This window comes from Poecilia latipinna, unplaced genomic scaffold (genome assembly GCF_001443285.1).
Source record: "Poecilia latipinna isolate Pla-1442-1.1 unplaced genomic scaffold, P_latipinna-1.0 Scaffold1030, whole genome shotgun sequence".
Lineage (NCBI taxonomy): Eukaryota > Metazoa > Chordata > Actinopteri > Cyprinodontiformes > Poeciliidae > Poecilia > Poecilia latipinna.
The window spans coordinates 259,236-320,639 of record NW_015113646.1 but is presented as its reverse complement, the minus strand read 5'-3'; the positions used below and the strand labels follow the sequence as shown (position 1 = coordinate 320,639).

General features: G+C 40.2%; 2 protein-coding genes across 7 annotated transcripts; both read left to right on the top strand.

Annotated features, from left to right (window-relative positions):
• Positions 1-292: 292 nt before the first annotated feature.
• On the top strand, positions 293-4,322 carry colec11 (collectin sub-family member 11). 2 transcript variants are annotated; one of them, XM_015051087.1, is made up of 7 exons: positions 293-493; positions 1,064-1,231; positions 1,324-1,395; positions 2,152-2,223; positions 3,097-3,150; positions 3,234-3,329; positions 3,539-4,322. In XM_015051087.1, exons 2-7 carry the CDS (start codon positions 1,093-1,095, stop codon positions 3,856-3,858), a joined length of 753 nt encoding a protein of 250 aa, XP_014906573.1. In that variant the 5' UTR covers positions 293-493; positions 1,064-1,092; the 3' UTR covers positions 3,859-4,322. The 2 variants fall into 2 exon arrangements, with proteins under 2 accessions (XP_014906573.1, XP_014906572.1); XM_015051086.1 differs by having other exon boundaries at positions 294-493; positions 3,489-4,322.
• Positions 4,323-7,334: 3,012 nt separating this feature from the next.
• LOC106958915 (doublecortin domain-containing protein 2-like) lies at positions 7,335-30,464 on the top strand. 5 transcript variants are annotated; one of them, XR_001427248.1, is made up of 13 exons: positions 7,335-7,835; positions 8,389-8,437; positions 8,862-8,938; positions 9,021-9,152; positions 9,924-10,031; positions 10,307-10,355; positions 16,782-16,905; positions 19,922-20,022; positions 21,371-21,484; positions 25,480-25,549; positions 28,553-28,608; positions 30,230-30,244; positions 30,332-30,464. XR_001427248.1 is itself a non-coding variant. In XM_015051089.1 (12 exons), exons 1-11 carry the CDS (start codon positions 7,549-7,551, stop codon positions 28,567-28,569), a joined length of 1,128 nt encoding a protein of 375 aa, XP_014906575.1. In that variant the 5' UTR covers positions 7,335-7,548; the 3' UTR covers positions 28,570-28,608; positions 30,332-30,464. The 5 variants fall into 5 exon arrangements, 3 of the variants coding, with proteins under 3 accessions (XP_014906575.1, XP_014906576.1, XP_014906577.1); XM_015051089.1 differs by lacking the exon at positions 30,230-30,244; XR_001427249.1 differs by lacking the exons at positions 28,553-28,608; positions 30,230-30,244; positions 30,332-30,464 and adding an exon at positions 25,318-25,389 and having other exon boundaries at positions 7,336-7,835; positions 25,480-25,499.
• Positions 30,465-61,404: the final 30,940 nt, after the last annotated feature.

The window sequence follows — 61,404 nt, the reverse complement described above, 5'->3', positions numbered from 1 at the left end:
GCGGGCCACATGTGGCCCGCGGGCCTTGAGTTTGACACATGTGAGCTAAATGAACAAACATCTACACTGAATTACACAGGAAATTATAAAGATATATTAATTCCTTAACAGAATCTAAGCCTCTAAACAAAACCACACTTAAAGTATTATGAATTATACATATGTTCATATAACTGTAAAGATCTAAATGAATAATTAAAAGGCGTCGAATGAGTGATCCAACTGAGTCTGTGTATTTAAACTCACATCCATCACAGGCTGCTTTCTCAGCCAATTATCTGCAGGGGCCCCAACTGCTTCAGGACGTTATCTCTGAACTGTTTATAAATGTGCTATCACACACACACTCTCTCTCTCACACACTAACTTTCACACACACACACACATCCGAGGAGGAACATGGAAACTTTTCAGTAAGACGTCCAGAAATCAAAGCTCCTGCAGATCTCTGGAAGCTGGAATCGCCGGTCTGGTCTGGAAAACACTCGTCAAGGTGAGCGTCAGATTATCCAAAGGTTTTAATCTTAGACTGTGAAATATTCCTAAAAAGGTTTTCATAAAATAAATCATGTGTTTTGTCTCTGCTCCAGGATTATTATGTGAACCTTGTAAAGGAACGACTGTTGTTGAAAACTGCATTAACACAAACTTTTACCAAGTATTCTAGTGCAAATATCTTAGAGGAATTAAGACAAAACTAACTCACAAATAATTTTTTTCAGCAAGATATAGGAGCTTGTTTTACTCAATATACCTTAATATTGATGAAAAAGTTCTAGTTCTACTTGTGGATTTCATTTATAACACGGGGAAAATGTCTGGTTGTGACGTTTTAAAATTTATATTAAGGAATTACTGACTTAGAACAAGCTTTATATCTTACTGAAAATTAACTTGTAGGTTATTTTTTGTTTTATTTCAAGTGTTCTAAGGTATTTATACTAGAAAACCAAAACTTCTCAGTAGGATTTTGTGTTTTTGCAGTGAATCTAAACGTCACTTCAGCTCTGAACCAGTTTTGGTCCTCTAACCTAATATTTTCTAATCTTTTCTGTTTCCCCAGTAAACACACCATCCAGTCCATGTGGAAGAATGGCACGATGGAAACCTTTACTTCATATGACTCTGATATCTGTGATGATGACGAGTTTATTACAAGTGCAGCTATTACATGGACAACAAGTGGCAGAAGACTCCTGTACAATTCAGATCCTTGTCCCTGGACTCAAAGGCAAATGATCCACACGGAGCATAATCTGCTTTCTCAGCACAGCAATCATATTAAAGATGAAATATGTCTGACTGGATTTTCTGCTGCTGCAGGAGAACCAGGAGAAAAAGGACAAAAAGGAACGCCTGGCAGACCAGGACGAGTCGGCCCTCCAGGAGAGAACGGTAAACCTTCATGCTGCACTGCAAAAACACCAAACTTTAGTCCAGTTTCTAGTGCAAACATCTTAGTACACTTCAAATAAGACACAACTAACATGCAAATAACTTTTCAGGAAGAAATATGAGCTTGTTTTCAGTAAAAAAAAATCCCTATATAGAAGAAAAAAAATACTTGTCACATTAGCAGATTATGTCACTTATAACAAGACATTTTCCCCATGTTATAAGTGAAATGAAACTTGTACTTTTTCATCAGTATTAAGGAATAATTAAGTTAAAAGAAGCTCCTAAAACGTTACTTGTATGTTAGTTTGGTCTCATTTCAAGTGTACCAAGATATTTGCACTAGAAACTACAACAAAAATATTTGGTAATACTTTGTGTTTTTGCAGTGTTCTCCTGAATATTTGTTTGTTTCCCTGAAGCCTCTGTTCTATATTCTAAGACTTGCAGCAGTTACCGGGGCAAAGATCACATTTCTTGTGCTGATAATGTGCAGTTAAGTTGCGTCCAGGCCAGCCACAGATCTCCATGTGTTTACATTTGGGTGAAAAGTTGGAGGAGGAACGGTTTTAGGAATGCAGGGTTACTGCAAGAGTTTACTGCAGAGATTAATAAAGCCTGAAGGATGTTTCCAGATTGGATCACTATATTCTGATGTAGGTGTTACAGAAAGTATCTAAAAGCAGAACTTTAATCCAGAATCAGATACATTTTTATTTAAGTTTGGAATGTGTTTATAATGTGTTGCTTTTTCAGGAGAACCTGGGCTTAAAGGACAGAAAGGAATTATGGGACATCACGGAAAATTTGGCCCAAGTGGAATAAAAGGTACATGCTGGTCAAAAGTACCTGTGTAAATATTATATATATATATATATATATATATATATATATATATATATATATATATATAATTTTATTTTATTTTTTTCTTCTCTGGCAGCTGTTTTTTTAGCTTAGCTGCTTTAATATGGTTTAGATTGTGGTCATCCTGAATGCTAACGTTAGCGCCGTTAGCTCTTCTAAAACCAGTCTGGGTTTATTTTGCTGTGGAGTACCTAACTGTGTCCAAGTTTCAGTTGTCTTGTTTTGTGAAACTTGAGGAATCTGGACACAGTAATCCATCTTCATTTCTTCCTCCCACTGCCCGACCAGCAGTCCCATCTGGGAACCATTTCCCACCTACATGGGCTCGTCTGCAGGCTTCCTAACGATCCCATGTCTTTCCTGAATATCACTTTGATGCCTTGAGATGTTGTCATTTGAAGAAGATGCCGACTGTTTTTGGTTAACACCTTCTAAGTGGACAGTGAATTAGTCTAAAAAGATTCACAAAACGTGCAAATATCTCTTTGTATACTTAAAATAAGATCAACAAGTGTACAATAAGATTTCTAAGTATATTTGTAAGTGTAAGAATTTTTGTTTTGTTTGTTTTTAAAATTAGTTATACAGTGGATTCTCTTCTAGATGGGGAGAGCAACCAAACACACAAATGGCAAAAATGCATGAATCCTTCAGACCCTCGCCAGGTCCACCATCGTTTTTGTTTTATTATTTCACCAATGGAATCAAAGCTTTAACTGCATCACCGAACATCTGAAATGAATATGACATTTACTGACAAAAAACAAAAAGTATGTCTGGCAATAAACTTTCAAGAAAATATTAGTTTTGAATGAATTCTCCTTTTTTCCTCAGGGGTTAAAGGTGACATGGGCGACCCAGGACCAACTGGCCCTAAAGGAGAGCCAGGTTAGACATAAAGCTACTTTATTCAGTTTAATAAATTCAAAACTTGTAAAGTGGCAGAGTGGTAATCCATCACACCTCACCAGGTGTTCCATGTGAGTGCGCATCGATGAGGAAGATGATTGGAGAAATGGACATCGTCGTGGCCCAGCTGTCCTCAGAACTGAACTTTATTAAAAATGGTATACTCTAAACATTCTACACTAACATTCAGCAAAACTTTCTCTTAAAAGAATCATTATTATGCAATAACTGTTCATCCAAATGTAATTGGTGTGCAAGTCAATAAGAAATTTATAGAAAATCAAGTGGTCATTTCACAGCACTGCCCTCCCCTGCAGCTGTTGCAGGCATAAAAGAGACAGACAGTAAGGTCTATCTGTTGGTGAAGGAGGAGAAGCGCTACGCCGATGCCGAGGCTTTCTGCCAGGCGAGGGGGGGGCACCTGGCCATGCCGAAGGACGACGGAGCCAATGCGGCCATTGCCAGCTACATAACGGAGGCGGGCCTGAGCAGAGTCTACATCGGCGTTCACGACCTGGACCAGGAAGGGCTTTTCACCTACGTGGACCGCTCCCCGATGAGCACCTTCAGCAGGTGGAGGCAAGGGGAGCCCAACAACGCCTACGACGACGAGGACTGCACGGAGATGGTGGCGTCCGGGGAGTGGACCGACGTGGCCTGCCACCCCACCATGTTCTTCATCTGTGAATTTAACAAAGACTCTGTGTGAGAACGGGGATAAAACCACACAACTTGGGCTGGAATGATTAACTGGTCATGAATAGTCATGATTAATCGATGGTTGAAATAATCTTCATCTAATTTAGAAATTGATTAATCATTTACTGGAGTGCACAGATTTTAAAAAGGTTTGCTAAAAGAAAAACTTACTCAAAGATGTAATTAAGCCAAAACTAAAAAAAAAAAAATATATATATATATATAAATTTTGCATTTAAGATACAAAATATGCATTTGTGTATAAATCTATTCTATCCAGTCAGAACTTCTAACTTCACCTGATTCAAAAATCTTCAGTTTAAAAAAAAAAAAAAAAAACCTACCTCCTATAAAGAACATTTTCCTACATAATTATTAATTGGTTCATCCAAAAATAAATAAACCTTACACCGTTTTGATGTTAAGTCAAGAAGAAAGGTCTTGGCTTTTCACATGTTGACATTAGATGTATTTTTTACAGTGCAAAAACACAAAATCTTACCAAGTATTTGAGTCCAGTTTTTAGTGAAAGTACCTTAGTTGCAAAATGACATAAAATAACTTTTTAGCAAGATATGAGTGTTTTTTAGGTCAGTAATTCTTGAATATTGATAAAAAGTACTAGTTCTATTTTTTCACTTATAATAAAAATATCTGGTAATGAAACTAGATGTTTTTATCAAATCTCATAAATTATTGACTTAAAACAAGCTCCTATATTTTACTGAAAAATTGTTTGTTTGTTTGTTTGTTTGTTTTGCCTCATTTCAAATGTACTAAGATATTAGCACCAGAAACTAGTCAAAGATTTTTGGTAAGATTTTGTGTTTCTGCAGTGCAGCTGCAGACGCATCCTTTGCTACGAATGATTAGGTTGTTTAGATTTTAGGCAATAAAATGTTTATTTTCTTGCTTAAAATTTGAATTATTTATTTAAATATTTTATGTATTTATGAAAAAAAGCTTAAGTGAAAAATCTGCAGAAAGTACCATTTTTAATCATTGTCAGAATCACTGGTAGAATAATTGATCACTAGAATAATCGTTCGTTGCAGCTGTACACGCGACTCAATGCACTGAGATCAGTCTTCATGTAAACATTAAGGAAACGACTTGCAACATGTACAAACAAGAGGATGTTCTGTTTGATTGTGGATCTAATAAGCTATTTACTTCTGTGCTTCCAGGATCCTGAGTTTGTTATAAATTCTTCTCATTCAAATCATATCTGGACTACCATATTCTGTTTCTCTTCCATCTGCATATTGAGCTTTTATGGTATGCAAATATCCTGTAAGAGTCTCATTGACAAACAGGACAAATAAGCAGTGGGCTATAGATTGTGTGGAAAAATATCCAATTAAAAAACACATGCAGTTTCTGCTTGAGTGCTTTTAATCAAACAAATAGAATGCAGCATGCTTTCTGCGTTTTACACAATAAGAAATGTGCAGGTTTTATACAATAAACAGTGATGGATACACAAGAAAGAGGACATTATTTCCTACTGCTGAGCTGGCTGGTTTTATTCAATGCAGCAATGCTGCAGCTGAGAAAAACCCTGAGACTGAAGGAGAGGAGAAAACCTGCAGAGTTACTTTTGACAGAAAATAATTTCACTTCTTTAACATTTTTGAAGGCAAAATGTTTACTGAAACAACATCAGTGCACACACACAAAATCGATAATAATCCCCATATTCAGTTCTCAAATCAAATCAAAATCATCTCAAAGGACAAGTTGGTCAAGGTGCTGCACTGGTACACTGCAAAAACAGAACATTTTACCAAGTGTTTTATCTTGAAACAAGACAAATTAGTTTTCAGCAAAATATAGGAGCTATATTTAGTTAGTTTTGTTTTATTTCAAGTGTACAAAGATATTTGCACAGTGCAGGACTAAAGACAATCATAACTATTTCTAAAGGTTTTAAAAATTACTGTCTGAAAACTGAATTTGTTTTATGTCGTACTGTTCCTACCTGCTGGAGCCTCCACTGCCCCCTCCCCCACATGTTGCCGTACGTTGTAGTTTGTAGTCTGGCTGAGAGAAGTCAACATTTTCCCTGGTTTACGAAACAGAACAATTTGGCTACTTGAAAACATTTCCAGTATAAATTTGACAAAAACTTGAACACTGTTTGTCTGGGAGGAGTGGGCTGCTCTTCATCTCAGACTCAGTTGGTTGTTACAATTTTATTCGTCTGGAAATCCCACAGGATCGAAGATCAGTCATCTGCCACACTGGGAGGTAATTCCCCCTCTGACCTGTAGGGGGCTCCAGTTTGTTTTCCAAACAGATGTTTCTGTAGACTCTGTCCTGAAAAACAATCTTACTTTAGATTTGTTTTTTCGCTTTGCGTTTTACCTCAAGTTGCCTTCCACAACCTGCCAGGTATTGTTTTTAAGATATGCATCCCAGCTGAGATGATATCCTAATTTGTGGCTCTCTAGGAAAAGGAGTTTGAATATGCATGATGCACGTCTTCAAATAAAACACACCAGCAGTCCCTTAAGAAATGAATAATTAATGCTGAGATGAATTATGCAGCCACATGACCAGGAGTTGTCTAGCATAAACCAATTAAGTGTCATGGTTGGTTCAATCTCTGGTTACCTTTGCAGAAATGAGAATAAACTGTTTGGAGGGTTGGTGAAACTGTGGAAGAGTAAACAATGGAAAACTTAGTGGCACAAACAGAAGTGAGAGACAGTGTGAAGCAAAAATGTAAAAAAAAGTTAAGTGGTTATGTGATTTTTATTTTAAAAAATGAAATATTAAATACATTTTATTGAGGATTCAGCATCAGTTTTTTTTTGTTTTTACAAGCACTGCTAATCCACCTTATTTGCTTTTGCAACTTTTCTTTAAATCTCTGATAGTTTGGCTAGAAAGCCGGTTTTTAGAGAGATTTTAGATATAATTCTTTCTCATTATGACTGATGGAAGAGATGGTTTGAATTTCCTCCTCTTGTGACAGTAAAAAGCAAATACTTATTCATGTCCAAACTCATCAATACTTAAACATTTCTTGACTTTATCTGGTTCAGCTGTGGCTATTTTTGATGGAAAAATATGCAGGACAGCCGTTTACAATCATTTTACTCTTTCTGTGGTCAATGTTAATGTTAAATGTATTTTTATAGCACATTTTCAGCAGCTCAAACTGCACAAAGTGCTTCACAAGTCAAATGCAAACAAGGAATATGGTCCAGTTTTGTAACATATAACGAGAGAAAAAGTAAATTAAAATATAGGCACATTTTTCATTAAATAATCCAAATCTAAATTGAGAATCCAGTTTTGATGACAAAAAGTTTAAAACATACTTTATTTTTATGTTTTGTATGTCTTTATATTGTATGGGTATCTTTTTTTTAGTCAGAGGCCTTTTCAGCTTCGTTGTAAGCCTGACTGCTACTGCATCAAAACATACAAAAACGCTGACTATTGTTGCCATGGAAACAGCTTTTGTTCTCTAGAGGACGCAGGTTAACTGGCAACGATCAAGAGGAAGCCCACAACAAGAAAACAGACGGAGGATAAGTTTCAAGATGACGCCCCTCCCCTGTGGTTGAATTGTTCCCCATATTACCAGCTCATAGATCCAGTTACGGCTCCAGTGGCTCACGGCATCCCGGATCCACTTAGACCAGACTGGACCGCCTGCAGGTAAACATGGCGGTGAACCCACGGATAACTGCGGTTCTTCCTCCGGCCAAAACCGTCACCGTCTACCGGAATGGAGACGCTTTCTATCCCGGGAAAAAAGTAGTGCTGAATCCCCGGCATCTGTCAACTTTCGACAACTTTATGAACACTTTAACCAGACACATGGAGGCTCCGTTCGGCGCCGTCAGGAGGCTGTACACACCCACGGAGGGCCACAGTGTGCAGGAGCTGGCTCAGCTGAAGCATGGGGGCTCCTATGTTGCAGCGGGGAATGAACCCTTCAAGGTCCTGAAGTAAGTAAAGTGGGATTCAATTAGAGTGATTGTATAATAGTAACTAGTTACTTTTAGCTTTTTAGATTAAAAAAGGAGCAAATTCCCTCCAAATGTTTTTTTTTTAATCAAAAACTCAGAAATCAAACTCAGAAATGTCCATGTTTTTTTTTTCTACCAAGTTTTCTCCTTTTCTAACTCAGAAATTAAAAAAACCAAAACAACAAAAACAAACAAACAAAAAAAACAAGAAAATTTCAGAGATTGATTTCAAAATGTTATTGTTTTTCTGGCAATTTTTAAATTTTTCAAACTCCATAAGATTTCTGAGATTAATAAAATAAAAAAAAATCAGATTTTGACTTTTCAGACTCAGAAATCTCCTAGTTGTTTTTTTTTAAAAAGATTAATTCACACACCTGCAGTTCAGAATACACAACTCCAGAAAGTAATGTTTAGCATTATTATTATTAGCTATTTTTAAAAGTGATTTAATAGCAAATTACATTAACCATTAATGTAATTCCATGTTGGATGCCTGGTTTCAGTCACAATATTTGTATTTTTTCCCCAGTTACTGTGGAATAGCCACCATAAACCAGCAGAAAAAGAAAAATACTATGGTAAGAACAAATTTTACACTTTCGTTCAGTTGAATGATCATTCTCTATCACCATGTAAAACAGTTTTCATAAAGCCTCTGCCATATTTTGAAGTATTACAATCAAATTAAATGTTGAATAAATGCATGTGGACAAATAAGTTTAAATATTTTTAGTGCCTTATGTTACTTAGCACTTGGACAGTTTGGTGGTGGACATGTGAAGAAATGAGGCACAGACTGGTTTTAATGTAACAATGAGGTTTGACAGAGATAGTAGTTTTAAATTCTGTTCCTAAAATCAACTCATTTACATTAAACCTGCACAAAGATGAGAAAAAAAGCTAGTTGTTGTGTTTACATAAAAATAAATTGTAGTGTTTTGTCTTGATGCATTTAATGAACCTAAAAAAATAGGATATTTCATCATGATTGTTTTTGCACAGATTAAACCTGTACCTCACACCAGAGTAGTTGCTTCATCTCGCTGGAGGAAAACCAAGGATGGAACTTGCACAATAAAGTGAGTATTGATGTGATTCCTGGTTCCAGAGTCCTCCCAGTACGGTGACTGGTAGCGTATTTCAGGGGTTTTTCTTTTACAGCGTCTTCAGCAACGGAGAGCTGCGGATTCCTCCGGCTCGGGTCCGGATCCCAAAGCACACTCTCAAAAGCTGGGACCGTGTTTTAACCATGGTGACGCACAAAGTGGAGCTTCGCACCGGGGCTGTTTACAAGTAAAATCAATCATCACTGTGACTTAAACGAGTGTGAAGAGAGACAAGAGGCACATTTTCTTTTTGTTGTTACTGCATTATGAATTTTGTTCTATTAAAAAAAGTTGACTGAAGTGCTCAACGTGTTGCTGCAACACAATTTGAAGCTACTCAGCAGACTTTTCTGTAAACTCAGTGAAGCTCACTTGATAATTTCTCAGTATTAGTTTTCTACATTTTTCTGTTTTATTGTTTTATTGATTCAAACAAAAACAAGCTTTTGCTTTGGTGACAGCAAAAAAGGTGTAAAACATTTTATTAAATACATCTGCTAATATTTCTCTGGCTCTTTTCTGTACCTACCTGAGTTTACTCATATGTCTTCCATAAAGGTGTTTATACCTTTTGCAAAAAGATTGGAGTGACAACCTTGTATGGATTTGAAAACAAAAAGAAAATAATTGACAACAATTAAACACCAGGAGTCTTTGAAGACAACCAGAGTAAACAGGGCAGGGTGGTAGGGTTCAGATTTAATACTTTTTGCTTCACATTCTCTCCAGGCTGTGATTATTTATATTGTTAGTGTACCTCTTCCTCTTTTTTCCTTCCACTTAACTTTTCATTAAAAGGCTTGGATCAGATTTGGTGACTCATGTTTGAGACTCTTTAGTCACTAAAATAAGAATGACTACCTTTAGTCAAACAGTGTCTTATTGCTGGACCTGAATGTTAAAACTGGTGTGATTTGTGGTATATAATTTATTTATTTACTTTTGTAAAACTTTCCAGGCTTTGCCGGTTAGACGGTCGTCCTGTCAGCGGATCTTCTGAACTGGAGAACAACCAGCATTATGTTGCTGTTGGACCTGAAAAGTTCAAACCTCTCCCATATGAACGGTGAGTTCTCTGCTGAAATTTAGTGAAGAAAAATGATTCAACTGAATCATCACGAGTTTGTGTTTTTGCAGTGTATGAAATAATTTACATTTATAAGAGTCTGAAAAAGTCAGATTCTGATTTCTTGGTGCTTCTCCAGTCTTTTGCTAGCAAATTGATAGAGGTTGTTTTTCCACAACTGAAAAAAAGAACAACAAAATAAAAAAAACAGCAGCACTAGATTATAGATTTGTTGTGAAAAGAAAAGAGTAACATTTTTCCTTTTGCCCCTGCAGCAAAGCTCTCCTGCTATCTGCTCGAAACAAAAGACCTGTAAATAATACGGTGAGTTATCCCACTTCAAAGTCAACTCCAGTTTGCCATCAGGTTGTTCGGTTTCTCATAAAACGTGAAGCTGATACAGTCTCCCCCCACGTCTGCCTGCAGTTTACTGCTGTAACACCTTGGTAAAATCACAACCCTTTGCACACAAAGCATTTCAATTAACATTTCCCACTTGTGCGCGACTTCTTGTGGGGGCGCGATTCGTTATGAAACAGAACCATCATCAATCACTGTCTGCAGAAAGCATCGAGTTACCATCGCTTTGCACTTTGATGGGTAATCCCCAAGAAAGACAGGCTGGTCCACTTGATCAAGTGCGCTGAGCCTTGGATCATGCTGCATGCAGCCGTGGGACTTTGCTTGCTAGGGGGGAGAAAAAAAATCCCATTCGAAACTAGAACCAGGACAATTTGTTTTGTGATTAAGTAGGCAGTGAAATGTTTTGAATCCATATGAGAATTTGCTCTGCTGTGGGCCAGAAAAGAACACCAAATCAGATGGTGAAGATGAAAACATGCCCAGTCAGCAGGTTTCGGCGCACAAGGCCCCTCCTTCCTGTGAGAGATGCGTCTGACATCTGATTTTTCTAACCATGAAAGATGGCAAGGCTGTTGCAGGTGCCAATTTTATTAGATGGAGAAAAATACCCCCTGCCCTTATCTGTAGCAGTACCTTCTGTTGAATGGCTTTCTGTTCAGATATATGGATTGATATTAGCGGTGTATTAGAATGAGCTGAAGTGTAGGCGCTGTAGTAAGACCTCTTCATCATGTTAGCAACCGTCCAAGCAGAAAATAATCAATGAAAATAACTTTGTCATCAAAATAAACTCATAAAATAACCCAGAGCTCAGAGGGAAGTTGTTGCTGTTTCACCTGTTGCCAGTAGGTGGAGACAGAGACAGATCTATGGCTGTGATTTCACTGGAGCAACACTCAGCAGGCATGGTGCGGCTGCATTTTCCTTCTCTCCTCTCCGTGTCTCATGAATCTGCAAGCTTGAGCTGCTGGGTTAATAAGAATCTTCCATAGGGGAAAAATGCATGCAGCAAAAATGACTTGCTCGCCCCTGATCTGTCACTTGTTTAGCTTGCTGATTACACAGCCCTTTATAGGGTCACATCTATCGTTAATTTCACTTTGACCTCACAAAACAACAGCAGTCTGGCTGGAAATGCCAGTAAAAGCATCCCTTAAACATGCTCACTGGGGCTGTGTTAAATGTAACCTTGCAGCCTGACGGCACAGAGACGCCGTCTGTCCTGCTCTGACCGTCTCTGCAGGAATGATGGGCGATTGGTGGAACGTTAATTTTCAAAAGGCCAACATGTTTCACTTGACTTGAATGAGTGGAGATGTGAAGTACAAAAAAGAGAGAAATGCAGATGGAGAGCAGAGAATAGCATCAGGAGTTTAACCTACTAGTCAGACTTTGCTTTAAACTGATGTTAAACAGCACATGAATAGTAAGTTGTCCAATCACAATAGATTTTCCCAGTAATTATTAGAATAAACAATAATATTATCATTTTGAGACAATTTTAAGAACTATATTGATAATGGAATAATAATGCAAGTTTGTCATTTCAAAAACTATTTAATTTAGGAAGGAATACGTAACACTGCAACTGGAAGATTTTCGAAATAAAACATGATAATAAGAGTTTCCCTTTTTGAATTGTACAAATCACAGAAAAGTTTATCTATTTCATCACTTTGTTTTTCTCTTGATAGCTTTCAAATAATAATAATTGTAGAAAAACATGTAAAAACAGTTTGAAAATGGTTTTAAAAAATGGAAATTAAAACCCAAAACCAACCAAAACCATTAATAAAACGGGTTGGCTGTAAATAAGGATTCCCTTAAAAAACTCATCAGATTTGAAATTATTGAGCTCATTTTAATTTATCAATTTATGCGCTTAATTGATAAATAGCTTATTGCAACGGCAGCAGCTCACTGTGTTTATGTAGACATGGTGAAGACAAAATGCTGAAGCTCAGTGAGCATCAGGAAGGGGAAGAAAGCTGATTTCAGGGACAGACAGGATGGGATCTACTGGAAACTTCTCAACAACTCAGATTAGAGAATGGTCTGAAAAGAGAGAAAATCCACTGAACAGTTGTGCAGAAACCAATGCCTTGTTGGTGTCAGAGGTCAGAGGAGAATGTGGAGATAAATTTCTGAATGTACAACAGGCTGAACCTTGAAGCAGTTGGGCTACAACAGCAGAAAACCACACCGAGCGCCGCTCCTGTCAGCTAAATGCAGAAAGCTAAAGCTAGCAAGCCCACAAATCAATCAGAACTGGACAGTAAGAGACTCAAACATCTGATGAGTTGATATCAGTTCAACATTCAGACGAGAAGGTCAACATTTGGCATAAACATCATGAAAGTACGGATCCCTCCTGTTCAGGCGATAGTGATGATGTCACTCTTTGCCCTTTAGTACCAACTAAGCACAGCTTAAACATCAAACACCCGAGTGTTGCTGGTTCCCAGGAGAGTGTTCCCATCTTTTGATGCTTCATGTCACGAAGCTCAAACTATGACAATGAATTTGCTGAACTGCACATGCCTCCACTGTCACCAAAACTCAATCCAATAGAGCAACGTTGGGATGTGACCAACAGGAGATTCTTATCATGGTGTTCAGATAACTCCGACACCTGGTCGGATCTATGCCACCAAGAATTACTGCTGGACTGTTTTGTTGTCAACTTACCATTCAGAAACCACTTCCTGTGTTCTTGTTGGTTGTGCAGGAGGCTCTACTTCTGCTTTTCAAAGATGTGTAGTTGTATAATTGCAGCCATTTGTATAAAGTATTAGTACAAACTTTGAGTTGTGGGGCACAGCGGGGGCGTGGCCAGTAGCAGATAATTTGCATAAAAGTGACAGAGCCCTAAAATGGCTCATTCTGAATACTATGCAGAACTGAGGTGAAAAACGTAAAGAACATGTTTTGTAGACTTATCCCAGCTTGTTTTAAAGGAACATAACAGGTTCCTTTAAAACCTGGCTAGAAAGCCGGGCAGAGAGACGTGGGAATCATGGGTATAATCCTTGCCCATTACTTCATGCAATAGTAATCATAATGTACCTGAAGCATGTTGTAAAAATAATCCACAGAGGTTTCCTGACTGGACTGTCCAGACTTTCTGTCATCGGCGACACTTTAGTGCTGCTCCCCATTCCTCGGCTCCTGGCGGATGATTTCAGCGGTGAGGGGAAGCAGCGCGGCCCTGAGGGAAGCGGTGCCTCCGCGCTGCTGCCAGCATGTCTGCTAACTGTGAAGCAGCCCTGGGAGTGGCTCCCACCGATCCCACAGCCGCCTCGGCTGGAGGCCGGTCGGCCCGGTTGTTTGGGGCCTCCGTTATCCCCCGGCTATCGGATCACCCTGTCCTCTCGTTGACTCCTGTTCTCTGCTACTTGAGAGGGCCACAAATTGCTTTCCTCTCTGCCCTCCCAGAGACCCTGTTTGTACTAAGTCTGGTACAGGCTGGGGCCTCCTGACACACAACGTCGTCTGCTCCCACCGGACCCGGAGCTGCAGACATGTAACCCAGAAGAGAGGCCGGCTGCATGACCTCAGCTTTTCCACCGACGCGCCTCCACTTGTGCGTCTGCTTTCCCAGATCTGCTCTGGGTTTTTCCCCTTCCCAGCGCTCTCCCTGAGTGATGAGCTCTGATTCAGTGTTGATTTAAATGGTATCTATTTACATCTCATCACCAGGCTGTCAGAAAGCAAAACAAGCTGTTCCATATTTGATTGGCCAGATGTGATTTGACTCGGAGCTTCATGGTGATGTTGTCTCACGTTAGTCAGTGAGGAGCTGAGGTTAGAAACCCGGACGGTTCTCTGATCTCCTGTTTGGGTTCTTAGAGTCTGAACTTGCCAAGGATCCAGTTTTAGTGCTTTCCCAAGCCCACGATGCTGAGCTCGATGGGAAAAAAGTGACTTATTTAGGGAAGGGGGTTCAGAGAGCGTGGGGTCAAGTTGGAGGGTCAGGATGAAATGTGTGTGTGTGTGTGTGTGTGTGTGTGTGTGTATGTGTCTGATGGAGAGAACTGGAAGCTTAGGGATACAACAACTTTTTTAGACATGCTATATTATCAAAATATCAGGTATATGAGCTGGCGATCAAACTAAGGTTCCCTTGATGTAGTGAATATGAAAAATGGCTCCTCTTACCTCAAACCCCCCCACTGCAAACCTACAGCATGAACTCCATTTCAACTCTTCTTCACTAAATACACAAAGCAAACCTCAATCTTCTTTTTGTTGTTCTACTTCTCTTCCTGAGTCCACTAACGGCTGCAGGAATTCAAAGGAATATCAACAGACGTTGCCTCCGCATTAAAGCAGGCAAACAAGTGAAGAAGCAACTGGGCTGCTCCCCAGACTCCATGTTAGTGAGCTTGCAAACAGCAGAGCCAGGAGTGTATTCTGGTGGAGATCAGTGCAGCGGCCCCTGAGCCAGCTCAGGGACCCCGCTGCTGAAACGCAGAGTTAGCTAGCTCACCGCGTTTCAGTGGGTAAGGGAGACATCCCTCACCTCGCTACCTACAGAGGGGAAGAGGAGCCTGCAAGGAGAAAACTGTCTTTTGTGGAAGCATTAATTCAGATGTGTACCCTGCTGTCTGAACATCAGACTGAACTCTCCCTGCTTTTCCTCTCCTCCTCTCTCACTCCTTCACTCTCCCACTGTGCGGCTCACTCCCAACCCCCTCCTCTCCTTTTCTGTGTTTTGTTTTGCTCTACCCCTCCATCAATAACCTTCTGCCGTCTGCTGCTGAGGAATAAGTTATTCCGTGCAACTCCCTCTCTTTTCCCTTTAAGCTTGTTTGGATTTTCATTGTTTGATCTGGTTTGATAAATAAGACAAATGCGGTTAGAAATTCACGCCTGCCCCATTCCATCAATAAATGATTTGTTTGCCACACTCCCAGGTGATTGATAGGTTGAGTGTTTGTGATGTATTGAAACCAGAGGAATTCAATAACAGTAGAACATGTCAGCCCATGAAACACTAAGGGTAAAGGAAAATGCAAAAAAGCCCTAATGTAACTTAAAAAATGTTCTCAGTCTGAATAAGTTTTCAGACTTGATTCCTTATTAAATTGTCTAAAAGTTTCTTTTCCATCCATCCAGCTAAAAATTGCTCCTTTTGATTTTGCTTCCTATCCTGATTTGGGCCAATTCACTCATGAAATATGAACGTATGTGACTTTCTGCTGGTAAGTATCACTTTTTGGAGTCACAGTAACACATTTCCTTCCTGTCGACTATTAGTAAAAAATAAAAAATACAGCACAAATCAGTCTGCTTGTCGGAACAAATCGATAAACGTCCATACAGGATTATAACTACACCATGTTTAAAGTTGAATAGTTAATAACCAGAACTGCAAAGAAACAAAATAACGTTAAATATGTTTTAGCTCAGTTGTGGGCACACCTCTGCTCGTTTTTATGTGCAGCGTTGATGCTAACTTTGAAAACATTTAGCGCACTTAGCTTCCTCTAAATTATTTTCCAGGATAAACTCTAAAACATTAATTTACTTGGCTGTTTTGTAAACATTCAGTAAGTGTTGAAGTTTTGGTTATCGGTTGGTTTTCATGGGTGAAGATTCTGTACCCAGAATGATTCGCTGTCGTGTCGCCGACACATGGTGGATATCAACATGGTTGAATTTAGCGCTTTAGCATTAGCTTCTGCTAAATACCATGTTAGCATTAGCAGAACTGTTTCTGACTAGTTCAACTAGCACAACTAGCTTCTTTGTTAGTTGTTACGTTTCACATAAAAATCCACAAATAGGAGAATAGGTTCAGTTTTAATAAAATACAATGAAATAGCAGCTTAAGAAAATAGGAAATTAAATATTTTTAGAAATCATTTCATTCTGAGAGCTGTGTTAATGGCTGAATCATAGAATCAGGCTACCAGCTCAAGTAGGCAGGGGAGCAAAGTGTCTTTCTTGGTTTTTTTTACTTTATAATTCAGAGTTTTGCGTTGCTTCGCTGTTTCTCCACTAGAAGCCCAGAGACATTTTCATGGCTATTTCAGGTTGACCAAGGATGAAAATAGCCCATCGGTCTGTATGTCCTGTCAAAATTCAACCAAAACAAAAAATCAGACGTGATGCCAATTTAACCCATTTCATCACCTTTAAACCACATGCAGACATCAATAAACATCTTTTCTTGGATTTCTTTCCACCTGCTGCTTTTCAGCCACAATTTAATGTTAGGATGGACGACAGTTTAATTTTTCCTTTGTCAATTTACACAAACTGATTTAGCTTCTGCTGTTTTGCCAACAAAATTTCAAAGACAAGTCAGAGAGAAGTCAGAGGAAATGTGATTTATTCTGGTCTCATGTTTTCTGCTGTCTGGTCCCTTCGCTGTGTGCTCAGGTATGCGATAGAGAGGACCTTGAGCTCACAGTCGGGGGCAAGATGAAGGAACATGCAGCCAAGACGGAGCGAGTCAAACAGCAGAGGAAGGTGTCCAGAAAACCAGCACGCGTCACAGCAGGAGGCAAGTAGAGCTTTTCACTAGCAATGTTTCTCCTAACGCTTTGCTCTCCAGACTCCTCTTCCTCTGTGTTTGTTCCTTCATCACAATCTTCTTCACTGTGATTATACTTAAAGAAACCTGCTGCCTTTTGATTACAAATTTATATTATGGGTTTCATTTTTGCACGTGTCCAGATGGCTGTGCATCACTGTGCTTTTCTCTGTGTGTGTGTGAGTAAGAAGACACTCATCTGGTGTGCAGGGAGGACAGAAAAATAAATCCTCTGAAAGGTGAAGGAGGTTTCTTTGGATTCCCAACCTGTTCTGTGGGTCCAAACAGAACATATCTCATCACTGTTTGAAATTAACACGACTTTTCCTGGTGAATATTAAACAGAATGAGGCTTCAAACGCTGTTAAGGAAGCTTAAATCATAGATGAATTCAATCAGGCCATCTTATGGGAAATATATCCCAAAAATCTTGTTCGAGATATGAAATGTTTTCATTTTCTCAGGAATTAATAAAACGTTGGTAATACTAAGCTGGTTTTAATAAGAAGTAAATATGTTTTTTTTTTCTCACTATGATGTAAAAGAAATAACTTCTGGTAGTTTAAAGGTTTTGGTTGTCATGGAATTGAAGGAACAGTGTTGTTATAATTTATAAATAATAAAAACACCAAATGCAGAAAGTCGCTAAAGCAGAAACATTCATTAAGCAGCTTGTCTAAAATGTTGGTAACACTTTATTTGACGGGGTGTGAATAAGACTGTGCCATTATTTACCGAATGACACTTCATGACACTGTCATAAACATTCATACAGACTTCTTTATGTTGATAACAGATGTTATGTCAGTCTTATGCTCACCCCTTCAAATAAAGTGTTACCAAAATGTTTTACCCAAATTTTATCTTATGCATGAAGATCATACAGAGCTGATAATCAAAATTTAACACGGATGTGGAACTTCATTAAACTAAAAGTTTGCAAAGCAGCAAAGTAAAATGTAAAGGTCTAGAATCTCCCTAAAATGAATTTAGGGGAATCTAAGTGTGCTAAATATTTTCAAAGTCAGCAAAGATGCAAAAGAAGAAAAATTAGCTCTGCTGTTAACTGAACTGCATCTGTTAACCTTTAATTTATGTGTTAAAATTTTCCAGTCAAGTTTTTATCATGGTCAGGAAAACATTGTTATTTAATTATATGGATGTCCAATTTTCAAAACCAAATTTGAAAACAAAATACAATTCCTGATAACACTTCAAATAAACTAATGTGAAGTCAGAAATGTTGGAGATGAAAATAAAGATGCTGTGTTTGTGCAACTGGACAAAAAAACAAAAAAAAAACTAATGAAAGCAAAAAAGAAAGTTAGTAAAAACCTTCATCAAGCTGAAGTCATAGAAAATGATCCATGATGCAGGAGAGCATCATGGATCATGATGCTCTTTCAGTCTGTGGTTCTGGAGCTTGATCAGAACCACCGTGTTGAACCTTCACTGTGGTTCAACACGGTGGAGGCTGGATGCTGCTGTGGGCCATGATCCCTGTTCCAGTAAACAGATTCACTGAGGCTATGAAGGGATTAATAAAGTCAGACCTCTGCTGAGGCATGTAGAACAAAACCTTTTCCTGTGAGTCGGAGCAGGAGGCTGGAGTTGATCCAGATGAAGGTGACGTCATGGTGGCCTGAACAAATAACCAAACAAACATTACAAATCTATAAGTGCAGTCAAATGAAGCGCAGCAATAGTTCTTTCCCTTTTTGTTTGTTGTGTTTTTTAAAATGTCTTTTATTTCCAGGGTTAGATGTTCTTTACAGAATTAAAGTTAGTCTTTGAGAGGGTGAACTTGGTTTTTTATGCTGTTATCATTATATTACGTGAAAATTGTGTCAAAACAACAAAATTTGTATTTTTCTCAATTATTACTTGTATAATTTACCATGACGACGTGGTGATCGCTGGTCGTGATCTCTAAGGTTTTCCTTTCCATGATTTCTTCCTTGACGTTGATGGTTCCCAACTTTCCTAACAGTTTTTAATAATGCGTCAGACAATGTGCAGCCTAATTTAAGGAGTTTCAATAATCTTTTTAGAAGCCGATATTTTGACCTTTCTTAAACAGACAAACATCTTTTCCACAGGGCTGCTGCTCATTGCATCAGTGGGTGTTAAATAAAACATAATCACCCAGGCAGCAGCCATTTGCCTGGTTAAATCCGGGTGGCGACTTGTTTTTTGGTCATGCAGTGTATAATAATGGGGCCTAAATTCTCTGAAATGTAATGAAAGGAAAAAGTCCCATTTCCATCAGATAATACCAAAATGGTTTACCATTACCTCATAATACCTCTTGTAGTTTCCTCCTTATAAACTCCACTACCAGGAGCTAAATTTGGCATTTTGCTCATTACTGATTCACTCCATTAGATCCTTAGAAACACCGGCAGCTCCTCGGTACCGTCACCTGGTGAAGGATCAGACACGTCTGCTTCTCTTTCATTCTGTTGTTTTTGTGAATTTAATCTGGAAACAGATCTAAAAATAATGTTTAAATGAAAAATACAACAAAAAGCAGATCTCAAAGTATTGTTCTGTACAGTTTTTAGTCTCATCTCTGTGAATTCTAACAACCGCGGTTATTTATTATTAAAATGAAATCACCTAAGGCAGTTCAGCAGCGTGTTTCATTATTAAAATTACACCCTGGATCAGTTTTAGCAGCTGCTGCCAGAAAAGGAATTTGTTTACAGGAGAAAATCTGTTTAATGTAACAGAATGAGCTAAATCTCGACTAACTCGGGAACGCTTCCCGTCTGTGGAAGGATTGTAGACGGGGGGAAAGATTCACAGCGATGGCCTATATCCTGGTCCTTCCTCTCTAAATAAATAAATGGCTCAACAGCAGTATTGATCTCCTGCGAAGTTGAGCAGGAGAGGAAAAAAAAGGAACGGGGCAGAGAGGGATGGACGGGGAAACGGTAAAACGAGAAGGCAGACAAGTAATTGTGATTAATCCCTTTTTCCTCAGCCGACAGCGTATTTAATGCAAAAAACAAAAGAAGGGAGGTGGAGGGCGCGGCGGAGGTGCAGGAAGACCCCCACCTGAAGGTGGACCTGCCGATTGATCAGGTGAGACGTAATCCCACTCAGCTGCCACCTAATGAGCGCGTTAGCATTCAGGTTGCTCTGTTTACCACATGGGAGTTAGCTCTGATTCCTAAAGACAAAATGTTGGCACAGATATCGGCTCTGCGAAGGAAACGCAGACATGCTGAATTATTCAGCCTGACAGCATGTCAGCAGCTGGAAAACTATGTTTTTTAGTTCATGGAGTCAGATGATAATTCATCATTATGACAAGCTGTTTATGTTCTCCCCGCTAAGCTTTACCTTCCTGGGTGAGAACGCCTGACTTGATTTTATGTTTACACTCAGACTCATAAATGCTCACTAGAACACGCTGCATAAACAGAAAAACTGCAGAAAGTGCAGCTGAGTAAAGGAGGGTGACATGCAAGAACACACCCACTGATTTCTGTTCTTCATATTTTTTCACATTACAGCCATAAACTGTGTATGCTGTTGGGATTTCATACGTTAGACCAACGCAAAGCGGTGCATGATTGTAAAGTGGAAGGAAAATGACCCTCGGTTCTTTGAAAAGTGCGGCATGTGTTTGAAACAACAGCTGTGTTTCCATCAAAGCTTTTTGTGTGTATCTTAAGAACTGCACTAAAGAAAACTTGATGGAAACTAAAGATGTTTTTCTGTATATCGGTATTGGAAGTGAAAAAAGTAGATTGGCGCTTACTGAAAATGTCAACATTCTAAAATTTTCTTCTGTTCAATTTAGGTGGTTTTTGACTTTTCCAAAAAAGATTTAATGTGCTGAAGGGGAGAGGGAAACATTTCCTGAATATGTTCTGATGTAGCAAACATTCACCTCAAATGATCAGCTGTTTCTGTTGTTGGTGTCTGTCTGGATGTCTGCAATAAAATGTCTGAAAGCAACAACAGGCATGAGAGATAAGCGTGAATAATAGCTAACATGGGACAATGGCAGCATGCATGATAGCAACATATTCCAGAAACTTTCTCCATTATTTTTAACATTTTAAAAGTTCACTCAAAATTCGCATCACATTTGGATGGAAACAGGAATCTGGAAATTGATGTTCACCGATTTCCTCCATTGAATCTGAATGAGTTTGAGCTGTTTTGTAAAGCAGAATGGTGAAAACATTCATCGTCTCCATCTGCCAGGCTGGTAGAGACACAAACCAGAGTTCTGACTCTGTCAGGCTGAATTTAAATGAACACTCTTTAGATGTCAATTTGTAAAAGTTTTGTAAAAGTTTGGAAAGCCACGTGTCATTTTCCTTCCACTTTGCAGTTGCTCTCTGCTCACTGTTGGTCTATTTCTGTTGCGAGGCACAGTGTGTACCATGGAGGCTCTCATGTTTTCCCCTCTGAGCAGGTTGAAGCGAAAACGGTTGAAGAAGAGCACGGAGCCTCTGACAGCACTGCAGACAGGAAGAGTTTAGACGCCTCGAGTCCAGAGAAAACTAAGGCTGCAGGTTGCAAGAAACAGGTGAGTACTCTTTATAATAAGTTTTATGTAGTTCTGTCTCACATTCAGTTCATTTTCACTTCATTATTATGTCCAATTTTCTCATTTGCTCTGGAATTAGGTCACATGAAAATGGCCTAACCAGTAATTATGGTAATCATCATTTTCCTCGTTGTGTGAGGGTCATGCAGACCTGTTCCCAGCAACCACGGTTCCTCTAATACGTGCATAACCTGTTTATTTTGCCTCAGTGGCTCTCTCTGTGTATTATTACCGGAAAATCTATTCTTAAGGACAAGGGAAGTCAGCAGAGTGCGCCTCTGACAGGCAGATTAGATTGTGAGAGCTAGATATATTTTTGTTTGCAGAGAGTCAGGTTTGGTACATTGAATGGAGCCACAGGAAAGGTAGAGGCTGATCCTGCTCTGCACCTGATTTGTGTCCTTTGTTATGGTTATTGTGCGTGGTCACGGTGATGAAGCGCGGCCGAGCCGAGCATGCAGATGTTTTTGCACAGATCTCTGCTTCCCAGAAATTACACTCATTTAAATACACTTATTTTACCCTAATAATCCTCCAGGGACAGCAGCGGCGCCGCGCCGCGCCGTGATGGATGCTAACAATAGTTGGGTGATATTACTATTCCCCGCAAATTCATTCAGCTTTGAAAATGAGAAGATATTGAGTCTTATTTAAGCAATCAATAACCATGAACAGTTCTTTTTAATGAAAACTATAATTTCAAGCAGTGGCAATTACACCGCAGGGGGATGTTTTGGTGAGGTGATGATTTTTGCTGCTGTGTGCACTTTTGCAATAAAGATATTCTGTTTGGGATAATTATTGACTTCGGGGGCCAGTTATGACCCGGGTTAAAGACCTCATCAATACCTTAATTCATCAATTATTACTTTTAGGCTCACAAGAATGTTGCTGATTTAGACTGACTATGGATTACAGGGCATGACCATCAGATGGTAGAAAACAATAATAATAATAATAATAATAATTATAATTATCTGTTTACAGACTCAGCGACTGTTTGTGATTGTTTCCTTTCCTGACAGATTTTCCTCCATCTTTTAGCTAAATGAGACGGACGTAAAGGAGAAGCTGGACAAGCTGAGATCCTGAAGACTGTTTTTCGGGAGACACAAGCCTTATAAACTTATTCTCAAACCTTGAATTGTTTCATATTTTGTCATGTTACACTCACACACTTTTATCAGGATTTAATCCAACAGACCTTCAAGTAAAAAAATAAACATCTTTAGAAGATAAAAAACTGAAAAGTGTCTCTTTTAAGGAGGAAAGTGCAAACAGAGCAAGCAAATGTTTTTCTCCTGTTTTGCTTAAATGAAAGAGGTACAAATCTACAAAAGTAAAATAAAAGGGGGTCATTAAAAAGAGAAGAATCTGACTCTTTTCTCAGATTGAGACCAGATTCACACTAAAATCTGATTTTAATCACATTATTAAAACTTAGCTGAATACAGCAAGTTTTCAAAAGAAGAGTGACCTAATCATGTTATTTTTATTGCTAAAAATAGACTAAGTATTTTCCAGTTTTCTTCAATCAAGCCCAAAATAATTTAGCAAAGTGGTTGGCTTTCTTTCAACAAGGAAAACTTGCAAAACCCTTTTGAAGTTCTGGACCTACAACGGTTTACACATTCAATTCCTACACAGAAAAATCAGACTATTTTATAAATTTTTATTTTATAAATATTTTCATGCCTACATTATTGTTGATTGACCAAAAATGCCAATCAGCAAAACCCTCAATAAAACTTTTTGACCTGCATTTGGCTTCTGCTACAAAAACTTTGGACACACTTGCTCCATACAAAGTGGATTTTGAAAGAAATATCTTTACTTTTCATTGGGAATTAATGTCATCTTAGCAGGCAGACCCACAGTAATGCTGGTGATATTAAAACTTGACTCGTCCTGTTCATTTGGAGCTAAACAGACTGTCGGCGTCTCACCGTCAGCAGCCCCATCGTTTAGAGGCGTGTGAATAATAACGAGGCCTAACTGCAGAGCCATGACTCATTCTTCCTGCTGAGATCTGACACGTTTCCTCCCACCCGGCGCTCGTATACGCCCGCAAGATGCCCCCTGTGCTCTGCATACGCGCATGTATATAGTAGATATTGATGACCAAATTCAATTACATGATTACATTTTCAGCCGGAGCTTTAAATGATTTATTGCATTGAATTGAAATGCATTTCCATACAGCTCCCCGGCACCGTGCTCGTGATATTGACCTGTGCGATCCGGGCCAAGTAAAGAATAACGAGATTCAGCGTCTCTGCCAAGCCAAGATGTCCGCCGAGAGTTAGAGCGGCCAATCTCAGTGACAGAGAGTGAAAAGATGACGAGCCGGAGCTTGATGCTCATTCGTCAGGCCTTTTCTTATGAGCGCCTGACGGGCCGTCGCCGGGCGCCGGAGGCTTCCTCTGGAGTCGGTTAAAGTGCCGATTGATTTCCTGACGTCCATCTGTGTTGGAGACATCGTCCACTTTCAGGAAATGTGAACACGAGTAGATTTGCACCTTCTTGTTGCAGCATTGTGTTTGCAACTATCATTTGTTTTGGTTTAACAGTATTGGCTGACCCATCTACCAGTCAGCTAAGCATTTTTCTTAATTAATATTGTTAGAAATGCCAATGAAGCTGGAGATGTCAGATCAATCGTCTTCCTCTTCGTAGGAATTTTGTGAGGAAGAAATCGAACCGTTATTGACCCAGGCATTGATCAATTCCTGCACGTCCATTTCATTTGTCTTTCCTCTGGTTTTCCTGGATGCTAATCCCCTGAAGCCTGAGTCGCCATGACGATCGGCCTTGCCCGGCCTGCGTCGCCATGGCGAAGGACGCAGCATCCCCATGCAAGGTCAGCCATGATCGGCTGCAGACAATGTCAGCGCCTGGCTGACAGAGCCCAGCTCTCCTCTACACCTCAGTTACTGCTAGAGATGCAGGTTATTGATTAATTAGTTAATATAAAGTTGATTGATATTATTGATCAACTAACAATTAATTGATCATTGATTCCTAGCAAATGTTTGACTTTGGAAAGCAGTATTTTTCTTGAACATTTCTGAGATTAATCTCAAAATTTCAATGATTTTTCTTTCATATTTTTGAGCTTTGGAGCTCAGAAAAGTCTGTTTCTCCTAGAATATTTTTGAGTTTTTTTGACAGAATATACTCATTTTTTTCTGTCTACATTGGCCCTAATACAGTATTGTAGTAATCACATTCTCACCTTCGAAGCAAATCAGTAATTTTTGACGTGGAAGTTGACGCTGCTCCATCATGCAGCTCAGCTGAATGAAGCGCCGTTACGGTGAAACTTAAGGAATTTATCATTTATATTTCTAAACAGAACAGCATAAAGTGCATTTAGCATCCCAAACCGGACTCTGTTTGGACCGTTTCTCTTTCCTGTTCTGGTATGACTCTGCCATCTTTGTTTCTGCATCAACTAGCTCTGCTTAAATGACCAGCGGCGCCCTCTGCTGGACGGTGGCCAAACTACAACACCGACAGAACGTCTAAGTGGACATTATTAGTTAATCAACTGGAACAAATTTTAATCTATTAACCATTAAGTCAACAATTAACCAGAAGTTGATTAATTGTTTGCATCCCCGAACTCTACGGAGATGTTCTGGAGGAAATAGTTCTGGTTTCCCGCCTGGTTTAGTGTTTTAGTGTGAGAGGAGGAAGATGTGTTGTGGTGCGCTGATGCGTTCAGCAGACCGAGATTCAAGGCTGAGCTGCTAGTCAAGTCCCAGTTTCTGTTCCAAGTGAAGTTCTGCTCTTCTGTCTTTGAATTTCAAGAAACATGAGCTTTGTTCCAGATTTACTGCATATGTGGGGAGAGTATTACGAACCTGATATATCACCGAAAGGTGAGAAGGCTGACAGATTTACTGATTAGAGCTGCATATGCATGGAATATGACTAGATGATGATATGAGAATGTGATTTATGTGTTCCAGGAGAGGCAGGAGGAGAAGGAGGCGTCAACCGGGCTCGGAGTACGGTCACGGATGTCCCGCTTCTTCAAGGGTAGGTTCATCAAAGCATACGGCCTGGGAGCAGCTCCAGTGGCGGGGCCTGGGTTCCCCTCCACAGAGCCTCATGCAGCCATAAAGAGAGCACCAACACTCACAGCGGTACCAGAACCTCCATTCCTCTGCATGTCAGAGGAGCTGCAGCTACCGCTCAGCATCTGGAGAGTTTACACCGGGCTTTATGGGGACCATCTGTTTGACTTGCCCTGCATCCCACTCTCAGTTGATTTATCCTCCTGTTAAAGGAACCTGCACATTAAGGCCTGACATACCGACAGCCAGGGATATTCCTGAATTACTCCTATTTTTTATTTTTTTTTAAATTTGGAAATACCTGAGAAAATAAAAAAAATACACAGCAAAAACACAAAGTATTGCCAAGTATTTTTTGTTTAGTATCTAGTGAGATAACAGCAAACTATCCGTTATCTCACTAGTAATTCCTTAATATTGATAAAATAAAGTTGTAGTTCCACCGACAGATCAGTAATAAAAAGACATTTTCCCCATGTTACATGTTAAATAATCTGCCAGCGGTCGATTATTTTACCACTGGCAAGTAATATTGATACTTTTTATCAATATTAAGGAATGTTTTGTTTAAGTAACAAGGTCCTATGTGGTGCTGAAAAGTTACTTATATGAGTTAGTATCTTAGGTGTTTTAAGATATTTGCACTAGAAACTAGAAATACTTGATAAGATTTTGTCTTTTTGCAGTTTAACTATGACAAAAAAACACTTGGTTTTCACAAGAAAAGCATTTTTCTTCTCTATGATTTCTTATCTGCAATAAAACTGCATGGTCTCTCTTTTATGTAACTGATCTAGAGAGAAGCACATCTGAAGTAAAAACTTATGTTTGGAGGAAGAACTTTGTATTAATGCAAACTCAACGTTCTGTGCCTTTCAGTCACTGAGGCCAATTTTATCCCAATTACCTTCAAATCACCCGCTTTGTCTGTCGGACCCACTCTGTGGTTTCCAAGCCTCTCTGAGATCTCCTGTGAGAATACCGGTGGTGTTTAAATGGAGCTGGATGTGAAGCGCTGCAGGCGGTCATCAACGTCTGCTCTTCGATCCGATGTCCGCTCTGTTGGCGTGACAACAGGACTGGCTGCTTCCTGCTCTGTCCCGCAGGTTTCCATCCCTCTGAGCGTCATGAATGCTATCAAAAAGCTGCAGACGGGAAACAGGCAGGAATTTGTATTAAACATCTCCCAATCGTGCTGTTTACATGCTACACATTCCTGATATTTGTATAAATTGATTGTCTTATTGACATCAGGTTGAGATACCGCCCTGTACTCTGTGGTACTAGTCATGATTTCCCAGTAGAATATCAGTGGGCGGTCTGCGCACACGTGTGCGTGTGCGTGTGTGTATGTGTGTGTGTGTGTGTGTGTGTCAGATAAATCACTGCATGTTATTGCTTGCAGAACCGAGGTTCACATACAAACTCATTTTTGTCAATATGACAATATCTTGCTGCTTTTTGGCTCCTGAAGGGTTTTGCTTCATTCATTTCTCCTGTTTTCTACATGAAACTAGAGACTGGATCTAATTTTCTCATTTCCGATACGATATCTGAGGTTTAGTATCGGCTGATACCGATTCGATACAGAAAATAGCTGAACTGATTTAAACGTTCATTTTTAAACACTAGCATGGTCAAACATGAAAAAACAACTTTAATTTGTTCAGTCAGTGCAGTAAAAAAATAAAATAAATCATAAACTGAAACTGACAAAGCAGTAGGTTGATGCTTTGGTCAAACGTGAAATAAACTGCAACAAATCTTTCAAATGTTTCATAAAGTACGATGAGGATTTTTAAATGTAATGTTTAATAAATAATAAAGCATGACATCACTCAGAGCACAAAGCACAGAATTAGACTGAATAGATCTGCCCTTATGGATCATTCACACTGTCACTGATATATGATCTAGAATTTTTTTCAATATCAGGACAGATTCAGATATTAATATCGGATCGGTGCAACTCTACATGAAACACAATGTTTACACTGCAAAAACACAAAACTTTACAAAGTATATGCAAATGTTTTTGTACAAACAAAAACTTCCAGGTAATTTTCAGCAAGATAGGAGTTTAAGTCAGTAATTCCTTAATATTGACAAAAAATAACTAGTTCTACTGGTGGATTATTTCATTTCTTAAATGGAGAAAATGTCTTTTTATAGGTGAAATAATCTGCCAGTGGAACTAATTATTTTAAAATTAATATCAAGGAGTTATTGACTTAAAAAAGCTCCTATGTCTTGCTAAGAAACTAGATAAAAATACTTTTGTGTTTTTGCAGTGCAACTGGAAACTCTGAGCCGAAGTGGAAAGAAATGCGAGCTGCTGCCTGCTTGGCATGAAAATACCAATATTTATGTCATATTTCATACCTGGGTGAAAACAAAGCTTTGTCTACCCTCAAAGTTTTGGGTCTGTGTTTTTTTCCTACACTTCGCTCGAGGAGCTCCCATCAGTAACAGCAATACATTCCCGCTCATTCAGTTTGGCTGAGGTTCTCCTTCAAAAGTTATTGGCAGCAGGTACAATGGCCCTATAATTTATGAGAACTGTTAAGGCCTCTGACAGAAGTTGTAAAGCATCTTGACTGATTGGGTAGATGTGAGATGTGTGCCGTTATGGCATATTGTTGCCCCGTATGCGTGCGCGACATGCAGATAGTTCCTCGACTTCCTCTGTCACAGATAAATTACTCCACACAGTCAAATTAAGTTGTTGTAAATCACCCGGCGGACCCGAGAGCAGTCCCCAGTGACGACCTTTACGCCTCTTTGACTTTAACTCTTATTTATGTTAATCACATCTGTATTATACTGATGGTAGAACTCCATCATTAAAAAAAAGCTACAGAAATGGAGAGCTTGATATTAAAAAAGTCTTGATAAGTCTGCTGCTCAGGACTTTATTTTAAATTGTTCTCTGATCCATTTTCTTTGTAATTCTGTCTCATTTCAGGACTGATAAAATTGTGATGCTTTCTGTTTCGGTTGGTGCATCTTTCAATTTAAAAGGTACGTAGAATATCATTTTTATCAGTAAGTATCTCATCAGTTTAACTTTTAGACTAAAATGTCTCACATGTCAGCAGCTCTCATGCATCAAACAGCAAAACTCTGCAAGGCGAAAAATAATCGAAACATTGTTTTATTTAATTCAAATAAAAGTGACTCAGATATTGAACAGATTCTGTTACACAGACTGATGCATTTTACGTCAAACTCAAATCTGACTTTCCTAGAAATGTAGAATATGAGAGAAGCATCGTTATCTGCCTGTTTATTTGTTTTTATATTATTTTAACGTTGCATATGCAGTTCTTCCTATTTCAGTGTTATTCTTCAGTGTTTGGTTTCGTCAGATCCTTGGTTTCCTGTTCATTTCATCAGCTGTTCTGCGTTCCTCTCATCAGTTATTCCTGGTTGCCAGTCATCCTCCCAGTAGTTAAAAACCTCAGTTTTTTTATTTCTCCTCTTTGGACCCTCTAAGTCCTGGATATTGCTCTCATTTTATTCATAATTCCACATCATTCCACATCACACGCTCCTCCCGTTCCCGCCTCGTAAACACCTTCATTTGAGATTGAAATGATATTTATGGCCATGTTATGGTTTATACAGCCAGGAGGAAGACTGCTGAGCTGACAGCAGTCCAGCAGACGGACACACAGTACAAATACTCTAATCTAAGGAGGACTGGTTAAGAGGAAGATGAGCGCCAAAAACGAAGATGAGTTTAAGTTAGCTCTTAAAGGGGCAGTATTTTGTAAAAATCGACTTTTTTAAAGCTTTATATCATATTGTATTATTATTCCCTATAATGTGTGTAGTCAGTCTATTTATGGTAATACACAAGTTTCTTATTTCAAATTGAATCCTGAAATAAATGAAGTTTTAGATGATACTCATATATTGTGCCTGTATTTTATGTTAATCCAACACATTTTTACATCATTACAGCTTTAAAATCTCTAAAACAGTTTAATGAAAGGATCCCTGCTTCAGTACAGATCTGCGTTGTTGGTCTACTACGTTTCCGCCTTCAACATTCGTTCTGCTTTATTCTCCCAACAATACAGTTTTTATGCAGGGAAGGACCAGTTATCTGTCACTGATCGTCTTTGTTAGCTACAGTAAAGTTAGTGGAAAGTGGAGGCTTTTCCCTCTCATTCATCATACACGTGTCATAAGAGGCCTTCGATTGTTCACTGCTCCCAGCAGCAGTAAGCCTCTTTTCCACAGTGAAAAATAATAAGTTCCAAAGGCGGCGTGTGGAAAACGAGCCGCTGTGATGTGGAAGAGGCGCCCGCCCGGCTGCGTGTGTCCCTGCTGCCCGCACCGAGCGCGCCGCCGTCCAGCCACACATTAGCTTTGATTGTTCTGCGTTGGGCTTTGAACCGCACCTCCACATGAAAGCCAACCTGGTCCGCAGAGCGTCCACTGCAGACCGGAGCCGTTGCTTATTTGCTCCAGGCAACATCAGGCCTGGTTTTTATCTTTACAGTTCTTTACCATGCTGAGAAGAGCGTTATACATAATTCATCATACAGCACATCTTGTGACAGCACCAAGTCTCTGCTCCATTTTAATTTAATGCCTGTTCTTTTCTTCTTCATCTGTTGTTGACTGTGGTCAGCGGAGCAGCACGGAGGTATGCCAGGGCTTTGATAGCAGCGCTTCCTGTAGCGAGGGCATGGCCGCTCAGTGTGCCTTCTCTCTGCTGCTTTGTGTTTCCCAGTTTCAGAGCTGCAGACATGGCAGGAGTGCTACAGGCCCGACGTCCTTGTTCTCATCCATCTCTGGAGGCCGGCTGCTCATCGACGAGACAAAACCATGCTATGAACCAAATAAAAACGTCTCGCCTCTTGACAGCCCTGCTTTGGATATATGGCCTCTTATTTCAGTGAATATATTGCATAATTATGTGCTGTTATGAATATTGCATGCAGCCTCACACTGAGCGCATGCTAAGATGCCTAATTGCAGAGTTTAATTATTTAGGAGCAAAGGTCCTGCGCGGGTTTTGGGAGAGGAACTTTTGATAAATTATTTTTCGTGCTTTTCTGATGAATTATTTCAGCGGGCTTGTGTCTAATCAGCAGGCATAGTGGACTTACTAACTGCTCTTGAGAGGGACTCATCATTCCATGGAGAGGAATTACTATGCTGATTAAATCCACTGAAATCAACTAATAACTTAATGTTATTGGAGTGGATCAGAAAAGAGCCTCTTGCAGCGGCGCGGGCTGGAAGGAGGGCTGCTGCCTCTGACCTTGGGGCTCAGCTTTAATATTTCGCCTGTGATGGTAAAGCACAGCTCGTTTTAAACAGTGTCATGCAGCTTTACTCTATAGTGCATAAGAAGCACTGCTAAAGTCCACAGAGGTTGACTAAACAAGGAATAATAAACTAGAACTCCCCAAGTAGCCACCAGGCACAGCTGCTTGTGTAACAGAACCACTGCCGCCACGCTCACCAGAACCGACGCCCACGCAGAATATTCCCGCCTCATTATGCTGGATGTACGCTTCAGACAAACTCAGTATACAGAAAAGTTTAGGGTTTGACCTCGATGGACTAACCAAACTTCACTGAGCGTGTTGCACCAAACGAGGACCAATTTATAGATTACTGTGGAAAACCTGCATGAACGTTTATTCTGTTGTTTTGCTTTTTTTGTCACCTTTTAGATCAAACTAATTTCGATACCAGGCAAAAAAAAGAGACTTTGTTCAAATGATTGAATTAAATAACTGGTAGGTCTGTCACAAAAACAAATTTATCTGAACAATTGTCCCAGAAGTTATTGTGATAAATGATAATATTGTTGTTTTGAGGTCATTTTAAAGTAATTTAATGGTAATAAGGGCATAATAGTGCAAGAACACATTCTCAAAGATCAATAAACTTTATATTCTAATGAACATTTAACACTGGAACTGGAAGACATGACATTTCTGCTAACACATTTGTTCTTTTTTCAGTGCCATTTTCATGCACATCTCTGAGACCTTGGTTAGTTTAAAAGTCAGTTTTTAGAACGGCTACAGTTTAAATTTAAGTTAGAGTGGTGAATGTATCAGCTTGATTTATTTTGTCCTTTAAATACAACAAACTGGATGATATATAGATTAGTATTCAACATTTAGGCCTATTTTAACCCTTATTTTAACAAATGGGGTCCAACTCCTCGGAGGCACAAGGGTTAAATTTTAAATTCATAATTGAGCAAATTAACTGTAAAAATAGGGATTTGTTTCGATTGAGATTATGTTAATAGTATCTAATAAACAGTTCAGTTTTTAAAGAACTGAATTGTATGTTCTTATTGTCTCAGAGCTGATTGCTTTGCTGCAAACAGCGGCACTCTGACCCGTTTACCTGCAGCTCTTCCCATAACAGGAACAAACCCGGTCGGTACCGTAGGATCAGATGCAGGTTCCAGGTTTCCCCCAGAAAACTTGCTACCCCCGGTGGCAGTCGGTCATCCAGAGGCCTGCCAAAAATGTTTAAAGTTGACAGGAAATTTGAAAATATCCCTTGATAATTATGTGTTATTGGAAGATTGAAAGATTAATATCTGAACACCAACTAAAATCTTAAAATATGCAAACATTTAAAGAAAATTTAAATAAAAAAGCAATGCTAAGCCTGGTGGGGAAACAAGTAAAGCCTGGTGGCCCACCAGGCTTATAATGCACTGAGGCAGCAGCCGGCTGCTCCTCGTTCAGCTCCTCCAAAATGCATGTGGGTCTGACACGTAAGAAATGTAGTCAAGCTGCTTTTCGCAATCCAGCACCGATATGTGAATAATTGATCGATACTCATGTAAAGAAGGAGGAGTCGTTTGTTTGGAGGGCAGCAGTTTAGTTTTCTGGCATTTAGCAAATAGAAATAATTTTGGGGATTCTGACCGACCTAAAACAAGAAACTTTTAGTTTGATTCAACTTCAAACAGAGAGAAAAAAAACATATCTGCCTTTTTATTAGGTGTATGAAAATATCTGGTTTCAACAGTAGATATTTTTCAAGTTTAGGCTTTTAATCAAGCCTAAACTTTATTACAAAACTGTGCAGTTTGAATATTGAGCAGTTTCAAGGACTCTACAGAAATCAAGCACCGGTACAAAGTCTGTCTTTCTAAAATGTAGAAGTTTGAAGTTTTAATGTGGAAAAGTTCAAAGACCATAAATAGTTTTACAAAACAGCTGCAAAGCAGCTAAGCAGGCTGGTTCCTTCAGACCTCTCAGAGTAATAGTCCCATTTTAAACCGACTCTCTGCCTTAGTAACCATCCAGCAGTCTGGCAATCATTTTCTCCTGAACAGCTTTGAGCAGCTTAACAGCTTTTGAATCAAGGACACACGCCACCATAAAGCACTTTCTATGAGTTTTTAACCAAAATGAAAACAGTTAAAGGTCATTTCATACAGCAGAACTGCACGTCTTGAGGAGCCGTATTGTGACCAGAGCGGACGGTGGCGTTATAAAAAGACTTTTCTTTCATGGCTGACATCATCCGGAGCTACCAGGAGGCCACTCTCCTCCACTCTGCCTCTCCCAGCGCTGCAGCTACCTACAGTCTGAGGCTAATGGCTGGACGCACGGCTAAAAGCTCTCAGTGTGATAACGTAATGCGGATCGGAGAGAGAGGCACCAGAATGGTTACTGCAGGGAGACCATATACGCTGATTATGCAGGGATGAGGAAATGGGCTAAAAATAAAAACAAATGGAGATGCGAGATGATATCACTGACCCCAGATTGCTGACGGCGGTGTCTTAAGTCGGGTCCAGATGGTTATGAGGCCGGGACAGTGGACTTACTGCTGTCCTCTCTGCTGATGTCATGCTTAATAAAGGAGAGTGGCGTTCTGTTCTGCAGATGCTCTAATAAATGATGAATATCAGATTAAAAACGCTGCTTACTCTTATCCTCCTGAGATCCATGCAGCTCAACTGCTGTAAACATACTGTGATATTTTATCTCCAGCATATGCAGTTGTTTTTACCGTCTCCGCTGCAGGTCCCATACGCTGCTAACGCCGCGCACATGAAGCCTCGTTTGGCCATTTTTGCTCCTTTTCCTGCTGCTTCCTCTCTGTCCGCGTCCCTCTGCCTCCCAGCCTGCCTGTGCTTAGTAAGATGGATGTGTGCATTCCCAGGGCAGATGGTCGTGTTGTTATTCCATGTACCCGGCTCACACTTTAACACCCAGCCGTCTTGTCTGGCCTGATGGGGCCATTGCCTGGGGAAGGAACTCTAGCACTGCAAAGTGCAGTAAATGTGTGTCGTGCAGCTAAGTGCAAGGACCCTCATCTGTTTTGTCAGGAAGTGGCTGTGCAACAAAGACACTGGCTGCTGTGTCAGTTCACTATGTGCTGTTGTTAGATTTACGTCTCAGTGAGAAAATACCAGTTAGGATTTGGTGTTTGCCTTTCAAACGTATTCACATATTTTGTCCCATTTCAGCCAGTTAACCTCTGTTGGTATTTTACTGGGATTTTATGTGATGGACCAACAGGAAGCAGCTGCTTTTCAATTACAAATGTGCACAAAACTTGAAAAAACATTTTTAGAGTTATTTGTGTTAACATTATATACAAAAATATTAAAACTGTATCTTTTATGAAAAAATATATTTTTACATATTTGTTGAAACTGTCACGTGTGTCTGTTCACGTCTGTGAAAAAAAACATGCTTTAAATAAAAGTTATATTCTGCACTTTTAAAATCACATCAACAAGCAACAGATGTAAAGACTTACAGGAGAATATCTATCTATCTATCTATCTATCTATCTATCTATCTATCTATCTATCCATCTATCCATCTATCCATCCATCTATCCATCCATCTATCCATCTATCCATCCATCCATCTATCTATCCATCCATCTATCCATCTATCCATCCATCCATCTATCTATCCATCCATCTATCAAAGCGTTGGAGCAACGTCTGCAGCATTTCAGGGAAATTGCAGTTGGTAATTTTATGGAAAAGCTACAAATTTGATGCTTTCAAAAGACAAATTTAACTTTTGATGAACTGTGGGATGTTGCTGCTGGATACAAACGGGCATGATGTGAAAGTATTTCCATTTCAGTTTTGTGGAATACACATATTTCAACATGACTGAAAAACCTCAGCACAACTTTTCACCAAAGAACTAGTTTTTTCATAATTTCTTGTTTTCATTAAGTCATTTCAACTTGTGTAATGTTATGGTCAATGGAGAGCCAGTTGTGATGGATAAATATGAAGTAGAAGGAAATGATGATTGACAGAAACGTCCATAAAAACATCTGAAAAGTGTGGCGTACATTTGTATTTAGCCTCCATGAGCAGCCGTATGTCTGCTAACGTGAAAACTGAACGTTTTGCCTCTGTTTTTACCGTTTCAAGCTTTATGAGCTTAGATGTGTTGGTGTGAGTGAAATTTGAACTCTTTCCCAAGATTCTCACTTCGATTCAGATTGGACCATGTTAACATATAGATATGACTTGATCTGAACCATCTTGATGCATCTGTTGACTGGTGAGCAGTTGATATCTGCAGCTGCAGGTTTTCTCCATCATTTTGTTCTCTAACAAACCTCAGATCTTCACTGAACAGCTGCGTTTGTTCTGAGATTAAATTACAGAGAGCTGGACCAATTAGGTGACATGGGGGGCAATTAGTCACATTTAGTGCTGCCAGAATGAAGGCAGACAAAAAACAAAGGCTAAATGCTTTCAAGTCTTTAGAAAGAAATAGAAAACTGTTCTCAAATAAGCTGATTATGCTATACTTTGTATCAAGTTTGTTCTTATAATGTGATAAAATGTAAATGTGTAATAAACTGTAGTGCATAGATTATTTCACTGTCTGCGCTTAAAGCTCAGATCTATCAGTGTTTTTGTACCAGTCTGAGTCGGAGCTGCCAGGTGAAAATGCCAACATGTTTCTGTGTTTGCAGCTGAACTTAACGGCTCAAATTAAACAGATTCTTGTATTTATTTTTGATTTTATTGGTTGTTAGACAAACAGCAGCTCAACGCAGTCGAGCTTCTTGATGTGGCAAAAACGACTCGCTGAAGTTCAAACTGAGCTTCAGAACGAGGAAGAAAGGAGTTTAAGAGGCTTTGAACCCAACGTGGTTGTTGGTGCCAAACGGGTCTGATCGTTTCAGAACCTGCTGGGATTCCACACAGAACCGTCTATCAGGTTCACAGCGATTGGGTCGGCCGTTTAAAACAGCAGCAGCTCAAACAGTCACTCATGAGAACAGAAGTAATGAAGGGTTCTGGTCCAGATGTTTCCTTGGTGAGTACCAGCTGAGTATCATTGCTCACCAGGTCCAGCGTTTCATGGCCACAGTGTAAAAAGTAAGTAAAGCGTTATTTATAAAGCAGCTTTCAAGATGTAAAATGACAAAATGCTTCACAAGATCCAACAAAACATAAAAACCAGGGGAAAATTAAAAAAGCAGATTTAAAAGATGTTTCTTCCTGGCGTTTAGATGAAAAGTCCAACAATCTCAAATCCAAAGTCAGGGAGTTTCAGAGTCTGCAAACAGAGCTTTGTCTTTATCCCAGTGTGGGAAGCATCACCAGACCCGGGGACCCAAGGGCCCAGGGGCCTCAGGGTCCCAGAGGTCTGCAACCTGCGGCTCCAGACCTACCAGGTCCAGACCTGGTGGATCTTCCCACAATGGCTCTAAGTAACTCTGAGTAAAAATAAAAATGAAAAACAACCAGCTAATGGTTTTAAACAAATGCAGGTTCATTTCAGGTTTTTTCCTGCAATATTTGCATTGAATTTCCATAAAGTTCAAACTGACTGACACTAAAAGTGGCAGTAATATGTCTTTTCAGATCAGTTTTTCTTTCATTAGGTTGGAACCTATAGGATTAGTTTCCATCCCACAGACAAAAAAAATAAAGATGCATCCTCTTTCTGCTAAACTTTGTTTACCTTTATTTTAAATCCTCAACGTAGAAATAAAATAAAAAATTACCTTTTAAAATAATTTTCCAGAGTTGGATATTTAAGATTATAAGTTGTCTTTTTTCAATAATTAGTCTTGACATTTCTGGCTCTGAATAGGTTTTACTCGGCTGGTCGCAGAGGAAAAATGTCTTTAGATTGTGAAGGTTGCAGATTTCTGACCGATCACTGGACCCGGCAGAGCAGAAGATCTGATGAAACCTGTGAGTCTGAAGAGCCTCCATCTGCTGACCGCTACGTCCAGCAGGACAGAGCCGCAGGACGCTGCTGCACCAACATGGACCAAAAATCTCTGGATGACAAATCATTTCGCTCAGATGTCGCCATAAAACACTAAAATCTTTTATATTTTTGCACATTTCAGCTCAGATAAATGCAGATGTGAGTTTCTCAGTGTGTTAGCATGTCTTCTGTTGTGTGTGTGTGTGTGTGTGTGTGTGTGTGTGTGTGTGTGTGCATGGCCACCGTTTCTCCCCGGCTAATGAAGAAGCTGAGAGCGTGCTCCGGGTCACAGTGGGATCGCGCGCATCGAGGTCACTTCAAAGTCGGGATAATGACGGATTAAGTCTAAATCGCGGCCGTGTTTCAGTCGCCGCCTGTCGCTTTGCATGTTATTAACAAATCATTGCAATATCATCCAGATAAAATGTGTCGGTGTTAATTTCCCCCGTCCGTCTCTCTCTGGTCAAATCCTCCACATACAGATTAGTGGATCGTGGTGGGCCTTTTCATCAGCCCTCCATGGTGATGAAACATCCTTTCATTACTGTCCATATATGTATTCATGTTTTAATGAACTGCTTTCTTTGCGGTTCCTCGTTGCAGTGGGCTGTGTGTGTGACAGTGATCCAGCTTTTCATTCATTACAGCCTTGCAGCTGGCAAGCAACAGATTTCACCCATGGTTAGTTCAACCCAGCTCTGGAAATCACCCAACGCCCACAGAGCTCAGCCTTCAGCGGCACAAAACGAAACATGAGACTCTTAAAACTCCTGAGCTGAAATACAACAACCTGCTCAATTTGAAGGTTGTTGAGTTACAAAACTTTTAGACAAGCTAGAGAAATAGATGTTCCGTAAGTTTATTCTGCTGAATAAACACACCAAGATGCTGGAGAGAGACAGAAAGACAAGAAGAAACCTGAAGACAAACGGATCTGAACAGAGCAGAAGAGAATCACAGGAAGAGATATGAGGGGTGACATGCCTGCACTCCAGAAGTGATGGAAATAAAACTAAGACATACGGAAGTTACACTAATATTTCCTCAAAGCAAACATTCATGGTTACGTTTTCTGTAGAGTGAAACATGTATGAACAGGAGCATTTTGTTTGAGGTCAGATTGGAATCTGCACTGTGGCATCATTAGATTACACAGTGAAACTGAAGAAGGCCAAGAATAAAGCTTAAATCATGATGCTAGAAAAACTGAGAGAGAAATAAAAAAACTGAATCATTTGAAGATAGATTAATATCTGGTGACTTTTCAAACAGTTGAGTGTCGTTTCTGGCAGAAGTAATAAGCTGTCAAAGAGCACAGAGGTTTTCCTGAATTTTTGGAATTAAAAAAATATTTTTTTATTAAACTTGAAATATAAGAGAAGAGGTGAAAATATTAAAATCATTCTCACCGAGCTGCAGAAATGAAACCGTCTCTGACGCCGTCATCAGTGATGCACCGCAGCAGGACTAACTAGATCCACTCAGACTGAGCCGCCTGTTCATGAAGGAGAGGTGAAGATTAATGCTGGAAATGAAATCAGCTGAGAGAAAAGGACAAATATTGATTTAAATGATCTGATGTTTTTTTCTCCTCTACAATCCTTAACATGCTTTTAGATGAGACCTTATGGATCATTTGGAGAACAATTTGAGAATAATTATCTTAAGGTTTTTAGCTGACATACTGCTAATGTCAGATTATGACTTAAAACTAACTTTTATGTATTTTCCTTCTTTATGGTGGTCAAAAGCAGAACTACTTCACTTTTAATTTTAAATAGTAAGGGACATTCAGTTCTGCTGGTTGCACTGGATTTTATTTTGGGGTTTTAGAGTGAAGGGAGCAGAATGCAAGTACATGCCACACTTTTCATAATTTATTTGTTAAAAGCTAAACATGTCCTTCATTTCTTTCTTTTTTAAGGCAATTTAAAACTGTAAACACTAAACAATAAAGGACCAGGTTGTGTAAATAATTAGAGAAAGAACAAAAGAAAAAATGTGGAGAGAAAAATCCATGAACACATTTCAGGTTTGATCGGCTGCTTCCTTCAGGAGTCATAAAAATGGATCTTAATCTGAGCTGATCCTCCATAACGTCTGACTGAATCAAACCTGTGAACATTAACTTCTCTGTGGTTCCTTTTGCTGCTCCAGATTCACAACCTCCGTCCAGTTTATCAGAGTCAAATTTCTTTATAAATAAATCCCAAACCTGATCACAGATATGAACTATAAATAAATCTAGATATTTCTTTAGCATATCAAACTTCTCTGGCTACTTTTATGAAGCTCAACTTTGTTACTGTTGCTCAAGTTTAGAAATCTGGCTTCCAGGATTGATGCTCATAATAAAAAGATGAAAATAATTATAAGCCTTTGGTGGATAATATCTCCAAGCAGAGGCTGGTCATGGTGAATGTAGGGCTCAGTTCAAGGCTTCTTGTTCCAACAGGACCAGTAGTGTTGCTGGGAGTACTGGGGAGGATTCCAGCAGGTGAACGTCCAGCACCAGGATCCCATCTCACCCGAGTTCCTCCTCGTTTTAATTGGCTCCATTATGTGATTAATTTAGCACATTTCCTCCTTCCCCTCAAGGCTCCACCACAAACCCCCCAAAGTGGCTCCATCATGGAAAGCTCGGTGTCAGCGCTCCGGCCGGCCATCACATTCCACTGGGAAGTTTTCATTTGGCTGCAGATTCCCGTTCAGTGTAACCTCTGCACCTTTGACTCAACACGCCGCCTTTAAAAGGGCAGTAACTCAGTTATGGATGATTAGCAATATTCCTTTGTTTCCTCATAAATGCTCTGTGTGCATATTTTGTTGCTTATTATGCTTTATGAGCTTTGTAGGAGTTTTTGCAAGGTCTGCAATTCGTTTCTTGTGAGCTTCTGTCTGCATCAAGTCCACAAATCGACTTATAAAATCTATTTTATTTTCTCAGATTTCTCCTGTTTTTGCCTTCATGTCAAACTTTATCGTCTGAAATCATTGAAACTAAAGAACGGGACAAAATTCCTCCACACTGATGGAAAAGACAAACTTCCATTGATCATAAACACTTTATGGCTTTTTTCTGCTGCCATAAAGTTGTTAGATTTAGGACAGAATGATGTTTCCACACAGACAGTTTGATGATAAAATATGTTTGATGATCTGAAAAGAAGGAAGAACAGAAGAAATCTGGAAAAAACAAATACCTTTACACACCACTGTACATCTGCTGTGTGTGTGTGTGTGTGTGTGTGTGTGTGTGTGTGTGTTGCAGCTTTTCATTTTCAGTGTATTAGAAGGATTTTTGTTTTGCTTTTTCCTCTGAAATCAAACCCAACAGTGGGGCGAGTAGAAAGAAGCAGCAGGGTTTGAATCTGCTGTGTGTGTGTGGGTTCGCAGATATTGGTTTTATTTTGTTGCTCTCCTCAGAGGATAGTGTGGAAAATGAGAAGAAGATGGGAAAAACAAAGTCTGTGATGTTAATCTGTCCTGTCGTCGCTGAAATCTCGCAGGTTTTATGCGGCTCCCTGACAGTCAGGCGAAACGGACGGCGAAATGCCAATTTTACCACACCACTTGTTATTTGCCAGCAGCGCCGGAGACGTTCTACCTTCCTCCACATCCAGCGGCTGCGAAGGTGTTGGAGGCAAAAGTGTGTGTGGTGTGTGTTTGTTGTTTTCTGAAGGTAGAGAGAAGTTTACAAATGGGATCCATCATTTTTCATGCACACGGGTGACATCCCTCCATCAGCCAATTTCACTCCCAAAGCCCACTCCCCTGGTTCATTGATATCTGCATTAGGGACCTTTGTTAAAGGTCTCATCTAAATGCATTGAAAAACGCCTTGCACCTTCTGCTGTTGGAAGTGTGTGTGCATGCACGTCGCCTGTGCAGAGATTTGCAGACTTGGCTTTGTCTACATTAAGGTTAGTGTTTGTGGCACGGCGACTCGGTGTCACTGAACCTGAAAGGGAAAAACAGCTTGTGAGAAAACCATCGACAAAGCCAGCAGAGAAAGCTGCTGCTGTTTGTCACCATGTTGCTACTGGCTAACTCTCATGCTAACAACGGGACTCACTTTTTAAAATCTATTCAAATTAATCTCAAAGAATGAAACATGACCTGTGAACCCGAATCAAGAGGAGGACATAAATCACGTTGAAGTAGCTAATCTCAAATTGATATAAATATGACAGTGAATTCTGAGTGAAGTTGGTTGAAGTAGGCTCATTAACCAAAACACTTCAGAGCCACTTCATTTTATTCCACTAAAACCAGCGCCGCTCATTTCCTGCACTCATGCAGTCCTACAGTTCACAGCAACACGGCTACATCCCTGGCTCCTATTAAACAGATTTAATTTGCTATTCCTGTCCATCTACTTTACAGAGCCGCGCTGCGATACTGCAGAGGTGCCGAGGGGCTAATGTCGCTGTCAATCCTCCATCCCCTCAGCTACAATCTCATGCCTTAATTTCCACACACATCCAAGTACCCTTGAGCTGTAAGAGGTCTCGTTCTCACACTTGAATCAAAATTGTTGCAAACTTACTCGGCCAGCAATTTCACAACACTCTGCTTATGAGAAACACTGAACTTTTAACCTTTTCTCCAGAGCCGCTGCGCTGAGGCAGAACCACACATTGAGTGTGTCTAATATATTTAATATGAATGTGTGTCAGGTATTAGGTATTTCATCGGCAGCCTGGAGGTAGTCAGGAAATATCTCCTGGCACTCTCAGAAGATATAATAAGAATAGTAATTAATAAACTTGATAATATGAAATTGACTAATATATTGGTGCTTGAGGACATCCCTTCAGTGTTGTCCATGGGGATTTCATTAAAAGTCCTAATCTACACGTGTTCAGTACAAGTCAACCACTCAGAATGACTTTAAAGTTAATTGTTTAAATGAACTTTGCAGACTGTAGGTACTTCACCGTACAGTAGCAGCTCAGCGTCCCTGGATGTTTACCAGGTGAGGCGCAGAGGGAGCATCTGTCACTGTCTGAACTGAATACACGTCTTTGACACAAGCTATTATTGTATGGCCCAGTTTCAGATACGACAACTGTAAAACTGGGACTCAAACCTGTCAGTGCGGCTCACTGTGGTCTAATCTGATCGCCTCAAAACACCTTTAGGTACTTTAGATTTCACTTTAAGAAAAAAAAACAACAAACTACAGGTCATGTTCTACCAGTCTGCCTCTGAAAAAGCAGTTGACAGAGTTTTTAAATTACTTTAAAATCTTTAAAGAGCTTTTAAAATAATTTGCAACTGGAAAATAAAGTGAATCTACAATTTGTTCAACTATTGTTGTGCATGTTGTGCTGGTTTCTTCATAAATAAAAGCTTTTTGATTGTATAAGAGTTTGAGTACATTGACAGATGGTTTTCTCAAAATAACATAACCACTGAAGTGTATTTAAACTCTGATGAGTAAAGTGTGAACTATTTATGTGTAGAAAAGTGAGGCTGGCATTACCACAGCATTGTTCTCCAATATGCCTTTGAGTAACAATGCTGGTCAGAACTGGAGCAGGAACGCTGCCAAAATATTAGACAGACTGGTTTTGCCACAGAACATTTCAAGTTTCTCCATGAGATGCCGGTTTATCACTGCTACTCTGAGTTTCATCTTCTGTTTTTAATAAATTACCAGATAAATTTTAAATTTATGAACTTAAATTTGAGCTGTAGTCTTTACTAGTCTTCTACTTTTTAGTGGGTTGATGTTCTGAAACATCTCCACTCCTTTGCGAATTTTAGTTGAGCTTTTTCGTTTCATACTTTTTCTCAAATTTTCTGACAGATTTGAATAAAACTTTGTTGAGCTACAAACTCACAATACAGAAGGAAAAGTTGTAAAAATTAATCAGTGTACGTCTTTAAGCTGCCCTGCGACAGACTGGCGACCTGTCCAGGGTGACCCCGCCTCTCGCCCGGAACGATAGCTGGAGAGGAACCAGCAACCCTCCTGACCCCACTGAGGGACAAGGGTGGAAAGAAAATGGATGGATGGACGTCTTTAAGCTATATGAACTGAAATGTCTGCCTCTTGCTGTGCTGATGCTCCATTCAGGGGAGAGAGTCTGGTCTTTAATGCAGTTGGTGATTTGGACTCTTGGAAACTTACAGGCACTTTTCTGCTTTATGGGGAGGAAGAAATTCCAGGGCTGTTGGACGTGAAATCAGTGCAAGGGTCACTGGCAAAAGAAATTGGATTTTATGCAGAGTGTGCCTCAATAAACAACACTCCCAAACCAAAGGTAGACGCTGCTGGCTCTTTCTGCCCCATCATTATTTCTCATATATCCCAAACTAACCAAAAGCAGTGCCTTTGACAGCTTGACTGATGAGTTTGCCATCCTGAATGTCAAAAGGAACGCTCTCCCACACCTTATCTCCCATTTCACATTGTGAGTAAGACTTTTTTTTTTTTAAATGGAGAAGCCATAGACGTTGTGATGAGCATTACCGGATGATAATGAAGGGCACGCTGCTGTAGTGTCAGCCTCAGCAGACAGACTGCAGGCAGGAGACGGCTGCTGGCTGCTAACACACATCCATTCATGCATTTATGTGGCCTTATGTCTCTATCTTGGTTCTGCAATAAATGAGCATATTTATATATTTTCATTATGCCAGGGTCATGATTTCCTTATCTATCGCCGCCTGTAGTCGTGAGGCGAAATGTCAAGGGGTAATCAAGTCAAATGTGGCTTTTGTTCAAGTGCATATTGGTGTCGGTGCGATGCTTACTCCTGACATGTATAAAACAACCGGAGAATGTTGGTGTGCCGTTTGATTATTCATATGTTCCACCTTAGAGTCACACATACATTCATAAATAATGGAGAAAAATAGAGATCATACATACTTAATGTTTATGTTTCTACCCTGAAAGTCTCACTGCTCAATGAACAATTTGGGTTTGCGTGAGCGCACTTGAAATTTACCCAAGTCAGGTTTAGATTTTACTTTTTTTCCCTACATAACTCGCCATATGTTATATGAAAAGAGCATTCTGGTTTGATGAGCGGCGTGCCTCGGAGGACTGTGTTCAGGATTTCCAGTGATCCTGCCTGTAGCTTGGCATGCAAACCTGCAAGCACAGATGAAGGATAATGAGGTCGGATCCGGGTCTGAGCGGTGGCTGTTAGGCAGGAAGCTGCATATTTATGATGGCTTTAAGAAGCATTTATTGCCTCGTTTCCATCAGAACATTGTCTGCAGAGACCTGACAGCTTTCCTTGGAGATTAGTCTCAGATAGCCCCTGTTAGGTGGTGGCACTCTGGCTAAATTGCTCTTCCCTCGATGGTGTGTTCACCCCGTCTCTAGTTTTCTGGGAAGCCTTTCTACTTCTGTCTCTTTCTCTCCAAACATATGCAGTCGACCCCTTTCCCCATCTATTTTTTATCCCCCGTCTCTCTCTGTCTCTCTCTGAAGATTTCCACACTTGATGTCACTTCATGTCCTCCAGTCCCACTGATACAAATCAGGGTTAAAGCATTTGTTTACTGTGAAGGAGGGAAGAGAGCGAGAGGCACAACGCCGCGCTAAATGTCAAGGATGATGAGGTGGGTCAGAGCTGGCGGAGCCGCTGCGATTAGGCCCGTCTTCGCACGCCATCGTCACAAAGTCTGACAAAAGCAAATCGACTGCACAATTTATGCTCTGGAGGCCTAAAGTCTTCCAGTTCCAATGTTTCACTAAGAAATTAAATTCATATGTTATCAGTGGGAACATCCTTTCTCCTTTCATTCCAGCACACGTATCAGCAGCGAAGGAATGCACCGCATCAAACCGAGGGTTCACACCAGGGATTATTGGATTTCTGCTTAATGTGGTTTTTTTGGTATTTCTGAGCACAACTACATCCACAAACCCAATCCTGTCTTCTTGCTGTTTGTTTGTTTCTTCTAGTCCCTTTTAACAGTTTACATGAACAGACCATGGGGATAAATGCCAAGCAAGAATCTGGAGTTTCCATGTATTGAATATTTTCTGTAAACCTCATAATTCTTCCTACACACCCTCAGTTACTTGGTTAATCGCCTCTTAGTATTTTCAGAGAAACCTCAGAGAAGCTTCATGTTGGACCACTATGCTTATCAGAAAGAGCAGAGCTGGTTTAAAGTCTCCATTTAGAGTTGCTTTCAGGTGTAGCTCACACATTTTCAGCAGGATTAATTTAGTTTATCCTTTACAAAACCAGTTCTGATGCGAGTTTGGAATCGGAACAAAATATGTTCCCAGGCGTCAGCTGAATTTCCATGTGGACGATATGAACAGCTCCGTATTACAGACTAGCTGTCAATTTTGAAGGAGTCGTTTTTATCCGTAGTCCAGCGGCTCGGTTGTGGTTGGTGACCCTTGACCCTCGGTGGTTCTTGGGTTGCTCTGATGCATCGTTTCACCGGGGGGACAGTAAAGGTCTGATGGGTAAACCTGATTCACTACTCAGTGCCGTAACAGGATAATGAACGCCAACACACTCCAACTTGGTTTTGGAACGGATAAATGAGCCAAGCAGTGAAAATCTGTGGCTGCGCTTAAAAGCAGCCTGAGCCAGTAAACCAATAAATTTAATTTAGCTCTATTATTCTGATAAGAAAGGCGGTCAAGCATTCAGAGGTGTGCTGAGGTTACAAAATAGTCTGAGATACAACGTACTCAGAGATGTTCAGCCACATGTTAATGGAAGAGCATTTATATTTTGGTTTGTGGTTCCATCACTTGTAAGAAGGAAGCTTCTCAGAAGCACTGGAAGGAAAGTAATATCTTGAAACTCTTCAGAAATATTTGATATCCATGTTTTATGTCTTCAACCACAGGAAACAGCAAATTGCCGTCTTTGCGATCTGATAACCTACAGTATGTTCACGCCTGGATGTTTGCTGAACATGAGCTGTAACTGCTGAGCCGTGTGGCGGCTGCGTTCTCATTCAGCTCCTCATCAATAGCAGACATCTTTAAAGCTGTCTGAATTTGGATTACAGAGCAAGAGGAGCATCTTCACCATCAGAAGACTTAGCAGATCGTTTAAAGACCAATGTTGATTACGGCAAGTCTCAGTTTATAAAAATCTATACAAGGGCCTGAAGACCTGGGCGTCGTGGCAACAGGACTAACCCGGGAACGTGTGGGGAATCTAAGAGCAGGAGGAAGGCAATTTCAACATGTGGTTTTTTCTCTGATTGTTTTGTTAAAGCTAGTTTTATTGCTGTTGCTCAGCTTTTCTCTCTGTCTATTTGCTTTGGGTTTAAGAAGTCGCCCAAGGTAATTTCTTCTGTTTCCACCCTGCAGGGGAGTGTTTGATAAGCCACTTCTAAAGCTGCCCAGCTGCTGGCTGGAGAAAAGGGAGCATGGTTTAAATTCTGCACGAGTTCTTTTAAAAAAATAAAAATAACTTGCAGTTTCTCTGTAGTTTACCTTTGTATGTCCACTCTGGGAGCGCAGCTGTTTGTAAGCCTATCTTAAGTAAACATTGATAACATTTGAGCCATAAAGATGCCGGCTTTCTTTTTCTTTTCTTAACCTCTCTGTTCCAGTCGTGCCGCTCAGCCTCTTCACAGACAAAAGCGCAGCGATCCGTGAGCTCAACACAGTTAAGAAAATAGTTTTTTGAAAATTGGACCTTGAAGAATTTAGTGTGGGTGGGTAATTGGAGGTCGATAGGAGGCAATGCTCCACGACACGGCTGAACTGAGAGAGAGGAGGCAGCCACGCGTCAATCAGCCGGCGTTTTGCCCGCATTGCCCCTTAATTTAATCACTGTTTAATTACTGCTGTCCCCTGAGGGGCGCTCTGCGAGGTTCAGCTACTGAGCTTTTCCTTTTCCTCTGCCTCCATCTCTAGGCGTGTTTCCAGCCAACAGACAGTCGCTCTAATGTGTGGCGCTCTCTAAAGCCTCAGCGTTGTTTCAATCTCACCCCAGGGCTTTTTGCACAAATCTGCTGATGAGAAGGTCAAGGGAATGCACATGTGTGTGATGAAAGGAAGCATGACACCACAAACACTAATTTCATCCGCTTGTGCAAGGTAAGAAAAAGCAGGAAGTGTCGTAATGTGCAGGCTGACAATGGCCACCACTTCAGGACCGCTGTGGTCAGTCTGCATTCAGGGCTGGATGTGGAGGGAAACATGGGAGAGATGCAACTTATTAGAAAACACAGGTGAAGTTTTAAAATAAAGATTTAATCAGTACCCATTGATATATCAGGGAAAATATCAAAAATGCTTTTTCAGTAAATATATTTTAAATGGGCCTTTTTCGTGTGAAATTAACAGTAATAACTAAAGTCACACAAAAACTGACGGAAACATGACGAGTGATTATGAAAGAAAAGGTCAAGAAAATCTCAGCTGGTTTTGGAAAAAGATAAGCAGATTGAAGGTCCAGATAAATATCTAATTTAAGTCTAAAAGAAAATCAAGGGGCAGAAAAGAGGCTTCCACATCCTTTAAGACTTGAGAACAGTTTCTCATCCAGTTTCTTCTGATTTCTCCATTGATAGGTACTTTTTCTCCAACCTATATAAAAGAACCACAGACAACGTATATGAATTTTATAGCCAAGCTTTTGCAAAAGGAGAAGTCTCCATCAACAGCTTCTCCAAGCCGTTCACAGAGAGTTCTGGTCTGCTTCCGCGTGAGCCCCTGTTTTATTGTCCAAGCAGAACAGCCAAAAGGGGCAGTCAGGAAGAACAACAAAGGTCGTAAAACTTCTAACCTAAACAACGAACAACCCAGTGGAAAATATCACTTATTGTCTGAAAAACACTGAGGTGTTCAGTGCTTCCTTCCCCTGCAGCCAAACAGAGCACATGTGGTGATTTCTCTGGATTACCAGAAGCACACTACCACAGAACCAGCACTGGACCGGTGTCACGGGAATATCTCACAGTTTAGCTGTTAGGCTACAGCAATCAATAGAAATTTAACATGGTAATGATCAGGTGCAGGAAAGGCTGGATCTCCTGTGACTCTCTCTCTTCTCCAGTTCCCAGAACATGGCATGGAGCTCAGACTCCCTGAGGCCTGCGGGAATCACGGCTGCAGCTCTGAGCCGCACATCAACCCTCAGCTGAGGATTACAGCAGCAGAAACAAACAAGGCGTTCTGCAGGTCCGCGCCGCAGACCAGGTCGGTAATGAAGCCACTGATGGCACACGCTTATGCACAGGCACACACACTCCAAGTCCAACGACGTTCATCCCATCCTGCAGAAGCTTGGAGTCATTTTAGCCTGTGCTGAGGGTATAATGGGACAAATAGAGATGCTGTTGTGTGTGTGTGTGTGTGTGTGTGTGTGTGTGTGTGACTGATAGATGTGATGCTGTCTCTCTGGAGGATCCATGTTGATAGCTATCGCCAGAGGAAGAAGGTTGAGACAGTTGGGATTTCTGGGCATTAAGATTGGAGTGTTGACAAGTTTATTATTGAAGTTTGCATCCCTCCCCGCCCCGACACACACACAGACGCACACACACTCTTTCTTTCACTGAAGCGGAGGTGTCAGGCTGTGATTGTCACTCTCTCCTACTGTAGTTTTGTTCAGGACTTACAACACGTCTGCTGTCTCCACACCAGCTGGTCTCCCGAGTCTCTGGCAGCTATTTCAAGGCATCAGGAGGGGACGACAATAACACAGATGAATTAAATGGCCTAACACTTTGTTGTTTATATACTCAAACTTGTTAACAATTGTACTTTCAGAGTTGATGCCAGAACCTAAAATGAAATTGGCTGACGTGGTCTGTGCCAACTGCAGTCCCTTTGAGCTGGCTGCGCCGGTTTGTTTGTGTCGAGCAGGAAGCGCCGCCAGAGTCCCGCAATTTAAGACCTCCTGCCTCTGAACGCCATAAACTCTCACAATCATATTGTAATGAGGTCTTATCCATCATGGTGCTGTTTACTGTGTAATCAGATAACATTATCAAACCGAAGCTTAATCAGAGCCTGGTGAAAAGCCACTGCTGTACAACCTGCTGGCATTACTCTTCTAAATGAATGGATGAGAGAATGGGATTTAAATCAGGACTCTAGATGTTAATGCCTGGTTGGGCTCCTTGCTGAATTACTTTCTGTGGCGGCACAAAGAGGTGGGGGAGGAAGCCATGTAATGCAGATCAATGTCTGTGGAGTTCTGTGAAAACCGCAACACAAGACGGACATTTCTCATTTATTAAGAAGGAAACATTGGTGTTTGTGTAAATATGAAAAGTTAAATGCTGATATTTAAGTCCTGCCGGTAACTGTGTCCTGATTGGCCACAAGAGGGAAGCAGCTGGTCACAGAGAGACGGGCGGGTTGCAAGTTCATGGACAGACTTACACAGCTGCATATTGGTAAATTAGTTTAAAAAATATTTCAGAAATTACATTCAAAATTAAAACAGACTAAAACTCAGATAAAGCTGAACAGATATTTACATGCTCTGAGTAAAAATATATATTTTTCCTCTCTGTGAAATTAAATTGGACTGAACTTTTGCTATTTTTGGAGAACCAAAGTTATTTTGTTAAATGCCAGAATATGTATGGAGAAATTTTTATATATATTCTCTATTAGCTTTTTCTTATTATTCTAAAATTTACATTTATTTCTTGAGTAAGCTTATTTTTATTTCTTTAAAAGCTTTTTTTTCCCCACCAGCTTCTCAGAAGCTGAAAGGCTTCTGGTCTGATCTTGGTGCACCTGACCCAGGTTAGCCGTCCGCCTCGCTCGCCACGCTCAGGGCTTCGTGATGGACTTCCTGTCTGATGTCTTGAGACATATTTCGATATCTTCTTCCCTCGTGATTTATGATGCGCTGTTCCTCCTGCAGTGAAACCAGATGGCAGGATGATCCTGCCCCCTCTGTGCTTCAAAGCTGGGATGCTGTTTCCAGACTCGTTTTTCTACCGAATGTCGTTTTGGACAAACGTTTTTATTTCTCTCATCAGATCTCAGATCTCTACATCTTTGTTCCTCAATACATTTGCTTCTTCCTCTCTGAGTGGCCTTTCAGTCCATGCTGGAGCAGAACTCACTTCTCTCTGGTTAATGATGCTCTTACCAGCTTAAAGGCCTTTAGGTTTTGTTGTTGGGTCTGTTTGCTCACTTCCCACCACAGAACCCATCTCCGTTCTGAATGCTGTGGTGGATGCAGAACCTTCAGGCATCTGGACGGTTCCCTAAGGATGAACCAGACTTGTTGACGTCCATGGTTCTCCTCCTGATATCTTGGCTGATTAAAATTTTCCATGATGACACACATTACATCGTCGGTGTGTTTGAGGTGTTGCCTTAAAGTAAGTTAAAAATGGTCCAACAGTTCAGATAAAATGGAAAGTTTTCATTAATTTGTAAAATGTCCACTAGTCTGCAGTATCCCAGCTGCTTGGGGTTCAGTGTGAAGTTTCCACAGTCAGTGATGATTTTGGGTTCTGTGTCATCATCTGCTGGTTCTGGTCCACTGGGTTTTCTGGAGTCCAAAGTCAAAGCAGCTGCTCACCGATTTCAGAGAACTTCATGCTTCCTCCTGCTGCCAAATTTTATGGAGATGCTGATTTCATTTCCGAGCAGTATTAGTCCGGGCCCACATTGACAAATCTAACGATCCCTGCCTCCGTCACCATGGTAACAACGTCAAGCTGGTCTTAACCAACCAGTTCAGACCAGTTCTCTGTGAGCTTCAGGTCTGTGGGACCTGAGCTGCCTGAAGCCTCAGCAGAACCACAGCATGATCTCCTCCATGCCACGCTGCATTGATGCAGTAACTCAAGCAAAAGGAGCCCAGACCGACCGCTGACGCAGCCACGTTATGTTTTCATCGTTCTGATCCGAAGTTGTGCTGGATATTTTCATTGTCTGTCATTTTAACTGAAGGGGATGAAAAAAAACCTGTCAATTTTTACAAATATTACATTTTAAATTGCATTTAATTTTCATTCAGTTCAGTTAATATTCAGATGAATCCACTTTGTGCCATCAGACATCAAGCAGATGAAAACATGAAACTTTCGTCTCTGCAGTGACCATAACGACTGACTGCGGCTCCAGAAACGCACAACCAGCGAAATTAAACAACTGCACTTAAATTATGAACGACTCTCCTGCTGTGGCCTGAACGCACCGTCTCACTACTTCCTCCTGGTCTACAAAGGACCGAGACATTTTCTGTTAAAATGATTCAAGTTCTGATTTGTCAGAAACTGAATTTTGGCTTTTTATTCACTGTAAACCAGAATAATAAATAAAAACTAAACATATATTAATCTGAGTGGAATAAATATATAAAACTTTGTGCTTCACTTTCTGATGTCTTCTACTGAAATAAATTAACCTTTGGTTGATATTCTAAACTCCTGGGATGGAGCTGTTTTGATTCAAACGTGTTACCATAAACCTTACTTTAATAAATCATATATTTTATTCTCTCATTTAAATACAGCATGATCTTAAGAGAAGAGGAAAGCTCTGTGGACACGAAATCTAAATTTAAAGGTATTGGCTTTTATCATTAATAAGAGGGTCTGTGATCAAAGGTTCACAATACTCAAAAGCAGCTAGGCTGCTCTCAGAAGGGGGAGGGGCGACCAAGTGCTCTCCAGCCAGGCTGAGTAAATTAGCAGATCAGCTAATCAGGATTCAGCTGGAAGATGGAAGTTAGAGCAGACTAATTGAAGACAGATTTAAGGGGCATCCATCTGGATGTTGCAACGCTCCTCTCTCGCTCTCCTTAGCAATATGTGTTGAATTTTAATAATGTTTTGTATATAACAGCGTGCATATATGTGGAGCGAGGAGGGGGCATGAGTGGGTGGAGATGGACTTTTTTTCTCCAAATGAGGCCCTGAAAACACTCAAACATACAGGGAGAAATAATACAAAGGAAATGTGGAGCAGACTTTCCATTTTCTTGCCCCCTTCGCCTGCCTCTGGGGGAGGAGGGGCGGCGGGGCGGGGCGGGGCCGGGACCGCCACGCTCTTCTGATAAACATCACATGTGGGATGTTGTCAGCACCTGCTCAACGCGGCACACGAGCCAATTAAACGTGAATAGGTGGATGTTGTGGTCCACATGATTAGAGTCCTAATCCCGGGTGTGTGGGCGTGTGGACCTGCTCACGTTACAACTCCAGGCCTCTTCTCTACCAGATGGGAGCCTGAGGCGCCCAAAAAAGGACCAATCACCGTCATCCACTGAAGTCATTATAGAACGTCATATTCTGCAAAATCATGTTTTAAAGATGAAATAGATGGTGAAAAACTAAAATAATGTGCATTTTTCACTTTTGCACATTATTAGAAATGTGCTGCTCTGATGAACAAACTTTATAAAATATGGAAATGATCTCAGAGAACAGCAGTAAATGCTAAAAGTCTTTGATTTAACTGTTCCCATATCACTGTACTACCACCACCACATTTCACCCAGAAACAGCTTTTCATCTGTCATGCAGTGACATCTGATCATTCTCAGTTTACCTGATGCTGTTAAACTACATAGAGATTTCTAGAATAATTTCACATATTTACCAGAAAAACATCTCTGATGCTGAAAAAAAGTCAGCCAGGAAACGAAAAGTTCTTCATGATTAGAAGAGTAAAATTACAGGATCCACACTATTCACTGGAACTGAAAATCAGAAACCTGAATGAAAAAAACCTGAGCTTAATGTAGGTTTATGTTTAAGTGGTAGATCTTTAACAGAACAACACTGTGATGCAGCCGTGTTCTACATTATATATGTATATATATATATATATATATATATATATATATATATATATATATATTTGTTGTTGTTTTTTAGGATAGCTGTTCTTGAAAAAATCTGATAGTTTGAAATTGTGGAAAATGTTTGATAACCCAAAAGGTCAGATCTGATGGAACCCATCATGTTCAGTGAGAACTGTTGAAAAAATATGTAATTTAGGATAAGCAAAAATGTCATATTAGATTAAGATAAACCTCTGACAAGCCGTGCTTCCAATAAAAACAAAAGATTTAATTTAATCCATTTCTATTAAATGTGCTGTGCCTTCGTTGAACCCTACATGCAGTTTATTCGTGTTGTTTACCATTTTCAGGTTTTCTTTGAGTTGTTGCCGTTTCTCAGTTTAATATTTTCTTCTCTGACCTTCATCATTCCTTCCTTGAGCTTTACAGCTGATCCTAATCTGACAGTGAAAATACTGGAGCGAAGCGCGCTGTCAACATGGCAGTCACAATTGCTGTTATTTTCCTCCAGACCTGCAGGAACAGATTTTCAGCAATCCTCTGAGGCCGTATAAAGATATATATATATATAAATCTGACCAGTCAAACTTCTGGTAACACCTTACGGTCAGGAAGTAGCTTTTAAGTTGAACAAGAAAGTTTAAAAAGAAATGATGAAAAGAGGAAAGATAGGAAGTTTGATGTGATTTTAAAGGACATTTACTTGCCATCTCTGTCTGAGCCAGACTGAACACGCTGCCCTGCTGTAACAACAAAGTTAGGAGACAGAAGGAAGTGAGAAATAATTAAGAAATAAGTTTATTATCTTGGATATGAGTTGTAATCTCTCTCCCAGATCACAGAGATCTGCTGCTTTGATATGCATAGATGCATAGCTACACGAAGCTGTTGTAAAAGGGATAAAAAGCGTTTCTACAAGGTGTGTGATTTCCATCCCCACAGTCAACATGCTGCCCAGCTGGATGCAGATTGCCTGCTGAGGCTCACAGTTAGCGCAGAGTAATAGCATACGTGGAAAAGCGGCCCTGGGACAGTCCATGTCCTCACATAAGACGTCTATTTGAGAAGAAATGATCCAGCAGTGGCAGTGATTGTTGTAATGATACATCCCTAACCAGACATTTTTCATAAATGGAACCTTGGATGTGGGCCTGAGAAAAATCAAAAATGGGTATTGCAATGTGCAGAAGCAATTTAGAGAAACGCTTCTGCACTGAATGCTTGGATCGTGGCTCGGATGTGTCTGGGTAATAGAGTTCATGTTTGGGGATATTCATTCAGATCATTAAAGTTTAGAAGGACAGGACTGTAGCCACAGTGACAGAGAAGTTTCTTACATCTGAGTTTCCTCACATTTGTTTTTGACTGATGGGTTTACATACTGAAAATGAACTGCTCTGGCTGGAATACATGACGACTTTAACACATGTTTAACACGGAACATGAAGGCTTTCATTCAGTGCCATTTCCTTCTGAAACGCAGGACTGAACTTAACCTGAGGACATGACAATACGACTAGAACAGGATGTTAATCCGCCTGCAATCATGAAATTATTATAAAGCGATTAGGAGAGCAGAAACAGCATCTGTCCATCTACATCTCACAGCATTTGGAAAATGATCTGACGTGTACAGACTGGTTTATGTTAGAAGTGCCTCTTCCTCTGTCACTGGTGACAGAACGAGGCGACAGCAGAAACTGAATTTAGCAGCATGACTGTCTGCAGTTTTGATGTTTGCATCCCTCTGATGGTAGGAAGACAAACTTCCCTGAGGACCAGGATGATCCTCTTCCATTATCTTATGTTGCCTGTCCTTCTCTGGATATTTGCAATTTGGACCATTCTCAAGTAAAACTGAACCAAACAGAAGGTTTTTTAAAATGTTGAGTCTCTGCACCCGCCAAGTTACCAACAAAACCATATGAGGACAATGAGAGAGGCAACCAGAAATGATGGCAAACATCAAGCACTGAAGTCTCCATCACTTGATGTCAACCTGGTTAATTTAACCTCCACCAAACTTTGGTGAGTTCTACCACAGCGTATTAAGGCAAAGTAGATAGAAAAAAGGAAAGGGATTAATGAGATTATGAGATTAATCTAAAAATTTCTGAGATTTTTTAAGTTAATTTTTGACTTTTAAAGCTCAGAAATTCTTTGGCTCCAGGTTTTTGGTGTAAATTTACTCTCTTTTTTTATGCAACACTGTAAAATTTTTCTTTTTGCCACGTAAAATGACTCTAGGTATGTTCATCCTGTGTCTCTGTCTATGTACAGTGTACCGCGCCTCAGACTAAGCCTGAAAAGGTGCGTATGGACAGTGGCTGGATGGATGGAATATTAACTAAGAGATTTCTTAAAGACCATTTAGGAAACTTTCATTTTTTAAAAAGTCCATGTGCCATTTTCCTCCCACTTCACAGTTATGCACAACTTTGTTTTGAACTATTTCATAAAATCACAAAGTACATTAAGGTTTCTGGTTGTAATGTGCCAAAATGATGTGAAAACAGAGGGTTAAAGGACACAAATACTACAGAGACAATGTGTTATAAACTTTTTGGTGTGATTTTTGTAAGCATAACCTGCAGAGCGGCGTTCCTTCAGCGGTGTTTCTACTGTCACCAGCCTGCTACACATCCTGCTCTGTGTTAAACACACCAAGGTGAAGTTGGACACTGACATACATTAACTTTGACCCTGACCAAACATTTACATACACAAACCTCCTCTGCTGATCCCCCATGAACATGACACATGTGTGATATGGCTGTCAGACGCCGGCGAAGGCTCTGTGACCGCCTGACACTTTGACGGCGCGCGGATGCCGACGTGAAATTTTCTGTGTAAGGTGGGAGGCGTCTGGAGTTTCAGGGATCTTTGATTCGCTTGATGGGGTGAGCGTCTTCATGCTGCCCTGCTTTGGCTGTGCTAGCTTTGCTCCATCCCTCAGGTCAGCTGGGGTTTAATTGTCTGCCTTAAATATTCATGGGAGCATTGAGTAGATAAATGAAGGTATAAGCACACTGTAAAATTTTCAATAGGTCAGGTGTCGCTGACTACACTAGATACAATTTACTGTAAGATCTGACATTCGCTGCATTGCCAATTAATATGTTAAGAGCCTGAAAAAGATCCCAAATGACATTTTCCACTTCTGCATTATGAAGCAATCCACTCTTAGATTGATAACTTTAAGACTAAAGGTGGGATGCAGTGAAATGTGTGCTTTATGAATCTATATAATTCTGCCATAAACTCCCACCTTTGATGCTTTCAGTCATTAGATTTACCTAATTCAGCTGAGAACCTGAGCTTTGTAGAAAAATCAGTTTATAACCCGACATTTAAGCAACAACACAAAAGAAACCAAGTCAGTTCACACCATCTGAAGCAGGTAAAAATGTGAAAAGGATAAAAACATACAAAAAAATAGCATAACATCTTTTTTCAACATATAAACAGTTAACATGGCAGAACAAAACAGTTCACTGTTTGTGGGTTTTCTATGGAACAAAACTCCAAATTATTTATGGAAAATCGACCTGTTCATGGATGATTTGTTCTTCAGGAAGTAAATGCAGAAAATGCAATTTGGGAATTTGAAATATCTAAAAGCAATGCTACTTGGCTGATGCTAGCAAAGCAGCCAATCCAGGAGCAACATTAGCGTCCCTGGCCGCTGATTGGCTGGGTCCCCAAGAGCCAACATCAGGAAGACTGTTAGCTTCTGCAGTGGTGCTAACATGCATGTAAATGTATGTTTGAACTATTTAAATACGGATCCTGAAGTATTTGTGGATTTCATTCGCGATCGGTTCTCTGAGTCGTGTGTACGGAGGGAGGGGGTCCACTGCAACGCCCCTAAGAAACCATGTCAATCTGTGCATCTGGGATTGTATAAACTAAGAGAAAAATATAGATTAAAATTCAATTCATCCACATTTTGTTCAAAAAGTAGTAGAAGTATCCCTAATGCTAATAATATGTGCATGATAATATTGCAAATATAACAAAAATACCAACTAAACTGGGTGAAATTATTGTAATAATTATGATTGGATCAAATCATGAAACACTAAGACAGACTAAAAATGTTTGACTGATTTTGTTAGTTGTCCTGACGCTGCCGCCACAGTTTTTTTTATCAGTTACCATAGCAACACAATCAAACAGAAAGTTAAGTCAACCAACCACATGTGCCCCTCCTGCCAAGGTTAGCAGCCCCTCACACGCTTTGCCTCCATCCCTCTCCTTAATGACTTATTTGATGATAATTAACCCTGAATCCTACAGAGACGAGCCGGTGTGAGATTGATGGCCCCGTCGGCCCACAGCACCTGTTCTGCTACACGGCCCACGGTTACCAAACCACGGCCAGATACGACTGCCCCGAAGCCCTGCATGCTAACGCCAAAGACAAACACAGGGCCTCCCCAGCGACCCGGCTGTTCTGAACAGCACAACGCTGTGACCATAACCTCTGATTACACTCATTACTCCAACCACGGGCTGGTGGCGCTGAGCGCAGCCTGTGCTTCGTTTTGGCCCAGTTTCTGGTGTTCAGTTAAATATCTAATAATTCTGTGTGAATAAGTTTTTGGCAATAAACAAATACATGCTGTGTGGATGTCTGAAGACATTTAGAAAAATCTGTAAGGATAAATGTGGAAACAGACATCTGATTATCATATTTTATCATTTAGTTTGTTTATCAAACCATATTTTGTTTTGGTTTATTTGCTGCCGGAAAAACAAACCATCTTTCTACTATTGAGTGACATTTCCAGTCTTTACACATTTGTTCACTGTAACCATGAACATATGTTACTTCTGTATTTTTTTTTTTACATTTAAACAGTTTTCCCATCTGCAGGTCTTCCTCTCAACATGGAGGGGTGAAGCGTTGGCCTCTGTCATGCAGCAGAGGGGATTTGGGAGCAGGAGGGGGAATAATCAAATGCAGGAAAGTGTTTAATTTTTCATAAACAGAGGAACCACCAAATGCACACAACTAACAATGTACCCCAAAGCAGATGTAGAGCGTTTTTAATTTATGGAGAACCGAGCAAAATGGGCAGATGGAGCAAGAGGAGGTGGAGGCATGCTAAGGGACTTTTCTCTCTTCTCACCTCACAAACAACAGAAGCCTGTGAGTGTGCCACACAACACGCACAAACACACTCCCACACACCACTCAACAACACGGCTACGTGCACAAATGCAGACATGCACCACCCCCCAACAGTTTACGGGCACATGGCCCAAAGCCGCCATCTTTTCCACTACAAACGCTCACAGTCCTCAACACAACTCAACTCTTTTTCTGCAGCCCACCAGAAAACTCAAGCTGATGCGTCGCCCTCCCACGCAGACACGCACGCTACTGAAAATGATTCCACCAACATCAGGCCTTCCCAGACACACGGACAAGTTCCCTGGGATTTCACCGGACTCGGCAGAGAAGAGCCAGTAATGAACTGCCTGGTGCGCTCTGCCGAGTCTGCAGCAAGTAGACAGACTTCATTCTGCTGGGCCATATGCAGGTATGAATATGCATGGGAATCTGTCATGCAAGCAACAAACACAACATATATATGATGTCAAAGGTCATGGGTGTGAGGAGAGAGACTGGGTCTCTGTTGGACATGAAGGATATATTCAGAAAACGTGGTCTGACTGTGAAATGATGATGTTTGAGTGCAGTTCCTGGCTCAGGAAAACACTGATTGGCAGTGTGAGCCACCTGCTCGGATGTTTTCATGGAGCTTTTCAATAAATTACAACATCCTTCCAAAGCAGCGGTGTACAACGGTAACTAAGAAGTTAGTTCTGCTAACTTTAAGGCAATGGGCTGATTATAAATATTAGTTTAGCTAACAATAAAGTGCTACACCAACATGGTATTTAGTGGAAGCTAATACTAAAGCGCTAAGTTCGTACAACCCTCAAGCACCAACTTATTATAATAAACATGTTCTACATTCCTTTAGATATAGTATTGGTGTTTAAACCTTGTTCTCTGCTGTCATTGTTTTATTTTGTTCCTTGTTTTAAATGTTGGAGGAAAAAAAGTTGATAACTGAAACTTCAACACAGATAAACTTTATTCAACTGAAAGTTAACAAAACGGCCAAGTAAATTAACACAAAAAGCCGAAAGCCTTACATAGGGGAAGCTAAGTCAGCTAAATGTTTTCAAAGTTAGCAAAAGCTTAAACAAAAGAACTTAGCTCCTTTGTTAGCAGATTAGTGGGAGTGTGCCCATCACTGTCCAGAGGTATTTTTGTTTCTTAAATTTTACTACAAACGTTACTCTTCTTTTTTTCTTCAGCAACAAAACAGTGAAGCTGATTAAATGATGGTAAAACTGGACAATCCTGGAAAAAAAACCTGTTTGACAGCAAAAACTTGAGACTGAAGCCACCAAAGCCACAACGGACAAGTCAAAGTCCAAACCTGAAACCTGATTGAGAATCTGTGACAAGACCTCCAGCGAAGAACAGATTCAATTCCAGTTTCTAAATGTGCCAAGGTGGTAGAAGATTATACCTAACACTACATCTGCTACTGTTTTAGGGAAGGGCTTAGAAATGTAAGTATACAAAACACTTTTTTTATTTTGTAAAAAACATGCATCATGATTTCTTCCATTTCCCAATTAATAGTTCTGAGACTTTGAGTGGCTCTCTTCAGCTCAGCCTCCTTTTTTGGCTTCCTGCTACTGGAATCTGGTAGCTCCTCTCCCAGGCTTTGCTAATTGACTCGGTTTTGTTAAAGCAGAATTCGGCATCGTCTCCCGTCTGACTCACCACCTCGTTTCAAAACCCACATTATTTTAGTATAAGAAATGAAATCAGCAGAAGAAAACGACGCGTGCCAGGCAGCAGTTCCAACAAGCCCAACTATCTCGGGCTTGTTAACTATTTATTTGCGGCAACATTAGCTAGCATTAAGCTTCACCAAAACACACGCGTCCCCGGGCATGGCCCAGACGGCCTCACCGTCCTGCAGCCTCTGCTGTAAATTCCCCACTTAAAATTTCATGATCTCTGCTCGGCAGGATACCACTTCCATCATGAAAGAGTTCTCAAACCTAATAACCGTTACTTCTCTGGCAGAGCCATCAAAAACCTATTTGTTTCAACAAAGGCGCTCTCCCCCATGCAACGCTGCCGGGTAATAATGCCAGATAGGTTTTAAGGGCAATGAATTGTGGAATTACCATTTTCTCCTTCCTCTTTATTTCTCTCTTTCTTTACTCTCTCTTTCTCTCGCTCAAGATCATTATATTAAACACTTAATTATTCATCGGTAATGCCTGTCATGGTGAAATATTGTCCTGTGCCAATCTGAATGCATCATACTGCCTGGACCTGCCTCTCTTCCTGAGGTTAATGGCACCACCCTCACTTGCATTAGCTTGGCTAAATGCAGTGTACCTCATAAGTCAAAGTTCCCTAAGTGAGTGAAGGAGTCATCACCTCAAGCGCTCTCTTTTTCTTTCTCCTTCAGCATGTGGGTCAGTGAGATCATCCTTGCACAAGAGCTGGCTTAACACACACACACACACACACACACGTATACACACTTGTGCACAATTGATCTTTATTGTTTTCTCTGAAGGATGGTTAGGGCTTGATAGAGGGCTTTGCATCAGGACGGCGCTTGCCTTCGAGGCTTTTAAAGGTGAGGGGTGAATGGATCCACTATTCATGCAGAGTAATCATGGACTCAAACATCCATCGAAGTTCCCTTTAGGGTTCAGACTGTTATGACTGAATTATGAGACTGACATCCGTCATTTCATACCACATCTTCAATTTGGATGAACATAAACAGGATTAAACAGATTACAGGAGATAGTGGTGACAAGGCTCTCAGGTATTCCTCTATGTGCTAATACACTCCGACATGCAATATTTCTTCTGCAAATATGCAGTGCTAACAAAAAATGATAGTTTTGTGCACTTAAGCAGATTGCATGTTGATTATCTGCCTGATATTGCTGAAGTGAAATTAATGTTATCACCGGTTAACTGGGCATTACGGATAATAAGAAGTCCTTTTAAAGTAAAATAAATAAAATGAAAAGAAATGCTGACATATGAAGAAATGCCTCCATATCATTGCAGCTTTTCTCTGTTTCTAATAAAATTACTCTCAGGATCAATTTGCTTTGTTGGAAGGGAAATCAGTCGGATTTCACCTGTGTTAGACGACATGGGGGAGAAAACGGGCAAAAAACGGATGCAGGAGATTAATACTTGATCTTAAAAGCAAATATAACTCATTATTTTACAGCCTTCTTGTTAAACATGCATGACTTCATGTCAGCATATCATTTAAAGTGCCAGCAAAAAAAAGCTCCATCCCTGCCTCCATGCTTACCTCACCAAAGGGGCATCGGGTAAAGAGAAGGAATTATTGGAAAAGGTTGAGGTCTCTTTCAGCAGATTGTGCTCCCTCTTAGAGAACTATAATGAACACAATGTGCTTACATTTGATCTGAGTCTGCAGAAAATGTATGTCAGTTGTGCACACTAAATCATTGTGTGTGTATACTTTTACAATGCAGAGAACAAACCAGGTTTGACCTTTCAGAACTGCTTCCCTCCCAGAGTCACAACAACCTCTCATCTCACCGTGATGGCATTCCTAAATCTTTAAAATATCGAGTTTTTAGCGCCTTATTGTCTGTGTGAAATCTCAAATATGTTTGTCTGCATACGTAACAATTTGTTCCAATGTGCTGTTGTTTTTTTTTTTTTTTTTTTTTTTTTTTTTTTTTTGTCAAAAATTTCCCTTTTTTTTCCCCCCACAAACTTTTTTTTTTTTTTTTTACAGTTTTTTTTTTAA

What these genes read in the sequence shown, in the direction of transcription:
- colec11 (XM_015051086.1), top strand. Translation starts at nt 1,093, where the DNA reads ATGGCACGATGGAAACCTTTACTTCATATGACTCTGATATCTGTGATG. An exon ending in CGGCCCTCCAGGAGAGAACG is followed by an intron (nt 1,396 to 2,151) that starts GTAAACCTTCAT and finishes TTGCTTTTTCAG; the next exon opens with GAGAACCTGGGCTTAAAGGA. An exon ending in ACTGAACTTTATTAAAAATG is followed by an intron (nt 3,330 to 3,488) that starts GTATACTCTAAA and finishes CCTCCCCTGCAG; the next exon opens with CTGTTGCAGGCATAAAAGAG.
- LOC106958915 (XM_015051089.1), top strand. Translation starts at nt 7,549, where the DNA reads ATGGCGGTGAACCCACGGATAACTGCGGTTCTTCCTCCGGCCAAAACC. An exon ending in AAAGACCTGTAAATAATACG is followed by an intron (nt 10,356 to 16,781) that starts GTGAGTTATCCC and finishes CTGTGTGCTCAG; the next exon opens with GTATGCGATAGAGAGGACCT. An exon ending in CTGCAGGTTGCAAGAAACAG is followed by an intron (nt 21,485 to 25,479) that starts GTGAGTACTCTT and finishes TATGTGTTCCAG; the next exon opens with GAGAGGCAGGAGGAGAAGGA.